This window comes from Dipodomys spectabilis, unplaced genomic scaffold, assembly GCF_019054845.1.
Source record: "Dipodomys spectabilis isolate Male_0828 unplaced genomic scaffold, ASM1905484v1 ptg000046l, whole genome shotgun sequence".
In the NCBI taxonomy this organism is placed as follows: Eukaryota; Metazoa; Chordata; class Mammalia; order Rodentia; family Heteromyidae; genus Dipodomys; species Dipodomys spectabilis.
The window spans coordinates 3577959-3650047 of record NW_024870723.1 but is presented as its reverse complement, the minus strand read 5'-3'; the positions used below and the strand labels follow the sequence as shown (position 1 = coordinate 3650047).

The 72089-nt window shown below is 36.0% G+C and overlaps 1 pseudogene; it reads right to left on the bottom strand.

Annotated features, from left to right (window-relative positions):
* Positions 1–12093: 12093 nt before the first annotated feature.
* On the bottom strand, positions 12094–59463 carry LOC122107063 (annotated as a pseudogene).
* Between the last annotated feature and the right edge of the window lie 12626 nt (positions 59464–72089).

Here is a 72089-nt window from a genome sequence, read left to right as displayed (position 1 = left end):
CTTGGGGCCTATGATCTTCCTCAGTGGTAGAGCTCGTGCTTAGAATGATCAAAACGTTAGAGAAAAGAAAAGAGGAAAAAGAAAATATGAGGCCTGGAGTGAAAATGTCAATGGGTGGGTTTCATAGAATACTTCAAATAAAAGGGTGAAATAAACAATGTACACATTGCAGGAAGAAGAAAATGCGTTAAGAGTACAAGACCTTCAAGACAATATTGTATTTATGTTCTCCTTATCATCATTTACCACATTATGAGATCTTATTAGTGAGGCAAATCTCAAGCATTCTTAGACCATTTGAATTGGAATCCAGGGAGGTGAAGATACACATAAAATATTTGAAAAAACAAAGAAATAAATATTCCATATCTGGTAAACTACTTAGAACAAGGGAAAATGCACACACATATAGAGGCATACATACAAACAAACCAAAAGATTATTGTCTTCATCAACTTCCTTAAATGAGTAGCAAACATAAAAACTTAAATTATCTCAGAGAATCAGAACACATTAAGGAGAAAAATAAAAAAGTAACGGGGTTTTAATAAAAAATACCACAATCCTATAGGTAATAAATCAGTATCTATCTAAGTGTGGAAGAGACAGAAATTCATTCAAAATATTTAAAATATAGCCTTGGAAAAGATCCATCAAAATGACTTTCCAAAACTGGGATTACATTAGAACATTTTTAGGTAAACCAAAGAATGAGAAATATTTGCCTTAACAGAATGGGAATATTAAATTTTGGAAAAGGTCTACACGAATTTTTAAATATCAAAAATGAAAGAGGAGTTCCAATATATGTCATATATAGTTTAAATACATAAAAGGGGATACTATAACTTTGTGCTAAATAATGCTTATCTGTGTGAAATCTACAAACTATTTGAAAATCACCAAGTGCTAAATTTGAAGTCAAGAAAAAAAATGGAAATTAGGAATGCATCAGACCACAAAAGATTTGATGCATAATTTACTCAAAATGAAATTATATGACTTTTATGCTTTCATGGAAAATTCTCTCAAAATTTAAGGAAGAAATACAGACAATAGTAAGATAGACTTTTAAAATATAATTTTATTGTCATTAAAGTGTTATACAAAAGGGGTACATATCATAAAGTAACCTAATTTTGAGTGAATGGAGGAAGAAACTTTTCTGTCTCTTGTATGACTCCGGGAAAGTGATATCAAAACCATGCAAGGGCATTATAAAAGGAACTGTAAGATAATCTACTCAAAAATAGACATGCAAAAGCATAAGAAAATCCCGCAAAATAAAGTTAGTTCTATTAAAAAGTATGATAAAGTGTGAAAATATAGTCTTCTTAGAAATTTGAGGTTTTTATTCACATTTGAAATTTAATCAATATAATTTATCATACTTAATCGAGAAAAAATTAGAAACTTCCCAAATAAGGATTAAAATTATTTAGTAAACCTAATATTCATGAATGAGAGAAACTCTCAGCAATTTTAAAATAAAAACTTCTTTAATCTTTTAAGAAAACATTCATTAAAACCTTGTAAGGAAGAAAATATTTAATGATAAAATACTACTAAACACTTTTCTCTTAGAGCTAAGATAATATTGGGTTTCAAATTTTGTACCAGAGCTCCTAGCCAGGGAGAAAAAGATAAAGTAAATAACATGCATAAACAGAATTCTCTTTTTGAATGAAAATGAACAAGGGGCTTTATTTGTCATCCTGGCTGAAATACATAAATTAGTGAGTAGAAAATATTGGTATGGTGACTCATGCCTGTTTTCCCAAATACTTGAGAGGTGGAAATAGGAAGATGCCTATTCAAGAAGAGTTTGGGGGGGAAATAGTTGTTAGTGATATCTATCCTGTTTCAAAGATTAAAGAGAGTGTTGTACTATAGGCCTGAAATTCCAGCTATGTAGACTGGAAAAGAATCGCACCTAGGTAGGAAGCCTAAGACCATCTAAAAATCAGTCAATCAAACAATCAACAATAAACCTAAAGCCAGAAGATATAGGAGCAAACCTCAAGTAGTAGAGTATTTGCTTACCAAGCGTAAGGCGCTGAGTTCAAATTTCAGAACCATAGCATTAACAAAAATAAAATATTAGAACCAGTGTTTTGGCTTTTCAAAAGAACACAAATAATAGTTATCTCTTTGAACTGGGAAACAGATACCTAGAGCCCTATCCTTGACCTAATTTATATATCTGAAAGTTTCTAATACGAAAGAAATATAGAAAGAAGACAAATGGAGCCTAGTAAACTTTGATTTTAGCAAATGAAGCTTAAAAGTTAAAATAGAGTCTAAAAGCCAGAGCCATGAGGATATAGCAGAATAGAGGAGGTAGCTATTAAAGAGAGTCTGCTAATGCAGTCTGGCTATAGCAGTGGTGGTAGAGATGTAGAGAAACAAGAATTGTCATACACAGCTAGGTAAATGCATTGCAACAATAAGATGTACAAGACATTATGTCGAAAACGACTTCACAACTTTGGTGCAGGAGGGGGTTTGAGGAGGAGGGGGATAGGATGGGAAGGGGAACAAAGGAGGACGCAACAATGCTTGATAAGAAATGGACTCACTATCTTGCCCATGTAATTGAAATCCCCCTGTGTGATATTTTCACACACACACACACACACACACACACACACACACACACACACACACACACACAAAGAAATAGTGCAACACTGAAAAATAATTCGGCAGTTATTTTTAAAAACATGTAAACCATATTATATAGTATAGAGACTGTACTCTTAGTCATTTACCCAAAAAGACACAAAGACTTTGCCTACCAAAAATTTTGTATGTGTGTAGCTGTGTAAGCTATTTCCACCAAATATACAAGAGATATAGTTCTTGTATACATTGGAATGGTAAATAATAAATAAATAATAAAGCATGCAGAAAGAATAAACCATAGATACACACAAAACAATGGATGAGGTCAACATTTCTTGTGCATAATACAAGAAATCGGGGGCGGGGGGAAAGAATGGTTACTATATAATTCTATTGATGAAAATTTCTAGAAAATATAAACTAATCCATGATGATCACAAATGCAATTTCAGGAGATCATTAAGCTTGAAGCAGTGCATCAGAAATAGTAGAAATGAACATACTGTCAGGATGTTCACTGTGGGAATTGTCCATGTTTGTAAGCATACATTAAGATGCTATAGAAGAATTCTTGTACTATTTTTGGACAGGAAAAGATTATTTTAGCACAACGTTCTTATTTTTGAAAGTATTGAATTATATTTTATCTAAAAACTTAAAATACTGTTAATAAAATGTTTACAAGCTAGGAACTAGATTCATTTAATAAAGTTTTTATTACTAGCAACTCAATGACTCAAACATTTGAATAAACAAACCACAGGTCAGAAATTAATATATACCATATTTTCAAAGATGATATAAAGGCTAACAGGCCTCTGAAGGAAATTTCAATACTAATTATAATAGAAATGAAATTTAAAACCAAAGCAAAGTAACTTCATCTTTCAATATAAGTGAAATTCGGTCAACAGGAAATGGTAATTATGTAATACCTACAAATTTTGTATAAAACTGACTGGATTGAGAATGGACCATAAAGAATTAAACTTATGGGGGCTGGGAAGGTGGCTCAGTGGTAGAGCGCTTGCCTTGCATGCCTGAGGCCCTGGGTTCGATTCCTCAGCACCACATAAGCAAAAAGAAAAAAAAAGCCGGAAGGGGAGCTGTGGCTCAAGTGGTGGAGAGCTAGCCTTGAGCTGAAGAGCTGAGGGACAGCATTCAGGTCCAGAGTTCAGGCCCCACGACCGGACCCAAAATAAAAAAAGAATTAAATTTATGTAATATCTTACACATAGTCTTTTTTTTTCTTTTTGGTCGGTCGTGGGGCTTGAACTCTGGGCCTGGGCACTGTCCCTCAGCTCTTCAGCTCAAGGCGAGCGCTCTACCACTTGAGCCACAGCACCACTTCCAGTTTTATGGTGGTTTATTGGAGATAGGAGTCTCACGGTCTCTCCTGCCCGGGCTGGCTTTGAACCGCGATCCTCAGATCTCAGCCTCCTGAGTAGCTAGGATTACAGGCGTGAGCCACCAGCGCCCGGCTCTTACACATAGTCTTAAACATAGTCTTGCCATATAAATACACAGTTGAAATCCTATTTATGTGTCACTGAATTTTAAAGCAACTGTACACATCAAAGATAAATGTTTTTCAGCCATTTATGGTCAAAATAGCTAAATAGAAACAGTCAATGGCTGACACCCATAAATGCATCATTGTGTTATGTTACATTTGTACAAAGATACAGATGAACTATAAAACAAATGGTTAGTTACAACAACCCAAATTTGCCTGCAAAGATGCAGAAGTGTACATTCTCTATTATTCCATTCATATAACATCATAACACTTTCAAAATTAACTTGTAAAAGGATATAAGATCATAATTGACCTAAGGTTAGGAGTACGGAAGATAGACTGCCAAAAGGACATGTGTAAATATGGTGGGAGTGATAGAACTATTTTATTATTAGCATGATGGTTTCAGGGGTGTATGATTTTATAAAAGTTTTTTAAAATATGTCTAAAATGGATGATTTCTGTGACATGTAAATTATATCTCCATGAAACTGATGTAAAATTATATAGATAGATACATGCCATAAATAACTAAGGTGTAAGTATTAAGTGACATAAAAAGTTGGACGAATTTCATCTTCATACATTGCATCAATGAAAAGATTATTTATATAAAAAACTTTTCCCCAATTGCCCTTGTAAGTGTTTATAGCTGAACCCTCCCTCACCACAAACAGTAAACCCAAGTTATCAACACCTCCACATTTCATCCTTTGCAGGAAGTCAAATGGCAGGGATTTGGAGAGTAATCTAACACACTCTACACCACACTGTGTAATTGAAATGGACTATAATCACTAATATTAAGGATGGTGAATCATTCTAATAGAGCTGTGTTCAGCAAACAATGAAAAATTATGTGCCAGCAAAGCAAATGCTGGTTTATAAAATGAACAGAAATGAAGCGAAATGGAACCTCACTTGTTATTCATGAAGGTCAATTTAACGTGATTATTTTCTTTTCCCTCCAGCATCACAGCTTCGTGATTATTGCTGTAAACCTGAGTGCTATTTTATAACCTAATAAAAGTATAACATAACCAACTGGTGATCATTTTTTTTAAAGTGAATCTACATGCCTCCACTAGCTAGAATCAACTTATACATGCTTCTGGTCAGATTGCAACTAAGGTCCATCCAATGAAGTCGAAGGTTCACAAAGCATTCAACTATAAGATGTTATTTTAACAATTCCTGATCATAGACATGAATTACTGTTAGCTATTCTTGGGTGAAATATTACATTTAAAAACAACCTGCCCTCAGTTGAACTCTACAAATGGTATTTGCCTTTAACCCATACAATATTTGCCTTTAATACAAATCTACTTTGTAATCACCCAGGAAGTATGTTGAAATTTGACAGCATGCAGGTTGACCTTGAAACATGATGGGTTCAAACACAGTTTTGAAATCCCCTGTACTAAAATTTATATAAATATTAAACAATTTCATCAACCAATACAAAGGGGATTGGTGTTTGAATGGCAAACATATTTGGGGAGGAGGAGGGTAAATGAATATTTCTCTTCCATTCCAATTTACCGGAACATCCATTAGATTATTACAATAAATATACGGTTTTATTTTATTTTATTGTAAAGGTGTTGTACAGAGGGGTTACAGTTACATCAGTAAGGTAATGAGTACATTTCTTGTCAAGCATTGTTACCCCTCCTGTGTTTTCTTATGAAACATTCTATTTTGTGCTTATCTCATTTTTATTTTTTTAAATTTTTTTCTGAAATCCCAAAGAGACAAATTAGTAAGGTGACAGAGCCTGGCTGAGTGCCTTCATTAGCTCAGCGCTAATAACTTCTTTCAGTACCGTGGATAGCGCCTGGCTTCACAACTCAGGCTTATCCAAAGCTAATTATTTTCCCTGTTATAAAACAAAGGTTCTATATCAAAGGCCCATAATGCGACACACTACAGTCTCTAGATGCACTGATTTGCAAAATAAATCAACTGTTTCAGGGAGGAATTTAAGCAGAAATTACAACAAATTGCAATTATATTTGAATGGTGCACTATTTAAAGTCATTGTTAGTTTTTTGGGGCATGATGGCACCTATGCCACTCTGCAAGTTGAGAGAAAAGCCTGGCTTCTCATCTGTTATGGTAATGAAAATGTACTCTTTTATTCTTGAAAGCTTTAGTCTCTATTGTAGCTTCATTCATAAATACTTCAATGATATCTACCCAGAGGGGAAAGCTAAGGAGCACCAATAGATTGCATAAGGAATATTTTAATTGCATATATATATATATATATATGCATGTGTATTCTTACATAAACACAATTATTTTAAGTAGGGATCCTTTTGTATGGTTTCTCAACTGAAAAGATCCATCTTCTCATACAGCACCTAAAATACATACTACAGCTCACAGAACCACTAACAATTAATTCCCTGAGGCCACAGAGCCCATCTTTCAGATTATACCATGTCCTTAGAGTATCAGATAGAACTGAACAGCAGACTAAAGTTTACTGAACTGAAAATTATACTTGAACGCAAACTAGCACCTCACAGAATTTCCCAGTGGGTCATGTGTATAATGTTTCAAAAATAGAAAAGACTTGAGAAAGCAAGTAATGTTTCTACTTCCTGCTTTCTCAGGGCAGAGCCTGCTAATTTGGAGCAATGCCTAGATACTTTGGTTTCCTTGTGGCAAATTCTTTAGAGGTCTCTCTGACTTCAGCCTCTGTGGAAAGGAAGGTGGATGAGGAACAAGATGCCTAAGAAATCTCTCTGATAAACAGCATGCAACTTTAGAAGTTGCATGTAAAGATAATTAAAAACATTCTCGATGCCTAATGATGTGTTTTAGTGATTTAAGATGTTTAATTTCCTCTTTATCTTGTTTTGTCTAGATCATGTAATTAGAGCTGCCTCCTGACATCATTTCCCTCACACCTATTCTTTCTGTGTTTTTTTACTTCTTGATGTTTAAAAGGGAAAATAAATCAAGTCAATGAAATGTCATCTGTAATTTTGTCTCTTTTCCTCTTTGAAGTTGGCCTGTGGATCTCCTTTCCTGTATTAATATTAGATGCTTGCTTTACTTGCCACATACTCTCTCTCTTTCATTTCCTTTGGTTTGTTTCCTACATCTCTATCTTGAAATCTTTTGTTATGTACCAGGCACAAGTCAGCTCCTGGAGTTCATTTGCAATTCCATTCCCATATGCTTTATTGAGTTATTTTCTTGGCCGCAATCAGTCTTTAAATACAATCCAGTAAAGATACAGCTATGATTTTTGACAACCTGACCTTTCTCGGCTTTCTTACACTTGTTTAATTAGGTACTACGTGCAGCTGTAACTTGATCTTTACAGTTTTCCTCTGGGAAAAAAAAGAGAGATGTTGTTTAAAGAAGGTCAGATTTGGCAGGTTTTCTAGTTACTTCAGGAGCTGACATTGGAGATATGGGAGCCTCGCTTGGGAATTCTATATTGGTTTTCTCAAACATAAAAAAATGTCTGATTTATGAAGATAATTTGAGCCCAAGAGAAAGTTATGAGATGAAGGGATTGTTACTTTGATAACCTGGATTGGATGTGAGTCATGACACTGAACATGATCCTTTTGGGTCTGTGCATATTGTAATGGTAGGACAAAGCTCAAGTTATATTAGGAAGAATAATTCCACAATAACCAGATGAAAATTCAGTTAGTTAGCTAATTTCAGCTGAATACCATGTAGTTGATAAGTCCAAAATAGACAAAAGTCATCATCAATGCTTTGTTGAAGTTCTTTCATTGTTCTTAATTTCAGTCCTTTATGTCTATCATTTATCATTACTATTTGCATAGTCAAAATGTTTTAATATTCTGTGATATATAATCATCTCCTCGGATTATGTAGGTTTCATTATTATTGCATTAACGTCAATGAGGTTAGGTATGTTTGCCTAATATAATATGATGAGAAAACAAGACAATTATGTACAGTCATCTCTGCTGGTAATTTTAATCATGTTTTTCTGGGCACATGTAATCATAGCTACTCAGGAGGCTGAGACCTGAGGATCACTGTTCCAAGCCAGTATTGGCAGTAAAGTTTGTGAGACTCTTGTCTCCAGTTAACTATCAAAATGCTGCAAGTTGGAGAGCACCAGCCTTTAGTGACAAAGGGACAGAGCCCATAACTTGAGCCAAGCCCTACCACCAGTACATAAAAAGAATAACATCAAGTCTCTTTTCTGTTATTAGATACTGATCCTGTCCTGTAGAAATTTGTTTGTGTATGCTACATTCCCCATCAACTCATAAAAATATAGTTTTATTTTAGTATGTCACCAATGCAAGACAAAAGCAGTAGCTCTAAATCAGATACACAGTAATACCCATCTCTGGTTGTGTTCTAACCCAACTCTCTGTTTATATGACCATTATTTTTTGTTGGGTATGATGTATCTTGTAACTATTTTAAAAAATCCCACTCTATTTTGTGCATCAAAGCAAGTATGTTTTCTCAGGGTAAAATAACTATATCATGCCTCAGAAAATACTGATGATCCAGGAGAATCAATGTAATTTGATTTAATTCAATTCAGTAAGTACTTTTACTGCATGCTTACATTTTAATCAATCCAATGATAGAGTTATGATAGATCCAGAAAAAATGGCAATGGTTTGTGCCTTGGGGGAATGCAATATTTCATTGTAATAATATGATACTGACATATGCCACATCTCAATAAAATGATAGGATGGTTGCTGATTATGTTCCAAGAGGAGTAATCCTGTTATGCATTTTCAGAGCAGAGAGAATGCAGTAGTGGATGAATTGGTCATGGAACAATATATGGAAAAGCTGTAGTGCAGTATGTGAGCTGAATGATGAGTGAAATTTGGCTAGACATATGTGTGGGGCACAGTAATTTCTGTCTGTATTAAAGACTCTGAAGTGGGACTCTCACATCACTCACTCTACACAGCAGAAAAACATCCTTCCCTAGAGAAATGTACATGTGGAAAGGTAGAAGGAAAGAAGACTCAGTGAAGTTCCAGCAATTCCCACAACAGCTTATGAAAAGTTACTTAAACTGTCAAAATAAGAAATGACATGTGCCTGTTTTTTTAATTGCATCCTATTTTATTTTTCTGATAATTAGAAAATACGGAAACAACACACAAATCCTTCAATAAGGTCTGCCTAAATATACTATGACATGCTTCCCAAGTAGGAGGCTATAAAAGTGCATAAAGAATAAATTGCATCTTTAGATGGAGACCGTGTAATATTTCCAAGATATATTAAGTAAGAAGTAAGAAAGGAGATGCTGGTCAGTATTTCAAGTGTCTTATCTACATTTTGGTGCATCTCAAAATAGACATGCCTGGAAATAAGTGGATAAGTGATGGAAGTTTGAAACTGAAGGAGCTATATTAAAGCCTCAATTTTAAAATTGAGAAATACATACATTCATGAAATCTTTCCAGAAAAAAATCCCTAATTCTATTTTTCTAGAAGAAAAAGACAATATGGTTGAGAATGACCAAAGTAAAAAAGCAAATAGTGCTTAAAAGGTAAGCTATTATGAAGGAGATTAACCAATAACATTTTGTAAAAAAAAGCTTCATAGAGCTATAGAGTAGAAAAGACATATAGTCACGATGAGAGAAATTTGTAGAATTGACCTGGGTCTTGAGTCAAACATAATGAATATTTGAATATACATCATGTGTATTAGATAAAAATTGATAGAATTAAGACAATCTTCTGTCACTAACATTATATCCTGTTGTATAGAAAATTATAGCAAAGTGGTTTCAGGAAAATGATTTTATGACCAGAAATTCAATTTAAAATATTCTAGGATATATAAATGGAGAACTTACATGGTGCAAAATCTATGGAGTGTTGGTTATTTAGCTGCAGACATTTTAAAGATTATGGCACTATAGTCTCACATCTGGGGTATATTCAAAACTTTCCAAATATGAAAACAAAGAAAGAAAGGAAGACAGAAAAAGTCATTGATCTCTATCTTCTTATTATGATCCATTTCAGTTGATATATAGGAGGCAAGAAATATATGTGGATTATTGATATTTTCTAGGTATATCTCTGGCCTTCACATATCCTTAACAAGTATCAGATAACTCAACAAGTGAAAATGTCATAAAATAATGTCATATTTTTGGATTGATACTTTATTTAACACATACTTATTAAGAGTTTCCTAGAAAAAATTCATATCGCCATACAAGAGAAAAAATCATTTCTTTGCTTCACAGAGCTTGAATCAGATGAGAGGAAAACATTATGATGGAAACAAGGACACAATTAAAATGACTATGGGTTTGAATAACTACTGTGAAGAAAACAAATGAACTGTGGTAAATGGCCTCAGAATGGAAGAGTGGAAACTTTAAGGTTTTGGAAAAGTTGCCTCTTGAATAACCAAACTAAACAAACACAAACCAAAGTCAAGCTTTCCAAAACAACAGACACTCTCATAGGGATAAGTCTAAAAATAGTCCCCTAACATTCTAATTTCTGATAAGCACATACCTTTTTCTAGTTATTCAGTCAAATCCTATACGATGAAAATGTTTAATAGATGCAATTAGTATCACAGTATCACAAATCAGTTTTCCTCATGAGGTTATCAAGCTGGACTTGACCAGTTGCTGATAGAACAGAAAGTATTAGACTGATTTGGTGCAGTATCTGTTGAAAGTTAGATAAGATGTGCAAGTGGAATCTAAAAATTGGGGCAACCTTGGTAGAGATACAGCAAATAAACAGAGACCTCAGTTCTATAATCACACACTTGAATGTGTGTGATTATAGAACACAATAAGGATTTTTTCCTCTTATGCATTTTTTTTACCTAGAAGTTATGAACTATAACTTGGCTTGTAATCATAGTCTAACAAAATAAATTCCAGGTTATAGAGTCAAAGAGAGAGGCATCGAGGAATGAAGAGAAGGGAAGGGAAAACGCAATAAAAAAAAATCCAATGCATAGTCTAGAAAATTAAGAAAAGTTGAACAAGAAATGTGCTGTTTACCTCACTTATGAAACTATATGTAACTCCTCTGTATATCATCTTTATAATAATAGAAATGCAAGAAGAAAAAAGGAAGAAAAGCTAGCAAAGGAATGGGAAGAATGCTGAAAAGAATGGCATCCATGAAGATATAGTGTATTCATAAACCAATTGTTAAATGGCAACTACTCTGTACAGCTACTAAAACTAATAAAGATATATTTAAAAATTAAAAAATAAAATACTTGATTTTAACTGCCTTATGATTCCATGAACTGAGGGAAAACAAGTTGGCATCTTGTGCAACAGACAGCTGCGACCAGTAATTGATGGGAAATACAATGTTTTTTTATATTTTCATAACATCTTAACATTTAATAAAAACTATATCCAATAACTCCTTACTATATTTTACATAGGATAGCCACACAGAAATTTACTTATGTTAAAAGATGGTTTATACCTATGGGTGTACTCATAAAGCTGGAGTATACTTGGGAAAGGGGTTCTAATGGCATAGTTAAATGAAGGTTAGGAAAAGCTGAAGTACAGGCGTCTAGGTGAACGGTAACCTGATATTTGGGTCCCCCAAATTCTCGAGGGAACTATTCATAAACTGTTCATAAACACCTACCACCTATGTGAACTCCTGCTCCCAACAGGAAAACCCTTTACCAAGATGTTCCTTCCTGAAGCATACTCCCAAATATTCACGCAACTCCAGAGACAGGCATTAATAACTCTCTTTCTTATGAAGAAACTTACAACTTTTTAAATACTATTGGTCCATTCTCCCAAATCTGGTTTCATATTTAGTTATTGTACTATGACCCCTAGAAAAACAATGGGTTGCCCTTGTTTAGTGAAAGGTAAATAGAACTTATTTGAAGAATGGGAAATTGAATCCACCAAATGGTTCCCAGAACAAACTGTCAATTGTCAAGTGGGTTCTGGTTTCCCATTGGCAGTAGCCGATCCACTTTGAGGCAGCAGCGCACAAGCTTTCTCAGAATTTCGAGATCCCTGGGATCTGCACCCGTCTCCAGCCACTGGCATTTGGCCTAAAATATCCACCGAGCCTTCAGCAATTTCTTCGATTGAATGATCGTCCAGGGTTAATGAAAGAACCAAAAGCAGAGGTGATGGAGGACAGTGCATACCATCTCCAAACACATCCAAATCGTCACTGAGCTCCAGTGGTAAACTCTCAGTGGGCTGAAGCTCAGCAGCACTCAAGTCCAGATCCATGGGGCCGGCTTCCAGATCGTGTGGCACAGACAGTACTTGCTGGGGCTTATACATCTGAGGAGGCAACCGGAATGCACTGGATAGCAGGGATCATTGTCAGAGAGGCTTACAGGAACTGGCTTGTTGCAAAGCATCTCTTCAGATCCCTGGCAGCATTTGAAGAGAACCTGATTTGTGTCCTGACCAATATGGGTAAGGCAGTGTCTGGTCATTGGAAGAGACTGATTGGAGCAACGAACATCATCCACAAAGGCCAAGCACCTCTGACTGGAACGAGCAGAGGTGTGAGCCTGTTGGGAGGCACCGTCAGTGGCCAGCATTCTGTGCTCCTTCAGCTCCTACTCCGTAGCGTTGAAGGTATCGCTGTAGACATTTTAATCGCTTTAAGTTTTCTCATTCTTTGGCCAATAGTCCCTCTGGGCCAGTCAGGGGGCTACTGTCTAGAGCTTCATGTTCCACTTTGCGATTATGTAAAGACGGATGCTTCTTCTCTTTGAGCAAATGCTGAAGTCGTTTAAACTGATCAATACACAAAGGCGGCAAACGAATTAGCTTGTCTCGCATAAGCAGGGCCACTTCTTCAGCTGTGTGGACACCAGGATGTTTTAGGGGATCTTCCTGATCACTGTCTATGCTATCAGCTTTATTGTCAGGGTCACCTCTCCAAGTCTGATCCTCTGTAATGGGTTCCTGGTCCCCATCACTCCAACTGTCTTCATCCGTATTCGGCTGGCTTCACTTCGGGTACTTTCTGGAGTATGAGAACCCAGCTCTGTCTTTGCATAGGAGCTCAGCTGACACCAGAGTGTCTCACCCACAGGTCCAGGGTTGGTCCTCTTCATTTTGAAGTGCTAGGACACTCCTAACGGGCATTTTTGTTCAGCACAGAAGGGACGCTCCATCTTTCTTCTCTGGCTTTGGAGCAACACTGGGACATTTTTTTCCATTCTTCGTCGGTATGTAACTATACTGTTTAAAAGGTGCATTCTTATCTTCAAGGATATGTTTAATACAAAATTCCTGACCTTCCAGACGAGGTTGAGAGCATGGACGATGAGTGAATGAGCAGGTCAGGGGCTCCTGAGACCTGAGCACTTGGTGATCCTTCCCTGATTGGTTGGTAAGACGTGCATTCGAATCCTGTTCGTACCAAAACCTGTAGAGTCACACGAAAGACCAAAATGACCCCCCCTTTTTTTTTACCTTCCTAAACACTCTTGCTGTATCATCTCCACATCCAGCACAGTAATGTTTCTAAAAGGTGGCCCATGGCCTCCCAGGACCCGGCTCCCTAAGTCCCCACCACCCTCCAGAGTCTCTTCAGTATGGGTGTCTAACGGTCCCCGGGTTCTCCTTCCAGGCCTGGGGTCTCTCCAAACCCAATCATGCTGAACCACAATCTGCAAGAATCCATGTTTTACCTTCTGAAAAACTGAAGATAGGTAAATGAAACATTTGTCGAGGAATGGTTTAAGCCGAGAATATGGTTAAGTTTTACTTCAGTAATATTCCTAAATTGCTGGTTCACAAGTCAAAAATAGGAGGATCTGAATTCAATAGTTAATCAGTAAGTAGATTTAGTGCACCCTAAGAATTGATCAGATGTGGAGGGCAGAGATGTATAAATGTCAAGAGTGAAGGGTGGGACATTTAGACCTTAGTTGAGCAGAAAGTTTGTGAAGCAGAAAGTAGCAAATTAGAAGAGGCATTGTTGTTGGAGGAGGATGGTTTGTAACTTGAGGCAGATAGCAGAGGCTGAGTGGTAATGTGAGATACAACCAAAAGGGAATTTCTAACTTGTAGTGAAACAGTTGGTGGTTATTTCAATTAAATGTATGAAAAAAAGTTTGATTTCTGATGATAGGGAACATGAGAACATTTCACAACTAAACCTAGAGGTTGATTGCTGAGGTATATGTGTGCCTAAAATGTTGAGTCTTCCTTAAATGAATGTTACACATTGCTTCTGTGCCCCTTGACACCCCATTCATTCTAGAATAGCTAAATCTCAGAAGCTTTATAGTTCAACTTCTTCTCTCTTCAGCTAATTAGAGATTCAGTTGTTAATCCAGCAACCCAATGGAGAGGGAATTTTAAGTGTCAGAATAAGAGAAATTAAAACAAAGAAAAAAAAAGAATCAATTATCACCAATGGAATTGCCATGAAAAAATGTGGGTATCCAATGTATAGATTGTTCAGGATTCCCTGAATGACTTTAATGACTATGGATTTGGCATAAATAAAAGAAAGCATGTTTAATACAGTAGGGCTCAAGTGACAAGGAATTGGGCCATGATTATGTGCTGAGGAAAGATAAGACAGAGTAGAATGCTATTATTTCCCCCTTGAATGACATGGCTTAGTGAACTATTAACTGGGATGAGAACTGGAAGATCAGTATCTTTTTATGTTGTATCATTTATCTCTCTGAGCCTCAGTTTCTACTTTATAAAATATAAAGGATTTGGACTAAGTTTTCTATATGGGGTCTTCTGCACTTTTAGTTTACAACTGAAGATGGAGGATTTCCATGGAATCAGTAAAAACAAAAGAATAAAACATCATGCCTTCACTTCCACTTTGTTCTCCTTAGAGCACAGTTTTGTAATTGCAATTCTTTTTCCTATGAACTCTGTATCTGCAGTCATCTCTTTTAGGAATTAAACACATGCATCATCTCACATCTTGGTACAGGTATTATTTAAAAGAGGTATTATTTAAAAGAGACAGACAGTCAACTGAAGCTGATTAATCCACTGTCTAAAATGCAAGGGCAAGAGAGGAGATGATTGCATGAAGCCGAGAAACCCCTCCCCTTTCATTCCTTTAGAAAGACTAGTTTAATAAGTGTTGTCAAACCATTGAATGATTCATCATGGTTGAAAAAAGTTACTTTTAAAAATCCTTTCATGCTAAATTTTTAAACATCTATGAAGTTAGTTGTTTCTTTTTAAACCAAATATTCATCTAGAAAAATCTTAGTTCCCCACTCTCTAAACTATGGTCTTCCTGTATCACTTTGTGAAAACAGAGTCTCCTAGAGAACTTACAGCTGGATAAGATTTTCTTTGTTTCTGGCACTTAAAAATCTGGTCTGGTATTAGCTGTGTGACTCTCAGGCTCCGTATTCCAATCTCTATTTAAAAAAGGTGGGAATATAAGTGTAGCAGATCAGATAATGGGATGAAAACCACTGAAAAAACTGTAGGCTGGATGCTGGTGGCTCATGACTGTAATCTTAACTACTCAGGAAGCTGAGATCTGAGGATCAGGTTCAAAGTCAGCCTGGGCAGGAATGTCCATGACACTCTTATCTCCAATTAAACGCTATAAAATGGGAAGTGGCGCTGTGGCTCAAGTAGTGCACTTGCCTTGAGCTGAAGAACTCAGGGACAGAGCCCAGCCCAGTCCCAGAGTTTAAGCTCCACAACCAACAACAAAAAGAAAAAGAGAGGGAGAGAGAGAGAGAGAGAGAGAGAGAGAGAGAGAGAGAGAGAGAGAGAGAGAGAAAGAAAAAAGAAAAGAAGACAGAAAAGAATTGTAAAGGGAAAACTACAAAGAACATTCTGGAAATAGTGGCTTTGTGGTGGCTATGATACATCACCAGTAGCTATGATGATAAACTCTTGTTTATCTTGATAGAGAGCTCTAACAACTTGATTGTGAAAGAAGTATAGGACAAACAATGGTTGTATGTTTAACAAAACATCAAAATTACAAAAAAAGCCAAAGATATGTAAATTAAACAAATGAGAAAAATTCAGGATATTGCTACTTAAGTGAGAAGGAATAAGTCAGAGTCAATGGAAGATTGGATCAAAGCAGCATCAAAGAAACATGATATTAAATAGACAATAGTGGCTCGGTGTATTGGCTCATATATATATTCCCAGATACTATGGAGACTCAGGCAGGAGCATCCCAAATCCAAAGGCCAGCCTGGAAAACTTAGTGAAATCTTATCTCTAAATAAGGTAAAATAGGGCTGGGATATAGTTCTGTGGTAGAATGCCTGCCTAATATGCACCAGGCTATGGGTTCATAGCAATAGGAAAATAAAAAGAATAGCAACATGATGAGATTCTGTGATAATGTACCATTTCACAGAAGGATCAAAAATGTTGAATGAATGAGGAATTTGAAAATATCAATGACTTAGGCAAATAGGTTTTAGTTGGTTCTGGGTTTGGAGTAAGGAGAAGAGGTGAAAACTTTAAGAAAGAGAACCCAAGATAGGGACCCAAATATTTTTATCTTTCTTGTTATTGTTTCTAATGTATTTATAATGTTTCATGTGATTTTTTTTTTGTTTCTTTGTGTGTTTCTCCCCCACGGTATAACTCCTGTTCTCACTGTATTTGATGTGTGCCCTGCATCTTCTATATACACTTCTCTAATTCGGGGAGGGGAAGGGAAAAAACAAAATGCTTAAATAGGGATACAGGCTGACCCATTGCAACAATGAGATGTACAAGTCGCTATGTTGAAAATGAACTTTACAACTTTGGTGGGGGGGGGCTGGGTTAGTTGTGGAGGTGGGAGGGAAGGGATGGTAGGGGAAAAACCAAGGAAGAGACACCAATGCTTGGTAGGAAATGTACTCATCGCATTGCTCATGTGACTGTTACCCCTCTGCACAGTATTTTTACAAAAAAAAAAAAAAACGTACAAAAAACAGATAGTAACACAAGGCTAGGTTTTTGGTGAGGACTCATAGACCATTTAGTGTTTGATTAAAATAATTTAAAATGGTTGTAAGAGTATATGGTTAAGGGTTGGTTGCTTATTCATTTACGTTTACATTGGAGAATTTGATACCCCTCTTCTTTCTTCTCTTACAAGGACACACTAGTTCTATCTCAATAAAATACCAGAGGACCTCATTTTTACTTAGTTATGTCCTTTATGAGTGTGGTGTGTTTCCATCTGAGCCATTTGGGTGTTAAATCATCAATGTATGAATTTGAAGAGATACACTCTGGCTCATAAATAAATCATGATAGCATACTATTAATCAGAATGAAAACTAGAGTGCCAGCAGTGGTGCTATTTGGATAACAAAAGAATGAAAAGGTTTTCTATTGAAGAGATTTTAGAAAATTTCAGATGTGAGAGAAAAAACTGTGGAAAAAAATTCTGAGCAGAAAACAAAATAAAACCACAAATAAAAAATTGAAATGACTGATGACTTTGCCAGTTGTATTTGTTTGAATAACATTTAGAGCAACAGAGATAAGACTGAACAAATTATCTGTGTAAAGTGAAATTTAAATAAATCCATTTGCTACTCTCATATATATATATATAAATATGCAACAAATACTCGGTTTCTAGTACTTATTAGGTCATGTGATTAGTACTGGAGATATAAATTGTGAAGAAACTAGTATGAGTGTTCACAAACTTCTTCAAAGAGCTTGAAAATGTTACATCAGTGTATTACTGTAGACAAATAGATCTTTTTCTTTTTATTTCCTGAAATCCATATTACAAGAAGTTTAAATAGGAAGAAGACTTTGTGAGTTCTGCCTTTGCTCTATTTCTCTGCAGCTGTGTGGATTTCAGCTAATTGTCTTCTGTTGCTAAACCTCCAATTCCTCATTTGTAAATGATTATGGTAAAGTTACACTTCTCATAAACTAGATTGAGTATCACTTAGGTTAATTGAAGTAAACTACCTATCAAATTGTTGGCAGTGAATACATACTCATAAGAGTTCTTGTTCATGAAGTACTTCATATACATTTGGGGCATGTGATGCCAAGATAGTTTTGAGCCAGAAAAATAATTATGAAGAGTTCTACTTACCTGTGATTGAAACTGAGGAAGTAGTATGAACAAATGCAAATGAGCAATAAGTTTCTTTAGAGAAAGGGGCCTGCACTGTATACCACAAATCACTGCCTTTCACAATCTTACTTCACTCTTCAGCAAGTTCAGATATAATCCCTAATAACACTGACACAGATGGAGATAAGACTCATAATTTTATTACTTTCTGTGATCACAAATTTCACCTGTTCCGAGCCAGACCATTCCTAATAGTTAGAGACTAAGAAAATAGGAAACAAGAGGATATAAGAGTAGCTATAAATAACATTTAATTCATATGTATATAAGGAAATGTAGTTGTTTTCATTAAAAATTAAAATATATAACTCTAGTATAATTTGCACTTTGTAGTAAATAAAAGAAATTCAATAATAATCTTACTGAAAGAACTCATGGATAAAATCACCTGTTTAACTAGCTTTTGGAAATGAGTGAAACATGTAAAACACAAGGCAAAGTAAAGAATATATATATTTATATATAGTGTATATAAATATACATATATATTTTATATGTATGTATAAAGAATATATATAGTATATATGTACATATACATATAAAGTATACATACTTTATACATATATATATATATGTATATATATATATATATGTATGTATATATATATCTAGAGAGGAGTAAGGCAAAGATAAAAACAAAGAGTCTCCTTCCCATATAATTTTTTATAGAATAGACTTCAGGAAAAAAAATCTACTTGTCTATAGTGATAGGCATGTTGGAGGGGGGAGATGGGAAGGGATGGGAGGGGAAACAAAGAGGAGGCAACAATGCTTGATAAGAAATGTACTAATTACCTTGCCCATGTAATTGTAACCCTTCTGTATGGTCTTTCACAATAATTAAAAAAATAAACAAACTTTGAGTACAGCAAGGAGCTGGTGGCTCACACCTGTCATCCTAGCTACTCAGGGGGGCTGAGATCCTAGGATCATGGTTTAAAGCCAGCTTGGCAGGAAAGTCTGTGAGACTCTTATCTCCAATAAACCACCGGAAAACCAATAGTGGCACTGTGGCTCAAGTGGTAGAGCGCTATCCTTGAGCTGATGAGCTGAGGGACAGCGCCCAGGCCCAGATTTCAAGTCCCACAACTGAATTAAAACAAAAACAAAAACAAAAAAACCTGTGAATGCAGGTGTGTGTGTGTGTGTGTGTGTGTGTGTGTGTGTGTGTGTGTGTGTGTGTGTGTGTGTGGTAGTATAGACTCACCAATCCCTTCCTTACAAATGGAGAGTGCCTGGAAATAATGGTATCCCAGTAGCAATGTGTACAGCTGTCAACTAGATCTTTGTTTATTTCAACATACTTTAAAAACAGAAACCAGAATGGAGAACATGAAAGAGGTTGAATACTCTGAAAACACTTTATGGACATGCAGGAAAATGGAACATTAATGACTGCTGAGATTGGAGGAGAGGGTGAGGTAGAGTGACAGAGAATGAATATGATCAAGGAACACTGGGGACATATGTGGATACATCTGAATAAAGCCCACTCATACAACTAATTGATGTCAATAAAATGGACCCCAACACAATATTTTAAAAAGAAGAAAGAAGGAAGGAAAAAGAAGACAGAAAGAAAGAAGGAAAGAAAGAAAATGAAGGAAGGAAAGGAAGGAAGGAGCAAAGGAGGGAAGGAAAGAAGGGAAAGGAAGACAAAAGAAAGGAAGAAGAGACAGAAAGAAAGATAGGAAGGAAGGAAGGAAGGAAAAAAGGAAGGAAGGAGGAGGGAGAGAAAGAGGGAGGGAGAGAGGGATGGAAAGACAAAGAAAGGATATGAATCTTTGGAAATGACAAAGGAATATCTAAGATGCACAAGAAGTAAAAAAAAAGTAAACAGATGCCTCAACATACAAACTTACACACAAACAAATATATACATATAGATAAAAGTTGTGAGTATATAAAAGGGCTGCAGAATCCAATTGAAGGAGCTTCTAGTGATCCACATTGAAACATTTGATTAAGAAGTAGTGTGAAGCCAGGCACAGTGGTCCATACCTGTAATCCTAGCACTTGAGAGGCTAAAAGGATTACAGAAGGTTAAGAAATAGGAGTTTGAGGACAGCTTAAGCTACGTACCTAGATCCTCGACTGAAAGCAATATTTTGTGAAAAGTAAGCCAGTAATGGATTGGAATCTAACATATAAATTAAATATGCCATGAGCCACAGTGATTTCAGTGGCTTGGTGACTAAACTCGCAGAAGTACTAAAGATAGTTTATAAAATGCACTACCTTTAATGCAAAAGAATATAACCTTCATATTTTAAGAAAGGTAGAAAGAAAGGATAACCTTCGCGTGGTGATCTTAAAAATGTTCCCGAAAGCTAAGTGATGAAGGTGGTAAGACACACTAAGAACTCTGCCTCTGTGACATTGTCTACTTATAAAAAAATGTGATTGATTCCCAACTGCTTAGTGTAGTGAATGTAATAGTGTATCCCAGTTGGAATTCTAGAATAGAATGTAAAAGACAATATGGAAAAACAGAAAATCAGAATAAAGCATGAATATTCACGAAAAACATTTCAATATTGGTTCATTAATTCTAACAGATGTTCCATTGCAGTAAAAGATAATTATAAGACAAAGAGTGTAATAGGAACACAAGGAATCTCTGTATGTCTTAATGATATTTCTATAAATTTAAAGTCAAATTTTATATTTAGACAGACAGACATTGGGGTGGTTTATAGGCTGAGATATGAGGACTGTGGTTTGAAGCCAGCCTAGGCAGGAAAATCTATTAGAATTTTATTACCAATTAACTACCAAAAAGCCAGAAATAGAGCTGTGACTCAAATGGTAGAGAATTAGCCTGGAACATAAAACTTTAGGGACAGCAACAAGGTACTGAGTTTAAGCCCAGGTCTTGCACAAAAATAATTGTTTTTGAAAATAAGGACACTATTTAAAAACAAGATATTTGAGCATCTAAGAAAAAGCTTAAACCAATATTGATAGAACACCTCTAAATAAGTTTTCCATGGAACAATAGTCCTCCTGAAAGATGTGCAAAGAGAAAAATATATCATCAGTTCTTTGGTCAGAATAATTTTCACTATACGCACACATACACACACACACAGCCCATTGAAGAATTTTAGCAAAGTACCAAAGTACATTTGAATATTAAAACCTTTAAGAAATCTTATAAAATAAATATCAATTTAATATTCAGTACCACACCATTTCCCAAATTTATTGTGAGATTTCATTGTGGAGTGATATCTTCTCCCATCTGTAAATCTACTATTCTCTACAATATTCTCTGGGGAATGTATGGAGTACTGGCATATATAAAGCTATATAAAGAGAGATATTCTAGAACACATTCTGGATGGCTTGCCTCCCGAAGTGAAGGCTTGGGTAAGGCACACCATCTGTTACCTAGTGTTTGAAGAAATGTCAAGTTCAAGGCAATCTGTATGGCCCTGAAGACAGCACAAATAATCCAAATGTTGCCCTTAGACATGAAATAACATAAAAACATCTAACAGGCATTGAACTCTTCATCATTGGAGGTGTTCAAGCGAACTTTGAATTCTCTTTCTTAAGATAAGATGTAAGAGAAAACTGTAAAACAAAACTAGAGTAAGGAGGAGAAAATAAAAATGATGTCTCTATTTTATGACCCCACTCATTTGTTCATCCACTTTAGAATATGGTTAGTGCATTTTTTTATATGATTAACCAAATTGTAGGCATTTGGCATGAAATTTAAACATTCATGGTCCCTCGATGATGACAATCTAGTGGGAAGTAAGAAACTTTGAGTGAAAATGGAAGAGCACAAAGGTATCCTTATTAAGTTTGGGACGCTTTTATTTTTAGGCAACCACCACAGTTAGCACTAGGATAACTCAGCGTGCCAATTATCAGTGACATTATATACACAGTCAGCTACTTCTTAAGATCTAAGAAAGTAAATTTTGTTGCCATCCTCCTGTGCTACATATGATCATACTCTGAGACACAAAGGCCAAGTGGTTTTCCAAAACTGAGTCAACTTTTTTACCAGATAAGTCATCACTAAAGCTTAGTCTGTTACTAAAACACTGTTGTCCAATGTAAAACTTGAAAACATAATGAGTAACTAAATTGTTAAAGGGTGTGTATGTGTGTGTGTGTGTGTGTGTGCCTGTAGAATAGAAGAAAGGCTGTGGAGAAGAAAATAAAGATTTACAAGGCAGAAGGAATAACATGTTCAATATAAGAGAAATGTGAGCCATCAGGAAACATCTGTTAAATTTAATAAAGTTTTGAGTTACATTACACATTATCATATCAGACAATAGAAGAAAAAAGAACAGCTTTCTTCTTCCTTTAGACATTTATATTTAGATACTTTATATGTCATTTTATTTAACTCATACATATTCAAATATGCACATATTTATATAGGCTTCCTTGTATAAATATGTATCTGTATTTATTTGTGCACACACACATATATGTTTGGGATATATAACGGAAATTTGGAAAACTAAAAATGGTACTAATTCCTTTTAAGTCACGTCACCACAAAGCTAAGGTCAATTTTTTCCTCTCTTCTGTGTACCTGGAAAAACCAATTTAGCAAAACAAAATAAGCCAAGTAAGAACTCCATTTATCAGCTTATTCATTCCAGATTCTTGCGGCACTACTCCGGGACCTGAGAGAGGGATTGCCCAGGAGGGCAGCTAATGGTGATGGGAGCACATTTGGTGAGGTCTGCATACTCCCCACGGTCTCTGGCTGCTGAAACCACATATTTGAAAATGATTGAGTTACTCCAGCAATTATGAAATTGGATACCACTCAGGCCAGCAAGACTCTTTATTAAACACAGTGATTCAGAGTTTATAAGATCATAAATCCTCTCTGTAAAAGAATAATTTGGGTCTGGACAGTTTTTTACTGTGTAGAAATGGAATGAGTCTTCAAAGGTTAGCTGGTGACTGAAGTACTAGAAGGCAGAGGTGAGTAAAAATATCTTAGAACTCATGGTATGATTTAAAAATGTCATAGAGCTCAGGTTCTTCACATTTTGGAAAGTCCTTTCAATATAGCTTACTTCGATCTAGTCTTCACTTGAGGAAGTAAAAACACTCATCTTTCAATCCTCATTGAATTAAAGAAAATGAGTTTATGGATCTTTATAGATCCAGGGACCTTCTTCTAATATTCACCATAACTCTGATAGACAATATGGGAATCAGAAAAATCCACATGTATGTCTAACATGGATGTAGTTGTCATGCACATGACATGCCCATGTAATAAGACAGTTGCATAATAGCAACAGCATTATAAAAACCTTTTGTTTATCTTCGTAATTTGAGAGTTGACTAGAAATTTAGTGACATAAGCTGGAGATGGTAGGCTCTCTTCACTATGTCCTCTGTTCCTAGAACCTGTAAGTCTACCTACAAATGCTTATCCACAGGCTTTGGGAAGTGTAAAGACTTTGCTAAATATGCCTCCATCACTCTTAGGCTTGTTTGTCTCTACGGATTTACCAGATAACATCACTTGGCCAGTAAAGTGTGTTTAAAATGACTGTGACATTTCTGAGACTTAGTGTTTAATGATTTTTAAAGACATTCCACCCACAGTGGGAAGGCACAGGAGACATACAAGAACAAGAGCATGAGTAGGCAGAGGAAGGTTAAAAAGTGGGACAGCAGTTCAGCCTCCCAGAGTGGGTCAGAATGAGATGAGAGATATACAACTCTTACAGTAAGTTAGAAGCGTACTAGGGAAGCCTCTAGTAAAAAGAGATTGGGGAGCTGACAATGTAACTCAGTGGTAGAACAACTATTCTGGGGAGGAGAATGGGATTGACAGAGACCAAGAGGCAGAGACACAGGTGGATACAGAGACAGAGGCAGAGACACAGAACTGTGAGAACTGTCTTCTGGGTGGAAAATGGATTCTAGAGACTCAAGACTATAAGAGAAAGGAAGAAATTAGGGTGTACTGTCAACAAAAGAGATAAAGGATTAAATGAGTACCAGGAAATATGAGGGCAATGTCTCTTAAAACAATAGATACTTGGAACTGTAGCTGAAAGTTTACCAAAATTGACAAGAAATGGTACAGGATACAGGGGGAAGAGGATGCATCTATGAATGAATCTCAAGTTTGTGTCTTGAGTGTAGTGGAAGGAAGGAAAGACTGGTGCGTTTTGTAAATCTATTTCAGTCTATGAATCTGTTTCATTCTATACTTTTCTCATGGAATCTATTTGTTAAAAAAAAAACCTTTTGGTTCAAAAAAATTTCCATTGTTTGAATTGGTTCATGTTTATTCTGCGTTGTACAACATTCTCCTATGTTTCTTGTTTGTCGCATAGATTGTTGCTTTGATAGATTTGATTTGATTTGATTTTTGGCAACATAAGAAAGCAATATTTTGACAGAGGAAGTAATAATGTAAACATCATGGTTGGTGGAGGAAAACTCTGTGTTAGAGCCAGCTTTTGATCTTTTTGTTTTCGTTTTTGTTATGGCATGTGTCCCTGCAAACCTCATCAAGTCATTTAACATTTCAATTACAACAGTGAAAAAATGAGAAAACTATTATTAGATACTGCTATGAGACTAATCACCCAGTGTTTCTTTTTTTGGCTCAAACATCAAAATTGTCCCTTTTTTGTTTGTTTTTGATTTTTTAAGTGCCTAAACCCTCCATTAAGCCACCCAAATCAAAGTTTCTAGGCTAAGACCTAAGTGAGCCTATTAAAAAAAATCTTCATGGACCTTCAGTACACCATTTTTGTTGAGATCCGTATATTAGATAGTAAGCCCATCCAAGACAGAAACTATATCTTGTTCATCAAGTTCTGTTTTCCGGATTGACAGATAGACATACAACTAGAAAGATGGATAAATGCAAACATAAATGGATCATAAAGGGCTTGATAATGTTATGAATTTTTAATAAATTGATGTTAAGTTTAGGATCAAATGTCTTTAATGTATTTTGTTATATAACAAAGGTTTCAAATGTTCATAGGATAGCAAGCAGTATAAACATGAGTATATTGAAGTGATATTAGATAGAAGTTGAATAAAGAAAAGAGATTTTTAATAAAATGTGACTCAGTTAAAAACAAAATATATAGGTAATAATATTGGGAATAAATGAAAATATTAAAAAACAAATCTATATATCTATCATAAATACTGTTTCCATGAATCAAACAACTGAGTCAAATTCCATTTTTCTGAGTACAGTGAAAATTCAACAAAACAGTCCAATTGAAATACCTCACCCCCCACACACTATCTTAAAATATTAAAAAAATTTAGCTTGAGGAGAAATAATTTTAAAAGTATGTCCATATCATATCTATGTACAAATAATGCCACATTCTCTGAAATTCAGAACACAGACCTTTAACTATCATTAATTTCATGAAGTTGTTAACCATAACGATTGTCAATTTTAAGACAACTAACTCTGAAAGCTGAGAACTGAAATGCATGAGCATGTATACATTGTCCTAAGAGCTCACAAACCTTTGTACAATTCTACTATACTAGAATTTGTCACAATATCCCCTCCCTGTGCTCACTCACTAAAACTGTTACCTTTGTTATTGTTCTGATTTTATTTGATTTTGACATCTAATTGGTGAAGATCACAAGTATTGATCTTGTTACTTCTCATAGTATCTGCTTTGTTTACTTAAGAAGGCTTTTGTGAGCATCAATTCTAAAGCATTAAGTACAAGCATGGTGTATTGTATTTCAAAATGTGTGAATGGGATGGACTATTCATGAAACAATTAATTGTAGTCCTATCGTTATCATCATCCTAACAGAAATGTTGCAATTGAGAATGGCAACAAGGATGTAGAATACCCCCTTATTTTCCCTTGGAAGGACCAGTAACAGCTATCCCCACAACACATTGCTCTACTATATATGGGGGAAAATAAGATAATTATTTTAGAAATATCACAGTAAACATGTATGAATGATCATTGTGGTGGAAGAGGCAATGTAATTTTCTTAGGTGAAAAATAATGATTAGAGAGAACAATTGAAGTATTTTCTGTAGTTAGCCAGATGACCAGATAAGAATGGAGCAACTTTTTCTTGGTCTGTCTGTCTGTCTGTCTGTCTGTCTGTCTGTCTGTCTGTCTCTCTCTCTCTCTCTCTCTCTCTCTCTGCTTCTTTCCCTCCTTCTCTCTGTCTGCTACTCATTCTTCACTCTTCCTTTTTATACACCTTCAACTGTTCTTTTCACAAAAGAGGAGATATGGGAGAAGTCAGAACAGAGTAAAAAAATATTCACTCAGCTCCAATAATGTCTGATAATCTGCAAGCCCAGACATCTGTTTCTTCAGCTGGGCGTGGCAATTCCTGGTAGGTCGACTCACTGAACCTTCAGTAGAATTTCTTTCTGCTTCTTTTTGTTGCACTGTTAGGAGCTTAATTTTTCTTTTCCTGTGGGTCGTTCTATGATTTCTTTATTATTATTATAAAGGTCCCCAGATACCTGAGCAATTATATTTTGTGCTTCTAATTACTAGATGTGTGATCTTTCGCAAGTCATTTAACTTCTCTGAACACTTGTTTTCTCAATTTTAATATGGACACACTTTCTATGCCACCTCATAAAGATCTTAGCAACTGCAATTAGAAAAGATATTTGAACATGAATCTAAGTTGAACAAGACAATCAAATAATGAGGTATAATTATAATATTTTACTGTCTGACCCAGTTCTTTAGCCAAGTTTTTAAAGTCTTCTATCAGACATTGCAAAAACCTTTAACTATGATGACTAATTTACCTATGTCTAGGATCGTAGACATATTCTTCTTTTACAACACCTCTGAATAGTTGGTAATGGCTGTTTGTAGTGCCTGTCAGAAGTAATTCACAGTTCATTTCCAGACTATGGGAAAGAATTACAAGATCAGTGAGTAGCATCTGTACAGACACAGGAAAGAGAAAGGTTGTCAAGTGCATATTTGCCACCTCTGTATGAGGCTCTAGAGAAATAATATACAGTAGAGGCACAAGGAGGAAATTCAGCCACAACTGAGGTAGATTTTACTTATTTTTTATTGATCGATTGGCTGATTGATTGATTGATTTTGTTAGTGTGGGACTTGAACCCAGGGCCTGTGCACTGTCCCTGAGCATTTTCGCTCGAAGTTAGTGTTCTAACACTTTAATCCACTGCTCCATTTCCAGTTTTCTGGTGGTTAATTGGAGATAAGACTCTCATGGACTTTTCTTCCAGCGTTGACTCTCAGATCTCAACTTCTAGAATAGCTGGGATTACAGGTGTAAGCCACTGGCATCTGGCTCACAGCTGAATTTTCTATCAATGTTTCAAATTTGGAAAATATCATGCATAACTTGATTTTTATATTCTTTACTTAAACTGTAGCTCCACTTTTCCCATGACATAACGATCAAAAGGTAAACATTGTTTATTTTCTCTTTTTACTTATCCCAATAGTCCCTACTACCATACACATGTCAATTGCATGAGTTAATTTTTTTTTAAGATTTTTGTAGTCATGAGTATTTCCGATTGCTGCCCTAGAGTTTTACAGAATAAATCTGGATTGTATTATATTTGTCTTTGAAAGTCCAATTATGGCAAACACTGAGTCCTGAAAAATAAATCAATTAATGCCAAAGACCAAAATGTTTAGGTGCTTAAAAATGCTGGATGATGCCAGGCACCATGGCTCATACCTGTATACCTAGCTATGAAGGAGGCTGAGATTTGAGGATCATGGTTCAAAGCCAGCTTGGGCAGGAAAGTCTGTGAGACTATCTCCAATTAACTACCAGAAAACCAGAAGTGGCGCTGTGGGCCAAATGGTAGACCAATAGCCTTGAGCTGAAAAGCTAAGAAACAGCACCCAAGCCCAGAGTTCAAGCTCCATGACCAAAAAATAAAATAAAATAAAATAAAATTTTTTTAAATGCTGGATGGCACAGGTTTTCTCATTTTAGATTCATAATGCAATTCGTAAGTCCTAAAATATGTCACTGTTATTATGCACAGATCAAGCCTTTTAGCAAATGGTTCATTAAAAAAATTGTGGTCACCATAGCCAACTCACAAGTTGGAAAAGAATTCATGCCCCTTTCTGTATCCCTGTAACCTGTTTGTACAGTCAAGGTGCAGCCAAAAGCAAGAGAAAAGCAATACGAAGTGAGTAATTCACCATTTGTTGAGGAAACATAAATTAGACACTTGTTATGAGGTTGTTTTCTTAAAACTTAAAATCTCAGATATGGCTAATGTGGAAAGTACATTTGTTTTATTCTAATCAGACATATTCACCCCTCCATCATCCTACACACCCTCCTCTCAGATCCCCTCTAATTGAACAGAGTGGACTTCATTTGCATTAAATTGTCAAAACATTTTTGCCTTAAATTGATGCACTTCCCCAGTTAAAATGGATTCATTCCTGTGAACTCCACATTGACTCAGCAGGAGGTTACCGGGAAAAGTGTACAAATAAAACAACTAATACTATCTTCAAGGATGTTATAGCTTAATTAGGGGACATAAAACAATTACTCTCATATTTGAGGCAGAAAATAATTTAGCACTTATGCCTGTGGTGATAGGCTAAAATTAGGATGAAAAGAGAGAAAGAAAGGAAATCAATGTGAATTTATGTAAGTCAGAAAGCTTCATCAATGAAGTTGACTTGCAGAATGTGGAAAATAATATTTCATGCTTATAGAGGAAATTGGAGAACTACTCACTACCCTGCCTTTTGGCATTTTTGACCAGTGTCATAGATAGTCAACCAAAATTAACTAAATAGAAGGCAAAGAACCCATTTATAAATTGTGCAGCGAATGTTTGAAGCTCATTTTGTAAGTCCTTAATAAATTAGAGAGTGAAATGGCATGACTTTGAATTGAAATTAAACCAGACTTTCAAATCCATCTCCCACTATAAGTCTCTATACAATGTTGGATTTCATGCATTCATACTTGCCTGCAAAAGAAACATGAGCTAGGAATGTTCTACCAAGTAGAAATTCTACCAAGTCCAGCTGCATGGGCAAGGAACATAGGGCTGTCTTGCTAATCCAATGCAAAGCAAACATAGAGAAAATTGGGAGGATAGTTTTCTACACTTCAGTTGATTTGCTCATTATACATGGAATGAAAATGAAACCCCAGGAAAGGAAAATTTAGAAACTGATTGCCTTTATCATGAGTGCCCATTTGTTGATCTTTAGTATTTTATCCTTCTCATTGGGAAAAGAAACAAAGCAGGGAGCTACAAAATTTTTAAAATGACAGCAGGAATTCCCTACCGTATAGATTAACATTAAAACATGAAGTGAGCAGGAAAAAATGTCCCCACAATTGGAGCAATCAATGTTATTTTCCTCTGGAACTGTAATGCTTCTAGAGAACTCTAGAAATAGTTGACTTGCATTTGTGACATTCAATTTCCCTTTGGCATTTCAATATTCAATAGTCAATAATTCCAAGAGTCATTTTAACCAAATACCTCACCTATTGAATATTGGCAATATTAATTTAGCATATATTCATAGCATAACTTAAAATACAAAGCCTTTTGAAAGTTCTATGTAAACGTAGTAGTTCATTCATAGAAAAATAGGGGGCCCATGTGAAGAACTCAAATGAGATTTGATTTGAGGAAAATTATTTTTTAAAAATAAACTGAGACAGGTCCCAGAATCCATGAATCTATAGTCAAATGATATTTGACAAAGATGTAAAACTACACAAATGCAAAAATGCAGCAGTATATTTGGAGATGACTTCATCATAAACAACACATATGAAAATAGACAAATGGGATTAAAGCAAACCAAGGAGCTTCTATATAGCAAGGAAAATAACAGAGTGAAGAGACAATTTCCAAAATGAGAGAAAATATATTATAGGCCACATATCTGATAAGAGGTTAATATCCATCTGACATACATAAGGAATTCAAACAATTTCATACAAAGAAACAAGTAACCTGATTTTAAAAATGAGGAAGGGATCTTCACAGATATTTTCAAAAGAAGATACATACGTACATGTATGTGGAAACACTAATTATCTGTGGGATGCAAACCCGATCTTTCAAAGAAGAAACAATCACCTCTGGTTCTTTCCTTGAGTTTTCATTAAATAACCTCATTATCACCAAAGGAAAAAAAAAGACTGTGTTTAATCAACAAACCTAGACAGACATAATGTTCTGTATTTTGGTTCCAAAGAGAACATTAATAAGCAATCATCTTAAATGTCAATTGATTCTAGAAAACTTTAGAGGGTTTGCAAGAAAGTCACCTTTTCCTCTATATTATTATTAATGAAAAATGATTATGATATTTGTTAAAGATAGGAAGGCTTTATTGAAGGGTAGGAAGTAGAGATTTTGCAGGAGAGGACAGATTTTAAGTTCAAATCCACATACAGAAATGGCAAGTTGAGATTCATAGGCAGAAAGGACTCACAAGAAGAAAAATCACTACTAGGGTCCCATGGTTTCCCTTACAATAATTAGTATACATATAGGATAATCTTATCAGATCAACTGAAAAGTTCAAAAGCCATGTACATATGACCATATAAGATGATACTAAGTGAAATGAACCCCAAGATATGGACACAAGGAGTCTGACTTTATTGCTATTTTTTCAATATACTATTTGATTTTATTTTTTGTTGTTGTGGTTTCCTTTGTATGTTCTTTCCCCTATGGTATATCTCTTGTTGTCATTATACTAGATTTTGGTACCCAGCATCTTGTATATATATTTGTCTAATCTTGGGAAGGGAAAGAGAATAACAAAACGTTGAAATAAGAAAACAGGGTGACCTATTGCAACAAGGATACTCACAGGACACTATATTGGAAATGAACTTTACAACTTCAGGAGGGGGGAGGAGTGGGGGAAGTGGGGAAGGGAAGGCATAGTTGAACAACAATAAGGGAAGGGGTAAAATTGATCGACAAGTAATATACTAGTTGCCTCACTCATGTAACTGCAACCCCTCTGTACAGCATCTTCACAATAAAATAAAAATTAAAAAAACAGTTTTGCTGAAGATAAGCCAGAGCAATAGATATTCAAATGGAGACAAGGAACAGGGTCAGATAGCAAAAGTGATTAGACAAGACATTGAAGGACTTTCTCTAAGAAGACTCAACAACATTCTTGCTAAAAATTGGGGTAAACAAATCAAGGCGATATTTAAAGCTGAGTTCTATGTAAAATGGAAAATGAATTGCATTCAAGGATGTATCCTTGCCCCTCTACCTACTTTTGAACATGCATCACAAGTTCTGAGCTTCTGAAAAAAAGAGTATGAACAAGACAGAAAATGTCCTTACCATGGCAGAAGATTCCAGTGAGAAATAGAATTTAGTTAAACTTCTATAGATAACTCAAATATTTGGAGCAGTTGAAAGGAAAATTTTCTCTTTTCCAGTTCAATAAGAGAAGATAGACAATCAACAGGCAAGGGTAGGTTTAGTTTTGTTTGTTTGTTTTTTAATTGTGAAAATACCGTACAGAGGACTTACAATTACATGGTCAAGGTAATGAGTACATTTCTTATCAAGCATTGTTACCTACTCCTTTGTTGCCCCTTCCCATCCCTTCCAATCCCCACCCCCAGTTTTGACTCATTATAGAAAATACTTTGTTCCTAGTGGAATTAATCCATTAAATCCTCTCAAAACTTCTTCCCAAACCACAAATTAAACAAAGTTCATGGTACATTCATGAAATAGAAATCCAGGAATGACAATATGAGGTAGGAGATAGTAGGAAAACATTTTTGAGTACCTAGTGTATGCCAATTACCTTTATTTGTCATGTTATGTATCTCTTGCATCCTCAGCAGTAGGTACAAATAATGATTATTAAACTCTTTCCACTAGAGAACCAAAGCATTTCAGAGATGCAAAAGAACTCACTCAAGGCCTCACAGATTCTCAATGTGACCTACCGTGACTAACAATCTAAGTTCATCTCCTCAGTTTACCACATATGCATAGAACCTATAGCATTTGTGCCTTTCATGAATGAGGCCTAGTACCTCCACATGCCACAGAATATTAAGATTTAATAAATAAGCCCAAGATCCTTTTACAATACTTACCTATTAAGTTTTCTTGCCAAACTTTTCCTTTCCAAATCCTCTAAGACTTTATATAATTGTGGCCTCCCTCTCTCCCAATTTCTCCCTTCATTTCCCTGTCTGCTTGGCCCTTCTTGAATGGGAATTAATCTAGCCTCAAACGAGCTGTCAGTAGGGGAAGATTTTACTGTGATTATTGCTTAGTAAGAAGAGGTTGCCTTTTCTCCCCCCTTTTGCAAATGCTTTATTTGCAGACTAAAATTCATGGGGCATGTGTCCAATTGATGCATTTCCTTTCAAATAACAAATCCAACACTAAAGTGGGATGCAAATTTAATTATTCCACATGTACAGAACAGAAACAGAATCTCATTGTTAAATTTGTTCTCCTGTGTTGGAAAGATTAAAAACAAAAGATGTTGAAGTGGTTTGTGTGAGTAGAATATATTTCAGTTCATAAAAATGGTAGGCCATGAAATTAGGGCACCAGAGGACTTGTTTCCACTATATAGGATTATTTTTCTTTTTCAATGTTTCTTCTCAGAAATCTTTGATCCTCACCTGCACAATCAAAAAATATTTATTTAATCCTCTTCCCTGGAGTGATTTCTCTTTCACATACCTTATCCGTCAGCCAGACCATCTATATACATTTTAGAATTTAATTTTAAATTGATTGGTAAAAATCAATCAATTAAAACATAAATATAAGACCAGCAGATACAGCCAGAACCTTTACCTTCACCTAGAATCAATCCTTGTCATGGTAGCCTAGCAGTAATGTAACCTTAGTAAAGATATTTGACCTCTTTATGTCTCTGTTCTTCAGTCCCTAAAACTGGGATAATAATGACTCCCTTCTCAGAGTATTTCTGGAGTTAATGAGTGAATCAACTATTTTATCTAGAACAGGGTCTGGTCTTGCTAACCATGCAATAAATGGTAGCTGCCATAAGAACAAATCCAGTAATTCCCTTTTTTCCTCTTCCACATAACATTTAAGATTCAACTCAAATGGCTCTCTTTGGTACAAAACCATTTCTTTTTTTTTTTTTTTTGGGTCCAGTCATGGGGCATGAACTCTGGGCCTGGGTGCTGTCCCTCAGCTCTTCAGCTCAGATAGCGCTCTACCACTTGAGCCACAGCGCCACTTCCAGCTTTTTTCTTTTTGCTTATGTGGTGCTGAGGAATCGAATCCAGGGCCTCAGGCATGCAAGGCAAGTGCTCTACCACTGAGCCACCTTCCCAGCCCCTACAAAACCATTTCTAAGCCAGGTACTAACTGTTTTGATCTTTAAGTCCTTACAAACTATTCTCTCACTCCCATTGTACTCCATCATACTCTTCTGGGTAGTATGGTCTCTGGATATGCAAGTTACATGTCCCCTCAGTGCCCTAAGAGGAAAGAGTAAAGATCATCTCACTCTTTTACAGGGCAGTGAGAAAGTGCTTGCTATTGATTAAATAAATAAAAGGAGAAGCATGCTAATTAGAGTGTTTGAGGGGTTTCTGTGTCCTCAAGCTCTATACTGAGCCTACAAGATCTCATTTAATCTTTGTAACCTTCTTGGAAATATATTTTATGATTTTCATTATACAGATAAAGAGATTAAAGTTCAGAAGACATTGATATACAAATGATCATAGGAAGCCTCGTTATTCAAAGCCATACATTTCTGTATGGTTAACCACAGAGACTGTATTTGTAATCATACAGCAGCGATGTTGCCCTATATGATAAGGATAGCTAGCCATGAGTGAGGGGAAAAAAACAAAGGGAACCTACAATGGAGTGTGAGATTACAAAGTCTCCAAGGCACACATAAAATTGGGATTAAACTCTTCAATTCACAGGTGACACATACCTGTAGACTGAATCTAAGGACAGATATTTCTTACTGACAAGCTCAAAAAAATGCTCAAGACTCACAGGCTAATTCTATTGCTCTCACCATAGCAACAATCCACTTTTAATCTATTGAAATGTACCAGTGACAGGTTTTTGTTTCTGTTTTTTGGCTTTTTTTTTCCAGTCCTGGGGCTTGAACTCGGGGCCTGGGCACTGTACCAAGTCTCTTTGTGCTCAAGGATAGCACTCTACCACTTGAGCCACATTGCCACTTCTGGATTTTTCTGAGCAGTTAGTTGGAGGTAAGAGTCTCCAGCACATTCCTGCTTGGGCTGGCTTCAAAGTGCAATCCTTAAATTTCACCTTCCTGAGTAGATAGTATTACAGACATGAGCCACCAGTACCTGGATAGTAAAACAGGTAGTTAAACAGGCTTTTTATTGTTGTTTGTTGTTTTTGTGGATGTAATTGCCACAAATTAAGTAAAAACATGAGAAAAGCTTGCCACCTCTGCTTCCAGTTTGTGCTTTTCATTGTTCTACACCATTTTCTCCATAGTCCCTGCAATAACATTGAGTTCAGGAAAGCTAGGACTGACTAATCAGTAATAGCTATATGACAAAAGACTAAAACTATGAAGGAACAGAAGAACCCTGCAGGATAGATCACCTCCAAGTGAGCATAATTACCTATAAAGCTCAAGCTTTCCCTGGAGCTAAAGTGTCCCATGGGTACTAGATTGTGCTTTTCCAACTTCTGGTGGCACTTGGATCTCAGATTGAAACTTCTCTTCTCGTCTTCCTTAATCTGCCTTTTAAAAATGTTTGCATAAGTTCTCTCTTTTTATTATTATCATTAAGTATTGGTACAAAGGGATTTTAATTGTGCATGACTATGTATGAGTACCATTGAGTTGCTCAATATCATCCCATCAAACATTCTTCCCTCCATCTGTCCCAAATTAACTCATTTCCTCAAACTCATTTCCTCATTTCCTCAAATGTGTACATAGAATATTATGTTTTTATTCCTCTTTCCATTCATTTGCTCCTCTTCCCCTTAAGTCTCATCCATCCCTCACATAAAATGTGTTACAGTTTCCCAGTATTCATAGAAGGAAACTGCCAGATTATTATTCAAAGGAGTTAAACCATTGGAATCTACCCCTGCATATAGCACCCATAAGTCAGTTTGCTTAAAAAGGCTTATGGCCCTCTGTATATTTTCCTGCATGTTTATATTTTAGAGATCACTTCTACAAGCAAGAGACAGCATATACCTTTTATCTTTCTGACTACTTAATATAATATTTTCTAGTTCTGTTCATTTCACTGCAAATGATGTGATACTTTTCTTCCTAATAAAGAGTAAAATTTCTAATCTCTGTGTGTGTGTGTATCTGTATGTATTTCTAGACCTATTCTTCTGTTGTAGAGCATCTGGACTATTTCTATAACTTGATTGTAGTTAACAGTAAATCAATTAATATGGGTATGTGAGTGTCATTACTTTATCCTGATTGATATTTTTTTGGACAAATACCTCTGATTGGCATTGTTGGGTGCTAATGTTGCTCTATTTTTAGTTTTGTGAGGAATTGCTATACTACCTTCCAAAGTGGTTGTACTAATTTACCTTCCTACTGGCCATGTAATAGTTTTTTTTCCCCTTCCTATCCTTACTAGCAATTTTTGGTACTTGTATTCTTGATAATGACAATACCTAATAGAGTGGAATGGAATTTCAATGTTGTTTTGATTGTTATTTCCTTTATGGCCAGAGAGTCGAACATTTCTTCATGTTTTGGGGATTTATTTTTCTGGCACCAGAACAGAAGGCCAATGGAATAGACTAGAAGATCTAGAAATAAATTCATATACCTACAGCTATCTCATGAATGACAAAGGAACCAAAAATGGCAATCCTTCAACTAACATCAATTCAAAATAGATCGAAGACTTCAATGCAAGACTAACAACTTTGATACTACTACAGAAAGGATTAGAGCAAATATTAGAACTTACTGGCATAGACAGACATTTACTGAGTAGAATTCTAGGAGCTCAGCAAATAGGGAAAAAAAGACAAACGGGAATATATCTAGCTAAAATGTTCTACACAGTGAAAGACTTAATTGTTAAGCTAAAAAGGGAGCCTAGAAAATGAGAGACCTTTCCCAGCCATACAACTGACTAGAGACTAAATGCTAGAATATACAAGGAGCTCAAAAATCTATATCCCAAAGAAGCAATAATATGATGAATAAATGGGTAAAGGATCTAGAGACTATCAGATGAAGTAAAAATAAGTTCTCTTCGGGATTGCTGTTCAAAGCCAGCCTAGGCAGCAAAGTCTATGAGACTCATTGCTAGCTAGCCAACAGAAAACCAAAAGTGGCACTGTGGTTCAAAGTGATAGAGCACTAGCTTTGAGCAAAAGAGCTCAGGGATAGTGTCCAGGTCCTAAGTTCAAGTCCCACGAGACAAGAACAAAAAGGAAAGAAAAATAAAAATAAAAGAGTTCCCTTCTTTTACCTTAAAGCTTCTTTAACTGTGTTCACTCAATCAATTCAATTCCAAAATATTTGCCATAACACAATGCTTATGCTAAGAAATCTGTTCCCGTAAGAAGAGTTTCTTCCAAGTTTTCATTGACCACATTGCATTTAATTTGCCTATTTATTTCCTGTTGTGTTCTCACTAGTTTAAATTCTTCCCAGCATAGGTGAATTGTGTACCTAATTTTCAATTAAATCTCCAAACATGCTTGCATGCTTGGAATACTTCACAGGAATTAAGAAGGAGAAGAGAAAACAGGGCAAGAGGAAAGGCTCTAACAAAGAAAGTTTCTGGAAATGTATATTTTTTAACTCCTAATAATCTCTAAAGAAGCAATTTCAGTAAGTAAATACAACTATTATCTCACATTTATAAATGGAACCACTGAAGTTTAGATGCTCACTTAAGTCCTCAGACTTAGATTTAAAAATCAGAACTTAATGCAGAGTGTGTTTGCAATTAGATGATGTCATTGTAGAGTACTTGAATTCTTTGAGAAGTGCCAAACAAATCTTAGCCAAACAATTCTGTGTAAGTACCACTGTTATTCATCACCACAGACTGAAAATCTCAACCCCATACTCGGGCACAGCCTAAGGTTTTTGTGAGGCTCTGGTGACTTGACTTCTTTACTGCTTCTTCGTGGCTTCTCTGCCATGGAACAGAAAAGACAGCAGAAAGTCATGTATCAATTATAGATAATTGTGTCTCCATTTAGCACAGGCAAGTGATTTCTCATTGTCTCTGTCAAACAAAGCCAGCCCTTATCTCAAGCCATTTCCTTCAGAAAACAGAGCTCCACTTCTTCCAATCTGATCTCAGTTAGATTAACATTAATGATCTTTCCTTGCAGATTGGTCCCAGAGCATTAGACCTTGCCAAGCCATTTTCCACTCAGAATGTTTCTTGTCCTGGCCTCTTGCTTGCAATGTGGCCCCATCTCAATTTGGAAGGAACAGCTGTTTGACAGATGCTCCCCCACTTAGACTTGGAATGTGAGCCTTGAAAAATGTGGAGGAAGATTCTGGCCGGCTAAGAGAAGAGAGAAGTACTTTGAATATATACCATCTTAGATGAAAAAAAATTGGTAGCATAGATACTAGGAGGGCAGCCACTATTGAGTTAGATAGTCACGTGTTATTTTACCATTTCCATTACTATTTACTAATACTTACAATAATTTCAGCTATTTTTTTCTCTTTTTTTTTTCTAATTTGTAAATGGACCACATGTTAAAAATTACAAAAGGTAAAGAATTAAAAGTTTATATGTTCTAATGTTCTTTCTCCATTCCATATTTAATTACTCTTTATAATATCTTGTGTACCCTAGAATTGAGACAAATATTGAGCATTGATATAGATATTGACTGCTTTCAAATAGTAATGATCATATGTAATAAAGTGGACATTGATTTAACATTTTATTGAAGAATACTTTGTATGCAGATATCTGCATATATTTTTAGTTTATAGTTCTTTGAATGTTCAAATACAACCATCTGTACAGAGGAATCGAATCTCAGAAATTCTTACCTGTGCCTTACCTTTTTATTTATGAAATCTCTATATGGCAATAAGAATTCATATATTATATTCTGTCAGTAGTTGAAAATCACATGACTTCATGGGGGAGACATTATTTGCTTAATAAGTTGGCTTGGTGAGTATTTATGAAGTTTTCACTTTTACTTTGTAAGAACTTCCCTGTGAGTTCTTGTACACGTGCTTATTTTGCTTTTTATTATTTTGTCAATCATGGGGCTAGAACTCTGGGCCTAGGTGCTGTTCCTCACCTATTTAGCTCAAGGCTAGTGCTCTACCACTTGAGTCTAGGTGCCACTTCTGGTTTTCTGGTGCTTAATTGGAGATAAGAGTCTCACGGACTTTCCTGCCCAGGCTGGCTTTGAACTGCAATCTTCACATCTCAGCCTCTTGAATAGCTAGGATTATAGGTTTAAGCTTCTAGTACCCAGATGTATGTATGCTTTTCTACACATCTCTTTTTCTGATATTGTAATAGCCTCATTCAAAAGGGTTCCATTCTGACCATAAATGCACAGTGTACCTTGAGCAGATCCACCCTCTCCATCATTCTTCCCTTATCCCACCTCTTCCCAAATAAACCTCAACACTGCATTGTTCCATTTTCTCACAAGTACCTAAACTGTTTTGACCCGATTTATTCTCCTTCACCTTCTGCTTTTCCCTGGTCTTCCCAATATGTCTCATAACATTTCTTAGACAAGTTCTGTTTTTCATTCTTGTTACTTGGTTTTAAGTATATGTTATTTATTCAAAGACATTTCACCATAGTGTCTTCCACACACATTTTCAGACTTTAATCATATTAAATTACTCATTTACTCTCTTTCCAAGTCCTGTCATCCCTTATTATTCAACAAGGTTCACTGAGTTCTATTTTGCCATCTTTACTCACAGAAGCAATATATTTTTTATTTTTAATAAGTTTTTTATTGTGAAAATACTGTACAGAGGGCTTACAATCACGTGAGGAGGGAATGAGTACATTTCCTATCAAGCATTGTTGCCTCCTCCTTTGTTTTTCCCCTCCCATCCCTGCCCTCCCATCTCCACAACTACATTCCCTCCCCCACTGCCTAAATTGTAAAGTTCGTTTTTCGACATAGCATCTTGTACATCTCATTGTTACAATGGCTTAACCTGTATCCCTATTTAAACAATTCTTACTGGGCTTGACATAGGATCTCCAATTCCATCCTTGCAAAATGACATTATTTCATTCTTCCTTATGACTGAATAAAATCCCCTTGTATATAAACACAACATTTTCTTGATCTGTTCATCAGTAATAGGGCATCTGGATTGTTTTCATAACAGCTATTTTGCATAGTGGTGCAATAAACATGGATGTGAAGATGCCTTTATTGTATCCAACTTATCAGATATATGCACAATAGTTGCATTATAGGATTATATAACAGTTCTATATTTAGTTTTTTTAAAAAAACCTTACTGGTTTCCATAGTAGTTGTACTAGTTTACACTTCCATAACCAGATTCCTTTCTATTTTGTATCCTCACAAGCATTTATTGACTTCATATGAATGATGATAGTCATTCATAGTGTAGTGAGATGAAATCTCACTTGTTTTGAGTGACATTTCCTTTATGGACAAGGATGTTAGGCACTTTTTTGTTTATTTATTATCCTGAAAATAACTTATTCTTCACTATATATATAGTATATTTTTATTGTAAAGATACTGTTCAGAGGGGTTATGGTTACATGAGTAAGGTAATGAGTACATTTCCTATCGAGCATTGTTACCCGTCCTTCATTTACCCCATAGTATCCCTTCCCTCCTCTTCCCTCCCCACCTCCCCAATACAATATATTCTTGAAAATGAAAAATTAAAACAAAGGAAACTATTTTCCCCTCCCTGCTTCCTTTCTACCTTTTAGCCTCATTCTTTCCTTCTTTCCTTCATTTCTTCCTTCCTTCTTGCCCTTCTTCCTTCTTTCTTTGTTTCTTTTTCTTGTGAAATAGCATTTCTGCATGAAGCCCAGTGTAGCCTCAAATGACTTAGCCTCTCAACTATTGGAATTTAAAGTATATACCACCTGGTCTAGCAACGATCTGTACTTTAAATGCTATGAATATTTAAAAATCACCATGCAGAAATCCACATTATCACCATTTTATCAGCTTAAAGATATTTTGACAAAAGCATACATGTTGAATTTATAACATTTACATTATGCTGATCAAAAAGAAATGAAAACGACCAATAGCCTTATCATATGGAAATAATTGTTTTATATGCTTTTTGGAATTTTTCTCAGTTTGAAGCGAGGAGGAAAAGAGGTTAATTTGAAATAGCATAAGGAAGAAACCAAAAACTGAGAAGTTCAGCAGATGCTCTTGAAGAAAAGTTTGTGTGTTCTAGTTTAGAATACAACTCCCTGCTTTTAATACCTCTAGAGGCATCTTTTCTCCTTTCAGGCTAACTCATGACCTTGGAAGGAAGAAGCTAAGTAGTTCATACAAAAAACAGAAGGTATGTGGACACAGCATTGTGCTAGAAAGCTGATCTAGGCAGCTGATGGAGCAGTAGGGCTGGTTTGACTCCCATGAAAGAGACAAATACACACAAGGAGATCCATTTATTAGAGTGCAGATTTTCTGATAAAGGGAACAGATTCTTATACTCTGTCATGCAGAGGAAAACTCTTTTCTTATCTCACTATGCATTTCTCACCGCTGACAATCACTGACTAATATCTCTATTCCATGTATGTAGGAGGAAAATCTTCGTGAAAAACATCCTCCTTGAAGAATGAGATGTCACCAAACACATAGCAGATAAGGTAGAAACACTCGAAATGTATCCATCTCCTCTTCTCCCGTGAGGTTGGTTCCCATTGTACCTGTGATACCATCTATCTAAGCACAACTAGAAAAGCTCTTTCGTTCAGGTATTTTCTCCCTAAACTCTATCTACAATATACTTTTGGACAAACACTCAAGTAAGGACAGACATTTTCTCAGTAGAGTTTGGTACTGGAAAACATGTGGTATACCTCAGGATTACTCACGGACTCTGTTTAAAACTTTGTTTCTCAAAACACAACACTGAAGAGGTACTTAGTGAGATTTGAAATGGGGCCTAAAATATGTTATTTGTAACAAGTTAATGCTGGTGCAATAAGATCTTTAGCTGCTACTTAAGAAATACCACTTGAATCTCCGCCCGTCAGTTCATAGGTATGGAAACAGATGTCCAGAGCCTGTACATTGCAATCTATTGACTATTTCATTCCCTAAGGACAAAAGCATACTTCCTATTTTCCGTTCCCAAGTCCTCATATAATCTCAAAGAGGTATTTATTTATTTATTTATAAAGGAAATATAGTCTAGTAATAGACAATTCTGGCAGATACTTATCTAAATGACGTGTTAATATTATCAATAAAGGGCTAATGGGTAACTGGAAGAGAGAGACTGGACTGTGGAATGAGATAATAATCAGAACACATCATTCTAGGTAATTATTACTACAAAGATTCATAATCTAAATCAGATGATAGGCAAATCAAAATTGAAAGATATTTGAGAAAATAACTGATCTATATTATCAAAAAATATCAATATATGGATGGACAAGCACTAAAAGAAGACTCAAAGAAACACAAGTAATGAGTGAAACATGTCATCTTAGATCAGATTTTCAACAATTGGCAGAAGTTAATAAAGTCACAGATTAGATAATCTTATCAATGTTAATTTCCTGATTTTATTCATTGTTAACAAATAACCGTATAGATCTCTCTTATATCCATTTTGCAATGTTCTGTTTTGCAAGTTTGCAATGCCTGAAATATTTCAGAAAATGAATCTGATAAAAATAAGATCTACATTGTATTCTCAGATATAATAGTATATTAGAGATAGAGATATAAGAAAGCCACTAAGTCATAAAACTGACTTCTGCTTCTGAAATCTTAAACATATTTGGGTATTGCAATATGGTTTACAACTGTATTTGATAGCTTTGGACAAATTGCTTACCTTCCTTGGGCATTTTTTTTGAGGGGGTGGGATTGGTCATGGACTTGAACTCTGGGCCTGGGAGGTGTCCTTCAGCTCTTCCACTCAAGGCTAACACTCTACCACTTGAGCCACAGCACCACTTCCAGTTTTCTGGTGGTTTATTGGAGATAAGAGTCTCACAGACTTTCCTGCCCTGGCTGGCTTTATAGCATCATAATCAGATCTTAGCCCCCTGAGTAGGTAGGATTACAGGTGTGAGCCATTGGAGTGTGTCTGAGCTTTAATATTTTACCCTACGAAGTATAGTTAATGATAATGGTGATGATTTACCAGCACGTTATCTTATTTATCTGATACTTCCTATAATGACTTGATAGCATGATTCCTTTAAAAAGTGGAGTGGCAACTGGAGGTCAGTGGCTCATGCCTGTACTTCCAGCTATGTAGGAAGTGGAGACTGTAGGATGATCATAGTCAGAAGCCAGCCCCAGACAAAAAGACCTTATCGGGAAAAAAAAATAGCTAAAACAGAAAGGAATGGAACAGGCTGAAGTAGTAGGGCATATAGCTAGCAGGGTCTGAGGTCAAATAGCTGAAAAAATAAGTATAGGCTACAGATAGGAAGGAGAATATATAGAGGCAAATGTTCCTTTTCCACACTATGGCATTTGTACTGCACCCTGGGTGACAATTTAATTGTTATATTTTGCTTCATCTCTAGACTAGAATCTTTATGTAAGCAGCTAGTGTTTGTTCTGGCACAGTGTAGTTATAATTTTCTGCTTATTACATTAATAAGTAACTAAACCAAAATTATTTTTCTGCAGAACTAGACCAACACCATACTTTCTCCTACTTCTTAAATATTATGAGTTTCCAAAAGCTGACTCTATCTCATTGTTCTTACCCACCATTTGTAGACTATTCTTAGGGTTAAGCAGTAATTTTGGCTATCCTTGTTGTGTTTCACAAAGGTTAGAAAAACAGGCATTAAGAAGCACAGTGGTTAGGCCAGACTAGGTACAGTACACAAAGACTTGATATAGCATTCACAAGGCCTGTGGAGTTGTATTTTGCTGCAGAAAGCTGGCAAGGAGGAAGTACAAGACTGAACTGCCTGATGCCTGACATTAGTGAGCAGGCACAATGCAATTTAAGGAGGTTGACTCTGTGACATACTGACAAATGGAGATCCTTTTCTGCTTATAGAGGATCAAAAACACAGCAAGACCCCAGGTTCAGGATCAGTAAGTGAGAAAGGCAGACTATTAGCCAGAGAATTCCTAAGTTGAAACTCAAACCTTGAGATTAAAGGCATAGATGCAGGATATAAAACAGGAGCAGACTTTGGCCCTGATCAGGTCAAGTAGAGCCTAATGACCAGCACTTGCATCTAAGTACAAGTAAATTCCTAAGATAGGAGTACAACTGTGGCTGTAATACAACTCTCTCTCTCTTAGCACGGGTTAATAGAAAAGGAAAAGCCAGGAAAATAATCATACAGCAAACTTTTAGCCAACATTAGCCAATATTATTAACTTCCCATCTCTCTCCTTAGTTCAGTAACAGTGACTTAAATGATATAAATATGTAATCATAGTATTCCCTGTGACTCTCTCTTCTATCTGGGCAGTCAAATAAGCAGGTATCAATGATGGATGTTTGCAAATTGTTAATTTCTTTTTTCAATTGTCCCTGTCATTTTATTCTCTCCCAAATCCATATGAGGAGTGCTGTAACCTACAAGATCTATTCCAAATTTCTCTCACTAACATTCACACGTATGTACATGTATGTTCACATATGCACTAACACCAAGACATTGTCATAGATCCTGCAGTGGGGCACCTGTCATTCACTTAATTTTTGAAGGAGATATTCCTGAAGAATTCTCATAAAGAAGAGAGGGTGCTTCTAAGTTTTAGAAAGGTATCTCTCTGAATATAATTGCCAAATATTTTGGATAACCATGGATATAGGTAAAAGGGCTTGCCAGAAATGATTTAGGTAAGGGCTTGCCAGAAACTGGGTTGAGTGCTAACAATGTCAAGATCATAAATAATAATTTAGAGTAGAAACTTTGGATTATTTAGTATCAGTGAGCCTAGAGTATGAGATGAGTATGTGCATGTTCTTATCCAATAACCTAATTTGTTAGAACCAATGACCACATCAAGGGATATGAAGACAGACAATAGGTATTTGTTATTATTGTAAACTAATGTCAACATCCCTTGCTGTTTTCTAGAAAGTGGATGAAGTAGTGTCTTACCTGTGCTGAGTCCCGGGTTTCCTGTAAGTAGTCAGTTTTCTAAACATGAAAATTCTAGACAGCTGATTCAAAGAAGCTATTGAATTTAGAGACATTCGCAATCATATATGTCTATCTCCATCAAAATAAATGTTCCTCCTCTTCCTTTAACTGACTATATAAAAGGAATAGGAAAATCTCCAAACTGAGAGTAGTCTGTACCCAGAGAAATGCTGCCATTACTGTCTCTTCTTTTCCAAGAATTGGCCTCAGTTGAGGCCTTGCCTCTTCAAAGAACCATGGGAGTTAGTGAGATTTTTCTTGGTGTGGTGTGTGCAATAAAGCTCCCTCCTATAATGTTTAAAATAATTCAAAGGTCCCATGGTTTCCCTTATTTGCAATAACCAGTGTATGTAAGAGTCAGGCAGAAAAGGTCAGATAAGTTGATGTTAGGGAAATGAACCCCAAGATAAGTATTCAAATGCTTTTTTTTCTTTCTTGCAATTGTTTCTAACATATTTATAAGAAGATTTCTTTGTTGCTTTGTATGTCCCTCCCCCATGGTATAACCCCTGCTTTCACTGTATTTGAAGTTGGTTTAATTTGTTGAAGGGAAGAGAAAAAACAAATTGTTTAAATAGGGATACAGGTGGACCCATTGCAACAATGAGATGTACAAGTCGTTATTCCGAAAACGAACTTTATAACTTTGGTGGGAGGGGGGAATGGGTAGGAGAGGCAGGTTGGGTATGGGAAGGGCTAGGAAGGGGAAACAAAGGAGGAGACAACAATGCTTCATAAGAAATGTACTCATTATCTTGCCCATGTAATTGTAACCCCTCTGTACGGTATTTTCACAATAAAAAATTAAAAAATAATAATTCAAAGAAAAATAGAAAATTGATGAACATGTTTTTTTATTTGATCCAAAGGGTCAGTCCTAGACAGTGCTCTTTTACTAAAATTAAATTGAGACTCACATATCCTGATTTCAAAGATGTTATCTTATATTTTCTTCAAAATATGTTTATCTGTGTGAAAATTCTAATTAATTATTGGACATAGTTCTAGGATATCAATATAGATATCCACTTATTAGTCAAAAACCCATGAAAAATATCCTATTCCAATTGTCTGTTGTAGATTAAAAAAATTAAATGACCAGTTGGGTGCCAGCAGCTCACTCTTGAAATCTAAGGACACTGGAGGCTGTATCTGAGGATCACAGTTTGAAGCCAGCCTAGGAAGACAAACCTGAGAGATTCTTATCTCCAATTAACCAGGAAAAGGTCAGAAGTGGAAGTGTGTCTCAAGTGGTAGAGCACCAGAAAAGCAGAGCAAATATCATAAAGTCCATATTCTAAATAAATAAATAAATGTCTGCATATGTTTTGGACTATTTTGGACTTCATAATTTATTCCATTGATCTAATAATTTATTTTTACACCAGCACCATGATGTTCTAACGCTACAATAATTTTGAAATCAGGTAGTTTAATCCTTTACATTTGTTCTTTTTAAAATTAGGCCCTTCTGTTTCCATATAAATTTTAAATTTTAAAAATAAATTTTAAATGTAAATAAATTTTAAAATTATAAATTTTAAAAATTATTTTGGCAATTTCTATGAATTTATCTGGTAAAGTGTTGATTACTATCTTTTGAATCTATAGATCAATTGGGGAAAATAAAGTTCATAGTGATACTGAGTTTCTTAATCCATGGGCAGTATATGACTGCCAGAAAACCAATCTTAAAAACCTCAATTTGGTGCATGTCACAGATCTCTCAACTACAGAGAAAGAACTTTCAAGGGAGGATTTCACCTCACAGTACAGAATGGTAATTGTAAGTTACAAAAGCTTAAGTAAATGGGAAAATGTCACAAAACACACATTCATTTCTATAGCTTGCAAAATTCTCTAACTCCAATAATGGAAAGACTCTAACCTAACAGGATTTGCAGAAATTTCATGTTCTGATATTCTGAATACCATTTCATCCTTACCTCTCAACGTTCTTCTCATCATACCCTATGGTACAGTAGGATTAATTGGATTTAGGTTGCCTTTTGCAAAGACGCTGAAATCTCTGTACATATTATTCCATCTTCCTGGAATTGGTTTCCACACTCTTTGTCTGGCTAAAATGATATGCTTATTCTTTAGGCCTCTGGCTAAAAAACACTGCCTCCAGGAAGGCTTAAGTTATTTCCAGGAGTAGCTAAAATGTTCCTTTCTGTGATCTTATATTTGAGCATCCTTTTTTCCCCCATAAACTTATTCCTTGATAGTCTAATAACTATTTCCATGAGCTCTCTCCTCCCACTAAATTGAGTGCTAACAAATGACAGAAGAGGTATCTACTATAGTTACTGCTTTGTCCTAAGTACCCACTACCTAACATATTGATTTTCATCTGGAATAAATGTCCACTGCTAACTTGCTAAGCAGCTGAATAAATAAGGTTCCTGAGTGCCAGATTTGATTTATTCATGTTTAATAAGGTATATTAAATGCCTCCCAACTACCTAATATTTCTATTATAAATTGTGGTTAGTCTATGTCTGTTTATTTTAAACTAGATATAATCTAAATTGTCAGAAGATACTCTCTGGAGATTATCTCGTTGCATAGTTTATCTTAAATCAGTACACTGGGGTAATAAAGCAAAGGAAGCTCTGCTCTAAGAAGTAAGGTGAGTGAGATTTACATAATAGATCTATGAACCAATTCCATGATTCAATGACTGTAAGATTGTTCTTTCTACTCACTGAGCATCAAATAGAGTGTAACTATTAGGAATCTCACCAATAAACCTTGGTATCACGTGATCTCTATCTCAGTGGATTAGAAAAGCTTATATATCTGGCCAAGTGGGCAGTCTATAAAAATACAACTTATGAATTTTGTAGAGGGTGTATTTTTTCCTATTTGATTCCCCTCATCACAGGAAAAATGTCATGAATTCTTTCTCTTTTTCTCTCACCTGGCCTTTTCTCTTCCACCCACCTGCCCCAACACTCAACATCTCTTCTGCATTATTAACTGGGATATATCCAATTAAAGAGCACAGAGACCTCCATGTTCTATGGTTGCTCTACAGGGTTGAGGGTGGCAGGTCTGAGAGAATCTGCAGTCCCCAAGACACTGGCTGCAGGAGCTAATAGAAAAAGACAAGCAATGGAAACAGATTGTGGAAGAAATGAATAGTCTCACACTGGCCCCTTCCTCATCTCCACCAGAATTGTTGTGCTGTTGGAAAATTTGGTTTCATCATTACTGTAGTATTTATCTCTCTCCCTTGTGCCCATCATACCTGGCTACACGCTGGGGTCTATTTGACTCATATTTTAAGCTCCCTTTGTTCTATGTTACTTGAATTTCTGTTATTCTTTTTTTCTTGTTTCCTCACTACAGGCTGGAGGCTACCCATTGCTTTCTGCTTGACCAAGACACTGAAAGAATGTGGAGGAGATGACTGCAGTCATAGAGTGAGAACATCTTATGGATTTTTAAAAATATTTTTATTGTAAAGATACTGTACAGAGGGGTTACAGTTACATGAGTAAAGTAATGTGTGCATTTCCTGTGGAGCATTGTTAACACTCCTTTGTTCTCTGTTCTACAGATTTTTTAAGGTGGTTTTTAATTGTAGAATTCAAAGATACTGTGGCTCAATGGAGATTGTGTCTTTCTTTTTTGACAGAAAACTTGCTACTAGTTTTATAAATATGGATTTGTTCAACAAACGCTTATCAGCCTGTTATGCCAAGTTACTCATATTCATTTTAGATAAATCCTACCTGGTGATTTTTTTTCTACTGCCTCATTTCCAGTAGAGGTAACCATCCTTAAAACTGTTCAGGCTCCACTCGTTTATCCTTACGCTTCCCAAAATTATTTGGTGCATACCCCTCAGACCCAGAAGATCTACCAGAGTGTAGTATTTTAAAATATGGCTTGCAGATTTAGATCCTGCCTTGGACGCTTACCTGCCATGTCAATAATCATTGCGAGCAATGCTGGGTATACTAAGTTCTGAATAAATCTGAACTATAAATATCACTCAGATTTCATGAAATCTCAACAATATTGAGATGCTTAAATTGTGTGCCAAATGTCTGCGTAGTGATTCATGTTTATTGAAGCTTGTAGAATCACTGACTTTTATGCCCTCTCCTTAGGTTCCCTGATTTTTATTCTCCTTACTGCTATTAATGACTAAAACACCCATCTATGCATCTTCAAAGATGTCTGATTTAGGAAAATTGTTTTGCAGCTCTGTCTCTTAAAAATTATGTGTAAGCCAGGTACCAGTGGCCCATCCTTGTTATTCTAACAACTCAGGAGGCTGAGATCTGGAGGATAGAATTAAAGGCTAGCCTGGATTTAAAAAAATGTGGGACTCCATCTCTAAAGTAATCAGCAGAAAGCAGTACTGAAGGCACGGCTCAGGTGATAGAGCATCAGCCAAACCAATTAAGCAATCTAAATTATCCAAACCCCAGAGCTAACAGCAACAAAAAACAGAATACATAATGAAATAGTAGTTATTATCTGTTATGTGTATCAAGCATTGTCCTACCAGGCAACGAAGCCAGTCTCTAACTTAAAAATAATGAAAAATAGAACAGGAGTAGGCATCCAGAAAAATACCTGATTCATTTTATGTTCAGAAATCTATAGTGCATATCTATGGGTGCCACCAGCCAGGTTCTCTTGTATTCAATCTGGTGGCCAGGCATAAACACTTGCCTGGCAAGTCACAAAGAAAGTTTAGCTTTGAAACTAATGTGGATAAACTTGAAGGTATTTTCTAATTAGTAGTGCCTACAATTAAAACCCCAGCTCACCAGCCAGCACTCTAACAGCTTACTCTGTATATTAATATTACTGCCCTAAAGCATTGTCTTCAATTGCAAGAAGGATGTTACCCAATGAAACCATTCCAGAGAGGACAAAGCATTGTAAATAATTTTATTGAACATTCTACGATGTTCACAATACATTTAAACCAACTTATCGGTAGCAGCAATAATAGCTTCAAAGACTCCACAAAACTTCCAACAGACGTAGTTACCAACCATAAACAACTCTCAGTATCTTCACCCAGATGTAATTAATCCTCACTGCAAGATTTAAGACTAACACCATTAGAATAACCTCAGATCTTTCTTACCAACCTATCATTGTTTGTCTTTCAGTTTCACAGAGTAATGTATATGAAATCAGTGTGTAAAGAAATAATCAAATTAATGTAACTTCCACAGTCTGAAAGCCTTATATTTGCTCACTCACATTAAATACAGTAAGGTTCTGCTAAGTGACCTATACTAATCTGGGATTTTTATCTCACCCTGATCTTGGATTTTATCCCATCCAGTCAACCTTATTTCTCTGTGAAACTAACACTACCACATTTCTCTCAAGCTTTCTCTTCAAAGGAGGGCTTTCTGCCCCTATTTCATTGTCTGTGTCTCTCAATTGTCACAGGGTGAGCCTCTTCTTCATCTCTGCAAATCTATCTCTATTTTATTTTCTCTTCAAAGTGCAAATATTTGAAAATATGCAATAGATCAAGCCTTTGTTAAGATGCCTTTCAGATTAGGTTAACATAAGGGTGAGATGAACAGCAAAGTGATACGATTCTTTCTGTGTGTGTGTGTGTGTGTGTGTGTGTGTGTGTGTGTGTGTGCATGTTTGTGTGTGTGTGTGTGTGCATGTTTGTGTGTGTGTGTGCATGCACGCTCAGGCACGTATACAAGTCCAAAGAGAAAAGTAGACAAACATGCCATCAGCCCTTTCATCAAATACCAACCAAACTAAAAAGAAAACTAAAGAAAAATTCAGGTCCACATTTCACAAGAAATGAATGAGGAACTCTATTTCCAATGCAATAGAAATGAAAAGAGATGAGATGCAGAGAGAGAGGGAGAGAGAGGAAGAGAGGGAGACACAGAGAAGAAGAGAGAGAGAGAGAGAGAGAGAGAGAGAGAGAGAGATGGGGGAAATCAATGCACACCAGTATATCTTGGATCAGCACATTTTAAAACAAAATGTACCTTTGTATCTAAAAATCGGAGCGCCATGAATATTTAACAGAGGGAGAGAGAAGAATGATTTTGTCAGCTTGTAAAGCAAGTCCCAGGGAAGCTTAAATTCTGCTGTGTTCTATTAACATCTCAGCTCAGTAAACAAAATGAGTCATTCAGGGGAGAAGGAGATGAAGGAGGTGAAGATCAGGGGGAGGCTGAATGAGTGGGGACTTCTGAGGCTAGGGAAGGGACAGAGTCAGAAATGAGAGTGAAGGGGACAGACTAGTGATGCCAGGCAGTAATCATGAGCTCTCTGGCTGGGGAAAGAGCAGCTGGAGGTGGCCAATGAAGAGAATTTGTAAAATTCTGCCAGTTCTTAGAGCCAAAAGAGGCAGGGAGTGGCTATTGTAGTCAAAGGATCTAAGAGATTGATTTGGCTACTCTGGGATGCATGTCTTGTCCGGTTAATCTCTCCAAGGCTCTCTGTCTTCATCTCTAAAAGGATTGGAATACCAACTCCCTGCTTTAGAAGAATATCTCGGGGATAAATGAGGTGCATTAGCCAAAATCCATGCTAAATATTTGATGGCTGTGTCTGAAGCTACACAGGGGAATATCTGAGCAGCTTACCAGTTTCATGGGGGGATGATTCTTAATGTGCCATAATTCAGGACTTTTATGATGGCCCAACCCCTGTCATTATGACTCAGATAATGCTCCCGGGAGGTTGCCTGATATCTAGAAAACAGTATTCTGCAGGCTAATGATTTATTGATGCCTTGACTATGAAGTCTGCATGAAAGGAAAACGATCAGTGGAGCTAGGATGGTATAAGTAGGTATGTAGTTGCATTAAACAATTCTAATCAGTGAATTTGGCATTTCCTTCATCCTTTACTCCTCTCCCCATTGCCCTGTCAGGCTTCAGCCTAGCTGCTTTATCATGTAAGTTTTCACAGACAACTTTTGGAAGAATCAGCTAGTAGTAGCAGAAACAAATTGAGGTAGGGAATCTGAAATGATAACTGCAGTGAACAGTACTCAGGAATTTGAGCAAGCCACTTCTCATTTTTTTGTTTAAGTTTTACACTATTAGTGTTTAAAGTATCACATATAAAGAGGCTTTTTTGTTTCTTTGTGTTTTTTGTTTGTTTGTTGTTGTTGTTGTTGATGATGTGCTTATCCTGGGGCTTGAATTCAGTGCTTGGGTTCTGTCCTTGAGCTTTTTTTTTTTTTTTTTTTTTGGTTGTGGGGTTTGAAATCTGGGCCTGGGGGATGTCCCCCAGCTTCTCAGCTCAAGGCTAACACTTGAGCCATAGCACCCCTTTTGGTTTTCTGGTGGTTAGTTGGAGATAAGAGTCTCACAGACTTTCCTGCCTGGGCTGGCTTTGAACCATTATCCTTCGATATCAGCCATCTGAGTAGCTAAGATTATAGGCCTGAGCCTTACACTATTTTCTAATGTGTAGAGAAAAATACTTTACATGAGTATTTTTTTTTGTATAAGTGAAGGAGGAAGAAAGAGACTTTCATTCTATTTAACACACAGAACTTCCATCTTTATGATTTTTTTCCCCCAACCACTATGGGCTCTGAGCATATATTTCAAGTCTATGGGCCTTGAGGAAAAGCACAGAAATCTGTCACCACCTGAACCAACCATTAACTAATTAAGAGGGAGCAAATCAAGTTGTCAAAAACCTTTAAAACTAATAAGTCCTAGTAAATCTCAAGCTTTCTTTTTTTTCTGTTTTTAATTTAGGGAGGTACACAGTAAACCTATCACTTCAAGGCCAGGCAAGCTTAACACAAGTCACAAGTCTATTAGCAAGAGATCCTCAAAAAGAAGATTTCTCATTAAATGTACCAGCCCCGAGGCCATCGCTTCACTCAAAGCTTGTCCTTGGTACCTTAATTTTTGAGGAAATGGCAGATATTCAAAGGAATGAGAAGAAGGCATCCAAGCTGTCTCCTAGGATTCTCTCCAGCCTTCAGGCAATTATTCTAAAAGCAAAAATCTTTTGTAGGAAAGGACAGTTGACACCCATCAATTACCTCCTAAGCAGATTAATTCCTCTTTATGGCTTCTTGGTGATCAAACTAGAGCACAGGTGCCATCTCCCTGCAGGTTGACTTTGCCTTCCCTGAAATAGGGAAGCCACCCAAGAGTCAAAGAGTAATGGATGTCCTGCGCTTGTCACAGTAGAGATGGAGACAAATGGCCTAGGTCCATGTAACTGAGACTTTATCTGCAAAACAGCACATAGGAGCATTACTGAAGAGAGTTCTTTGCAAAGAATCACAGGTATCTTAGTTTGTGTTATATTGCTATTAAACATATTTGACTATGGGAAATGTATACAGAAAATAGATAACATTTGTTCAACAGTTCTTTTGAGTAGAAATTCCAAATAGCTTAGTTCCATCATTCAAAAAAACAAAAAACAAAAACAGAAAGCAAGAACAGCAACAGATGCTTAGCAGAATCATAACATGGCCAAGAACTAGAAAGGAAGGCAAGTAAATGCAGAAGGGAGTAGGGCTTTATAACAGCTTACTCTTGTGAGAACAAATCCACTCATATGAATTGATAACTTCCTGGCAGATGGACTTTTTAATCCTTTCTGAAGGAAGTGGAACATGATTGAATCATGACCTATCTCCTGATTGACCTCCTCTCTTACATTTTCTACCACCTGATTATTACCATTATACTGGGAACCAATTTTCTAGAATATGAACTGTTGACATTCATACCAGATCCAAACCATAGTATAACTTCTATTCTAAACATAAGGGATGAAGTTGAAAAGTCAAAGTTCCTTCCATCTTTCACATACGTGAGAATTGGGTAGAGATAGAATGAGGCTAACATTTTGCATACCATACAAAGTTTTTCATTATGTAAGATCATAGAGGAGAATAATATTACAAAAGAAGCAATACCTGAACTGCAACTGCAATGTTAAGTAGGATTTATGATGGCAAACTAAAAGAAGGAAGGCTACGCCAGTAGGGAAACATTATATTTAATGTCAAGAAGACCAGCAAAGAAATGGCTTGTATTTGTTTGTTCTTCTTCTTTGTTTCTTTTTTTTTCATTTTTTTTGAGGGGGGGGGTGGTTGTGGGACTTGAACTCTGGGCTTGGGTGCTGCCCCTGAGCTCTTCAGTTCAAGGTAAGTGCTCTACCATTTGAGCCACAGTGCCACTTACCGTTTTCTGGTGTCTAATTGGAGATAAGAGTCTCACAGATTTTCCTGCCTAGGCTGGCTTTGAACCATGACCCTCAGATCTCAGCCTCCTGACTAGCTAGGATTATAGGCATGAGCCACCCGTGTCCGGTTTGTTTTTTTCTTCTTAAGAGCATTTCAGTATAAAGTATTCTTCTGACATACTTGTTTACCTAACAAAAATGCAAAATCTATATACCATGTCTGAAAGATGCTAGTATCTAATATTGAGAAGGTACATGGCTTGGTTGGATATACATAATAGAATTTTCATTCTAGAAGTTGTATAGGTTTACACAGGAACAGTGCAACAAAGAATAAACTAATTCAGCAGTGATACTCACTAGACACTATGTTAGAAATGAACTATACAACTTGGGCAGGGATGGGGATCACAGAGAGAAAAATAAGAGAGGGGTGACACTGTTCAGAAAGAAATCTACTCAGCACCTGACTCATGTAACTATAACCCCTCCATATAACACCTTTACAATAAAATTTAAATTAAAAAACAACAAAATGAAGAGCAAGATAACAGAAACAGGAGACAGAAAAAGACGTTTTTTTCGGCATAAATATCAAATGTAAACGGCTTTTGTGTTGCATATATAAATAAAATCTTGTTTCTGGAGGAAAAGCAAAAAAAAAGAAAAGAAAAGAAAAAGATATTATTTCAATAATGTAGGAAAATGGTGAGATCCCATAGCTAGATAAGAAGAACTTAGATAAATAGCATAACTGAGATTTTTGGGTATTTTTTATTTTATTGTATTGTAAAGATGCAGGACAGTTACATGAGTAAGGCAGTGAGTACATGCCTTGTCAAGTATTGTTACCCCTTCCCTTGTTGTTCTCCCACTATCCTTTCCCTTCCCACCTCCCACACTCCTCCCCAATGCCCCCCCTCCAAAGTTGTAAAGTTCATTTCCAGTGTACAGTCCTGTGGGTCTCATTCTTGCAATGGGTCATCCTGTGTCCTTGTTTCTGTGTTTCGTTATTCTCCTTCCCTTCCTTAGATTAAACAATCATATATACAAGACATAGTGAAAACAGGGAATATACCATAGGAGGAAGAACATACAAAGGAAACAAAAATTCACATAGTACATGTAAAACAACATATTAAGTGAAGTAAGCCAGTCTCAAAGAAATGTAGGTCCCATGGTTTTCCTTATTTGTAACTATTAGTATTTGTATAGGATAATCTTATGAGACAAGCTGAAAAGGTCAAAGTTCAAAAATTATGTACATATGACCATATAAGATGATGTTAAGTGAAATGAATTCCAAGATATGGACACAAGAGGTCTGTCTTTGTTGTTGTTGTTTTAAATGACTGAGATATCAAGTGTTGAAATTAGCACAGAAGTAGATAAGGAAGATTGTATTTGATGATTTTCCTAGGTTTGAACAATTATAAAAACTCCCTCAAGGTAAATTTTCCATTTTCCATTTTCTCAAGTATTTTTTATGACAATGCTTCAATAAATTTGATGGCACCATAAGTCCATAAGATGATGAAAGTCCCTTCAAATTATCAAGTAGGGATTTGGACACCGATTCTTGCACTGGTTTAACCTTGCTTTCTTGTCTGGCACTCTACCTCTTGAACCATGCCTCCATTCTGGCTTTTTTTCTGCCTAATTGGAGATGGTGTAGATTGAAGATTTCTGCTCAGGATGGTTTTGAATTTGATCCTGTAGATTTCAGGCTACTGAGTAGCTAGGATTACAGGCATGATCTGTGAGAACCTGGCTTCTGGTTTGTTTTATGTTTTGTTTTGTTTTATTTTTATTTTTACTTTTTCTTCTTTTCAGTTTTTTCTTTTTGTTTTCTTTCTTTTTTTCTGAAGATTTTAGCAGAAATTTATTTTAGTAAATAAATTTAGTAATTAGAGAGACATTTTAAAAAGAGATAAAAAGAATTCTTGTTCTCCTTGTAAGCAAAAAAGACTCAAAAATGGAATATCCTATCTGTAGCTTTTAGATTTTTTTGTATGCATTTCTATGTTCTTCCTAAATTCTTATACAATGCTTATAGATAGGAAAAATGAGTAAGGCCTACCTAAAATATAGATAACCTACGGAACTTATTTTTGTAAGGTGTGTTTTGTATTCTATCAGTACCCATCAATGGATTTGGTAGGTTGTTTAGCATTTCAAAAGTTCAGACAGATCTAGATAACCCCACCTGCATCTCCTAATCTTATAATTTTAAATTTAAAAGGAGATATACTGGGAAGGAAACTTACCAGCCTACAGTTTTCTTTCTGGTTTTAACTTCTTTTTTTGATTATTATTTTTTATTGTGAAAATACCATACAGAGGGGTTACAATTACACGGGCAAGAAAATGAGTACATTTCTTATCAAGCATTGTTGCCTCCTCCTTTGTTTCCCCTTCCCATACCTTTCCATCTCCCCCTACCCCCTCGCCAAAGTTGTAAAGTTCGTTTTCCAACATAATGATTTGTACATCTCATTGTTGCAATGGTTTTAATTTCTGAGTCTGGTCCTTTTGATATGCACTGAAAATACTTCTCATCTCTCCATTCTGCTTTATTTTCCCTCTAAATAACACTGGTTTCTTTCACTCTTCAAATGGGATGTAGATCCATATGCTTATAGCTACTTATTGATGATCCATATTCTATAGCTACTTATAGATGAGAGCTTACAGTTACTGTGAATCATGATCAAAATATGAGGCAGATTAAAAGACATCAAATTATTGTTTGGCTTTTTCTTCGTATTTTAAATTAATATCTGTTAACCTCATTGGACATTCTAAGCACAACATGAATATTAGGGAAGAAAATAGCCAAAGTCCAAAGGATTCTCATCCGTTCTCAGTGGCAGAACCCATTGTCCTTTGTCAACTGATTCTCTCAAAAAGTGAATCCTTTAGGACAAGATAGAAAAACCACCTGGGAATTGGGTTTTTATATAGCTTAGGAAGAGTAGAAAAATAAATGTTTCAATGTCCATTTTAATTGGACATTAGATTACTTGGTGATTTGTGTGTGTGTGTGTATATGTGTGTGTTTAATGTGCATTAAAGAGCTAGAATTGTTAAGCAGGTAGTGAAAAGATAAATCAATGTTCTTGTGTGAAGAACAAAAAATAAATCTTGGAGTAAAAATGAAAAACACAAAATGAGATGAAATTTTTAATTAGATATTTATGTACCCTTTATGAGGTTAAACATTTGTGTATTTTTTGAGAATTATTAAGACTGCATTCAGAATAATCACAGAAATAGTCATTCTGAAGTGAATTTCATTTCTCAGTAGTATATAGGATGATTGATATTTATGAAAAATAATAAATGGTTGTGGATATCAAGTTGTTTAGTCCTGAGTTAAGCTCCCTATTAAATTCAGGTATGAAATTAATTTTAGCAGTTCATTATAAAAATCACCGTTAAATGTTTACCTGTGCTTCAGGTATTGAAGTATGTTTGTCTTGAATTTATGGTAAATCAAACACTAATCCTCATATCTGGGTGATTATGACCCAATTACTTTCCTGTATAGATACAAATAACTTTGAATTTAACATATCTTTCTGTGTACTTCAGCAAAGCAAATGCTAGAAAACTAGACCAGAAGATCATCTATTTTGAATACATTTGGGAAAGCATTTTCAGTATTGAAGAAAATATTTTTGAGAAGAAAATAGGCTTTTTTCATTCAAATTAGGATTCTCTGGACTTGGTCTGAGAAAGCTAGCCAATCAGCACCCAAATCTGTTCAATCACACTCTTAAAATTGTGACCTCAATTCTGTGCCTACCTTTACTGCCCAAAGTCAACTTCTCATCTCTAGGATCATAGTCCATAGTCCTCATCTCTCTTAAGCTTCCTGCGCTTAGAATCTGCAATGGAATCTCTAGAAAACAGGTACCTTGTTCATTGACTGCCTGAATATCTCTAATGATTTCTTCAGCTAAAATGGAAGTGCAGTAATCAGTTTCCAATGACCTGGTCCCTACAGGTTCACTCTGGTGGTCATACTACAGCCATCTACAACATTTTCTTAATTTTTTCTGAATTGTTATTTTATTTCAACATGTATTCGTAGAAGCTGACCTTTCTAGCTAGAGTTGTCTTCTCTTTCAGTGCACTGAAATATTCCTGTTTACTTGATACGACCTGGCTTTCCTGTAGTTTAGTCTCTGAGTCTCCAGTTCCCTTGGTTTCCTTTAAACACTGCAATGGTTTTCATATTAGTTTAGAATTATCTCTTCATAAACTGCCACTGAAAGATAACCTTTTGAGAAAAGAGGATTAACATCTATATTTTGCATAAAGAATCTTTCAACTTTTGTTATCTAGGTTTTGATATTCTAAAGTTCTGTATATTTTTTGTAAAATAATGTATGGATTATCAATGTGCCTATATTCTTACTGTAATGGGAATCCAATGAATGGGAAGACAATGACTCATAAGAAGAAACTTCTATGTAGGCCAGAACTACATTCAAATCCTACTTCTATTATGTATTCTCTGTGTAACTTTTGACAACTTTCTAGAGTTGTTCAAGGTTTAGATTTATTATCTGTAAAATTAGGATAATAATATTTAGCTCATTGTCAGGACTAAGTGTAATAATGATTGTAAATCCCTTGGCTTAATTCCTGGCATAGCATGGCCCTTAATAAATTATTTATATTGAAACTATTGCTATTAATTACTGTTTTAAACTGAGCAAGGAACCAATCTTCATAAAATGTACTTCTGCTCATCTATTTAAATGAAATTGACAATTAAAGTTCCCATCTTGCCCTCCTGATAAGATGTAATAATTATCAAATTAAATATTATATGTTATAATGCCTTAAAATTATACCAAACCATATAATTATTCATATTAATTACTACACTTCTCAGAAATCAGGTCACAGCTGGGTGCTGATGGTTATGTCTATAATGCTAGGGAGTCAGGGAAGCTGAGATATGAGGATCCCAGGTCAAAGCCAGCCCAAGCAGAAAGGTATGAGACTCTTCTTTCCAAGTGATGGGCAAAGATCTGGAATTTGAGGTCTGGCTCAAGTGGTACAGTATAAGCTTTGCATAAAAAAAATCAATTAAGAATGTGAGGCTCTGAGTTCAAGCCTCAGTATCAGCAATATTAAAAGAAAATTAAATCTCAATTCACATGGAAGGGATGAGAACGTGGCTGTAAATTTTCTGTCTAAAATGAGAGCTGTTGCCTTTGAGTCAGTCAAGGTTAAGAATTGAAGGTGAGACGAATACTGTCAGAACTTTTTGTATGTCATGGCTCACATTATAAACCAGTAATTTTATCTTTCTCTGGTCCCAATAACTGTCTACTACATGTAGAATATTAGCTTCAGTTCTGTCTCAAAGTAGCATCCTCATGTGTCTGGTGTAAACTGACAAGATGATTTAAGGATCTTTCTGTCAAGATTGTGTCTTTCAAGATTTAAAGGCAACCAGTTTTTAATATCTTGACTGAATCATTTAAATATTTTTAATTATATTGAGTAGGCAGTAGAGTGCTTATTTTTCTTTCCCAATATTTGCCCAAGCGTCTGAAACATCTAGCAATATTGCTATAAATTTGAAAATATTAAATTGCAAATATCTACTTAAAAGCTTTACCTCCCAAGAGACCCATAACCGTATGTGAAATAATGGACAGTTTTTCCATGAAGGTTTAACTACAATGAATGTCTACATAATTTCTCTGTATTATTATTAAACCTACAGCTCTTTCTACTCAGTCTGTCTTAGAATGGGTGCCTTACAATACAGCTGGAAGTACTCCAGCTGTGTGTTCAGCTGGACAATTTACTAGCCAACACAAATTAAAAATTATGTTTCTTTATCTTTGAAATGAGGATAATAACATTTTCCTGCCTTCCCCTCCAAAAGCTCATAGTGTTCAAATGGTATACTGGAAGTGGAGATAATTTGCTAAATGAAAATAATTCTTCAGACAAGGTTATATACACATGGTTACATACTGCATAAGGGCCATTTGTTTGATTTGCATTAGAACACTTACTTACTGACCAGGTTCTAAGGTGAGGCTGAAGCTGCTAGTTGTAGGACTACATGGAAAAGTAGTTCTTTGACCTGTGAACTGTCCCTGAGCAATTTTTCTCAAGGCTAGTGCTCTACCATTTTGAGCCACAGCACCACTTCTGGTTTTCTGGGGGTCTGGGCTGAATTTGAACCATGATCTTCAGATCTAAGCCTCCTGTAAAGCTAGAATTACAGTCATGAGCCACGGGCAACCAGCTAAGAAGCAGTTCTTGGGGGATTCCTCTGTCTGTCTGTCTGTCTGTCTGTCTTCTGTCTCTCTCTCTCTCACTCTTCCTCGCTCTCTCTCCTATTGATCTATTATCTATTAGGAAATTTTTCCTCAAAAAATATATAGATAAGCAAATGTGTGTATACATTATTTTCATTTTGCACAGACCGTTATTTTCATTTCAGGTTATAAATTATTTCTTCTTTCTGAAATGATTAATACTATTCACCTACTTTGATTAGTACCACTCACTTGCTTTGCCTCTAATTATGACATCTCCTTAGGCAATGCTTCTCCAGGGTGCCTTCTGTGACTTTGAGGCAATTCTTTTAAGTGTACCTATCCATCCTTTCCTACCACCTCCCACTTAAACTTTCCCTTTTATCACTTATCCACTGTTAGGATGATCATCTATTTTGCTGTAGGACTACAGACAAGAATTCTGGATTAGGAAAAAGGTTATTCATAATTTCAGGTCGAGCAACAAGCCAATGTCTTAGCACAGAAGAGAAATTTAACATACATTTGTCAAAAATGAAAGAGAAGTTGAATGTGAAATTTTCCATTTGTGTTATCTTCTTAAATCAAGTCTAACATTCATTAGTAATGCCTCTGCTTCTCCTTCAATATTCGCAGTGTAATGTTTATGTTCAAGAAATTGTAATTTTGTAGCCATAAAAAAAAAAACAGAAAGTAATTTGCATTTACTAAAGTATATTGTTAATCAAGTAGCTGTAAGTACTATGAATGTAGAGGTGAATCGGAGTAAGATCTCTATTTCCATACTATGGTGAAAGCATTATTAAGTATCAATATATTGATAGATGATCGATACAGTATATATATATATATATATATGCACATACACATATACTTAACATGCATGTATGTTTAATGTATGTGTGTTTAATGAAAACATCTACATATGTATCACTACATATATCGTCGCTCCTATGTAACTAATGGTGGATTATGGTTTTCAAATTTTCTTACCCTTAGTCTAGAAAGTGATCATACCTCTGCCTAAGAGTCCTCAAGCCATTGTACAGATTAAGTCACCTCCCTCTCTCAGGCCGCAGCCCTCTCTGCTGGATGTGTCAGAGAGTCCTGCAGAACACGCTTCTACAAGGCCCTTCCTACTCTCAAACATGCCCCTCACCAGTTCTTATGACAAAAGCATTTTGCCACCTTAACATGGATGAGTGAGTGCCTTTGGCTGTGAGGCCCTGGGCGTGACATAGGAAAGAAGAGAGCAGTGAAAGGAGCTGAGAGAACAGGGCACACATTTATGAGCAGCACCAGGTCATAGAACAGACAAGTTCCTCCTCATAGTCTAATGCAAGTGGACAGGGGGGATATTGTATGTAGAGTTGGGAATCTGTCTTCAGTGTTAATTAACCTTCTTCACCCCTACATGACAACAGAGAGTAGCATCTCTCTAAACTCCCAAGAAGGGGATCTAATTAGAACTGATGGGGAAAAAATACACTTATTCAATTCCAGACATCTTTCACATTAGGCAGTTTGTGTGGTGAAGGTGTGTGTGGGGGGGAGGTGCTTTTGCTATTTATTTCTTTTTCCCCCTTTGTAATCCCAGCATTTCTTTTAAGTCATTGAATCAAGCCAAATGTTAAGGAAAAATAGAGAATGGAGTGACCGTCTTGCATCAGCCCCTCTGTCATCTATCTCTGTTTCTAAAGCTCTATGGCTCTGGAGTATTGACGACGTTTTAAATGGCTATGTCCCTAACGTCTTCCTCCAGGAATTTAATTAGAGAGAGAAGCCAAGGAGACCCTCAACAAAGATCCACTGAATTCTTGGATTCCAGAGCAAGAGGAACCTTTTAAGTCATCAGGAAAAGGCTAATCAATTACACCTGCAATTTTGGAGATATAAGCACGTAGCTTAAAAGGATGCCACTGATCAATGAAAAAAAAAACTGAATCAGAACACATATTGGTGCTTATTTATGGTGTTTCAATGATTTAGTTCCTCTTGTCATCACAGAAACTCAATGGTGCAATTAAAAACAAGCAATGGTGGTGAACTGGAACCAACATAAATATACTTACAAGAATGATTATAGGAAACAACCCATATCTGATGGACTATATATGGATGGAGGAGCTGTATAAATTTAGAATATATGTTGGATAGTCTGGTAGTATATAAGGTGATGCTAGTGAGTCAAGTCACTCTGGAGAATGGCTCATGATGATAATAGTTTAGACAAAATTCTAATAATAGCAACTGAGCACCCCCAAACATCCCTTCTTAGGAAGAATTTGACAACTATCTCCATAATTAGGTTCAGGGTTAAGAAATGATCAGAGAGCATTGATTTCAATACAGGTTTTTCTTTTTAAGGAATAAAAGTAGTCATCAAAATAATCTACTTTTCCATGCTAAGTTTTAATGTACTGGATTTTAAGAGGCTATGTGGGTCTGTAAGTGTTCTGTAGGCATGTATAGTGCTATTTCCTGAGAAATATGTTCTATTTGAAAGAGAGGCTATATCACAGGATAAGAGAAGAGGATATTCTATCCGGCTTCTACTACACTAAGCACAAAGTTATTAGTAGTCCAGAATTGGCACCTAACTCAATTCAAGAGGAATTTCATGATTGTTTTCAACTCAAAGAGATTGAGTCTGTCTTCTGATAAACTCCATGGGATCTCTCCTGTATATATGCATCCATCTTTTACATAATTAGTCTAAAATGCAGAAAAACACAGAAAGGGAAGTGGCAGGTGACAGAGATTCCTTGAAGGATCTGATTGTAACAGAAAGCTCTTTTGCATCCTTCCCCTGCCAATAGTTGTTTTGTTTTAAACTCTCTTAGATGGGCTATCTTTAAGCTAAGTTGATGTATTTCCTATCTCTGTCAGCTGAAAGAACCTAGCTAAAATAGAAATGAGAACTCAAGAAAATAATTTGAATCATCCATTGCCATACCATTTTATGTAGATTAGTATGCAATTATGTAAGTCATTTGCAGTTATCTTGGAAAGCTGATCTCATTATCCTGTTTAACCAGGAAACTCAGCGAAAATATCTTGGTCGAAGTCACATAGCTAGGGAGCATCAAGTCTGTGTTGCAAGTTTAAGGCTCTTTCCAAGGAAGTATCCAGTTTCAGCTCAGGGAAGAGCTCGTTGGAAGCTCAGAAAATAAATATATTAATTATATACAGAAAGTACCATAGTTAAAGAATACTTTTGAGAAATGGAATAGTTAAGAAAATAGATCTCTGAGGGAAGCATATAACCATAATCCCAAATATGAAGACATTTTACCATCCATGAGATCAGCATGAGCAGAAATAAAGTGACTAAAATCTAAATGTGGCAAAAAAAAAAAAAAACCCAATATTCAGATCACATTGCACTGAGAATAAAACCATCTATTGTGAGTTTAAAAAAAATGTTCAGAGGGCTGGGAAGGTGGCTCAGTGGTAGAGCGCTTGCCTTGCATGCCTGAGGCCCTGGGTTCGATTCCTCAGCACCACATAAGCAAAAAGAAAAAAGCCGGAAGTGGTGCTGTGGCTCAAGTGGTAGAGCGCTAGCCTTGAACTGAAGAGCTGAGGGACAGCACCCAGGCCCAGAGTTCAGGCCACCCGACCAGACACACACAAAAAAAAAAATGTTCAGAATTTGGACTCAATTCTATTAGCATCATAACTCAATGGAGAAAGGAATTCAGCACTCCAGCGAGCATAGGAAGGATTAGAGGCAGATGCAGAGGAGGTATGATGTAGTGAAATATGGTTATGAAACTTAATCTTCAAAATGGAAAGATGTATTTGTGTCCACACTGGGAGACCAAGTTAAATACCCATTCTCTCAAAAGTTTAGTTACTTGTTCCGAAGTAACATGGGTGGGTGTTATATTCTTTTTAATTTTAATTAATTTTTTGTAGTGCTAGAGATAAATCTGAGGGCTTCCTACTTGGTAGGTAGGCCTGAGGCTGCTACTGTAGTAGCAAATCCCAAAATCTGAGGCTCTACCTCTAGTACTCTCTACTCAAAAGGACTGCTGGTTCATCAGGAATGATTTTCGGACTGCTGAGATTTACCACTTGAGGTGTTTGTGCAGTACCCCCATTTTCTGCTAAGTAAAGTAAGTTCTTTCTATTCCTTTACAGTCTTACTCATGTGCCATGCTTTTCCCTTTAATATTTTTAAATTACAATGCTCTCAAGGCATGTATAAGAAGCTTCTATTCAAAATAGTTTTACAGCCATGACTTTTGCATATTGTGAGTTGTTTTCTCTACTTTCTAAATTGTTGCACATAGAGAATACACCTTGTTCTTGTTTTCTAAATCAAATTGAAGAACATGAGAAAATATCTTTTAATTGAATTCTAAGTGCTCAATGGAATGGGAAAATTTAAGAGAAAAAAAAAGAGAATAAAATTTCTCAAGTGCTTTGTTAAAATTTTTCTCTATTCATTGAGTAGACATGGACTTTTTTTAAACTTCCATGCATGTTATATTGGGTTTGGGGATAATTTATTTTTACATATTCTTCAATGATATTAGGTAGTAAACTCATTTAGGCAAGTGCTATGCCTTCCTTTCTCTCTCTTTCCTTCTTTTTTCCTTTCTTTCTTTCTTTTTTCCTTCCTTCCTTTCTTTCCTTCCTTCCTTCTTTCATTCTTTCTTCCTTCATTCCTTCCTTCCTTTCTCACTAGTCACATATCACATATTTCCCCAAATTCCCACTTTTGAAATTTAGTCTGTCTTGTCTTCTAATACTGTAATCCGAAGTATCATATATAATTTTGTGTATGATTATTTTGTTTCATAACATAACACAACACTGCATAATTTAAACACATGCTCAGAAAATCATTGACACATTGACTTTCACTTAGGGTAAAAGGTCTAGAGTGAAAAGTTGGCCATGAACCAAATGTTGAGTGACTTTATCTTTATTTTATTTTATTTTTATTGTGAAAATACTGTACAGAGGGATTACAATTACATAGGCAAGATAATGAGTACATTTCTTATCAAGCATTGTAGCCTCCTACTTTGTTTCCCCTTCCCATCCTCCCCCCTCCCATGAACTTGACTTTATCTTTATTAACCTATAACTTTACATGGAGCCAGTCACTTCTTTTACACAGGCCAGCCCTGTCTAAGTATTTCGAACAAAGTGATTGTATTACTTTGTATTACATGATCTTTGAGATTCCTCTCAGTTCCTATACAGATTCTAGTCTGGCATTATTCTGTAAAGAATACATTCAAATCTTCACATCAATTTCAAATTGATTTTCTCTGTGACAAAATTTGTTGGGTGATCATTTATCTTAATGCTTACTACCATATGTGCAGGTTTCCATATACACCACAAGAGCTAATTACTTGTAAATTCTCTGTATGGTAAAGGCTGGGTTGGGATTGAATCCAGGCCTTTCAGTTTCTAGTTCATCACCCCAGGCTCTGCCTTTGCTCCACTGCCACATGTGGAAACAGCTGGCCAGCAGTCACCCAAACAAGCTATTCCAGCTTGCCTTCATTCGTCATTTAGCTCAAACAAAGTTCTTTCCAGCGCAGCAGTCCTTACCAATGAGACTCACATTATAATTACTGTTTCAGACAGCAGTGGTATTGATGGAAATCTTGAGAAGGAGCAGTAGCTCCTGGAACAAAACAGATCTGAAGTGATCCAACTGGTGGTCTGTAAGTTCGAGAGCACTCTGATCTTTGTAGAATACACATACTCATCAGAATGAATTGCAATTTGTCAGCACTCAGTGCATGAGGGTTTGGTCCAAAGTGACCACCAAGAATGACACTAAAGTTAAAAAATGTTGAATCTGCCTTAGGTTTAGTTATAGGAATAGAAGTAACTTCTTGAATAAAACTGAATTAGGTCTGTGGTTTTCCAAATTTGTTCTGTGTCGATCCACATTGCAGAGATCCAGACTCAAGAGAAGTCACCTGGTAATAGCAGAAGATTGAGGGAAAAGAGGATGCTACAGAAAGGGCTTTAAGGTTCCTCTTATCTCTCTTCAAACAAAACATCTCTGCTCTCATCATGCACTTATTTTTAATAAGTTTTTTTAACTGTGAAAATACCATACAGAGGGGTTACAATTACATGAGCAAGGTTATGAGTACCTTTCTTATCAAGCATTGTTGCCTCCTCTTTGTTTTTCCCCTACCATCCCTGCCCTCCCATCTCCATGACTACACTACCAGCTCCCCTCCCCTGCCAAATTTGTAAAGTTTGTTTTCGATATAGCATCTTGTATATCTCATTGTTGCAATGGGTCCACCTGTATCCTTATTTAAACAATTTGTTTTTCTATGGGATTTATTAAAAGGAAAACTCATAAGCATGGAAACAACTTATTAGAACTGTAAGGGTGGATTTCCCTCTCCCTCTCCTATTTTTAACCCTAAATGGGAGTACTGGGGGAAATTTTACATGTTTACTTTACCATCTTCAGCAAGAGTTTTGAACAAAGCATCTTGTCTTTCCTGAAAACCTGGACTCATCGTCAATTACTGATGATAGACAACTGTCTTACGATTCAAACTTCTAGTGCTTCTCTCTCTGACATAAAAGTTTCTCAGAATACTACCTGTAGGCTTAGTGAGAACTAATTATTCTTTGTACCCTTTTTGTATCCTTTTCCACCCTTTTTTATACCCTTTGTACCCTTTTTCTGGATACCAAATAATAAAACCTTAAAGTTTCATTTCACCTGATATCTCTTCTTAATATTCCATATCCTATTTGTCTAACCATCTCCAAACTGTTTTGGATTTCTTCTCTAATTTAGAAGTGCACCATGTTGTGGTCTGAGGTTATGAAAACAAAATATCACATATTATTTAGTTATGCTCAACTACTTTGGAGTGGTTGTCTAAAGTTTCTTAGTCTGCCGCACAGCCATCATTTTATTAATTTTTCCAAATGGTATGCCTCATGAAAAGCCAGAACACTGGGAATCCAAAATTCTTGCCTATGGCTTTAAGGTTAACTGTGATCTAGTACTCCAGGCAGATCTACATATTCCATCCAATCTTTTTGAATCCAAATAATCAATTTGGGAACACTGATTCCTTTTCCATACCAGGTAGTCTCCAAGAACTCATCTCAGATTACCATTCTGTTCCCACAAACGTACAAGCAGCTGGGATTACACGCAGGCCACCCAGTATGCTTATGTGTTGAGATAGGGTATTGCTGAATTTTGCACCAGCAATTTTGGAATCACAGCCTTCTTGCTTACCACTTCTCCGATAGTTGGCTCAAATAGAAGGCTGACACCTAAATGGTGAACAGCTTGTCCAAGGGTTCACATGCTGTTAGTAATTGAAACTTGCGTATCCTAAATTCAATCTAATGTGCATTCCCTTGTAGTTGACACTTGTCTTCTTCTCCTGTTTTCTTAGCCTATTGAGTTGTGTATGTTAGCCATGAAGTTTCAAGTTTCCAGGAGTTCTGGATCAACTCTGTTTAAAGAAGAAGTCATGACACACATAACACACTTACCATTATGGCCAGGGCAGGCAACTTTAGTAGAGTACTGGAAATACCAGTTCAAAACACATCAGTTGCCTTTAACCACAAAGCCAAAGAACTCAAGAGGGGTAACTCCACAGAGTGGCTCACCCTTCTTGCCCTTTTCCTCCCTGAAATTACTTGTTCCTTCCTTATAACCCCTGCCTCCTTTCCGTTTCTATCTCCTTGTTTTTAAATGCTACTGTTTTGGAGAAACGTAGTGCAGTTCCAGCTGCAAGCACTAAATCATTGCTGTACTTTAGACGTGCGCTGCGGAAGGGGGCCCTGTGATGAATGGGGCTGTCCGTATTTACATTGGGTGTACAAGAGCTGCTTGGATCATCCCGTGCAATGAGAATTCTGGGCAAACTTGGAAAGTCCCCTCCCCTCCCCCACTTCCTCACTGCTCCTGGCCCAGTGACAGTGACAGATTGGCCACTTATAAGGAGAACTGCCCTTTGGAACAAAGGAAGCACAATGTCCTTTTGTGTTGGTACACACAGCTTTCAACACACACACAACACCTCTCTCTCAAAAATGTTAGTGTCATATTCTTTTTGGCAAATTCATATTTCCCTGGATAATACTGCAAATAAAAAAGTACTCAAGTGTAGGCAGGTGATATAGGAGAAATCTTCTTGGGCTCACAGAGACTCACTGTTCTGACTTGATGCATGCTACATCTTCCCCAAACTTAGTGCCCCGGGCAAGCTGTGTCAAATACAGGTCATGGCAAAGCCCCATGTCACCAGGGCTTTTTGCCTGTAGGCAATCTACCTTCCTGACAGTGTTGGCTTGTGTTCTAGGACTAAAGGAGAGAGAGAGAGAGAGAGAGGGGGGAATGTAGATAGCACAGGGATATCACATTTACATAATTCTTTTCAGTTCATAATACATGCCATCCCCCTTCACTCGACAATGACTGTAAAACAGACAGGGTTGTGCATGTAAGAGCGAAGGTGACAAATACACACACACACACACACACACACACACACACAGAACGGGAAGAGGGAGAGAGAGAGGGAGGAGGTGAGCGATTATTTTGTTAATATCAATTTAATTAGCTAGCATAGTTGAGATGCAAATTACAATGTGGATTTTAGTCTTTTAATTTTATACTTTATACTTAAGATTTCACTGTGTGTCAGGGAAACTGCACCTAGAAATATTGATACTATTCAAAATAGCTTTTCTACATCTCCTTTGAGTCCAGGAGTTAGTTCTAAGCTCTGATTAGAAGACATTAGGAGTGTAACGATCTTATAATAAGAAAGTCAAATGCTGTGTTTTACACACACACAGACACACACACACACACACACACACACACACACACTCCCCACCCCCAGCTTCTGTTTCTCAGCGGTAACTAAAGAATCATTGGCATGACAAGATCAATTCCAAGTTCTGAGATGACTCATAAGGAGCTTTCCATTTTCTTTTTCAAGTGCATAATTACGCTTCTATTCTTAGGTTTTCCTTTCATCTGTTTCAACCTGTTCAGGGATAGTTCCTGTGATAGGAGGTCACAGCATCTATTATCATTATTTCTAAACTCTACTGTAAAATATCAGATCCAATTTTAAAACATCGGTGAGAAGCCATACTTTAGAAATGATAAAACATTGCAAAATGGTGAGATAATAGTGTTAATAATTTTGTTTTAAAATTACTTCTTTTTTTTCCCCTGTCAACCTTATCACGGTCATGCCAAGGCATCAGGACCCAATTTTGAGACTCTGAGGTATCCACATTCATCTACTACATCATATTCTACGAGTGTCCTGATATGCAGACTTCATCAATCATTAAAGAACAAGGCTGAAAAGAATGATCAAGGACATAGGGTGAGGTATTTGTTGTGTGAATGTAAACAAGTTTCTTGTAAAAAAAATTGTCTTCTCTTGTGCAAGCATAATATTAATTTATCTTTATTGAATTATTATGAGAATTGTATGGTCTAATGAAGGCAGAGTTTTGTACCAGATCATAGTTTGATAGATTGTTTTCTGATGTGTTTTTATATTAGGATTTGTGAAGCAAGACCGTAGGAGTATAAAATGAAAACAAAACTAAAAAGGTTGGGAAATTCAATAATACAAAAACTTAAAGAAAAATTGGTTTAGATGGTTTTTTATGGTGCAATTTTCATGCTCAATATTATTAACAATAAAGGAGCACATTATACACAGACTCTTACAAACTCATCAGACACTGGAACTAACATTTTCCAGAGTAGCACCATCCTGTAGAACTTTCTAGAATGATAGCTATGTTTGTTCAAAACTACTATATGTAATGATAACCAAACATAGGTAGTTCTAGTGTCCTTGAAAAATGGCTGTGGTAACTGTGAGAAATTGTGAATAAAATTTACTCAGATTAATTTATCATTTAAATTTAAAGCTACATTTAAATTCCTAGCTACTCAGGAAGCTGAGATCTGAGAAACATGGCTCAAAGCCAGTCCAGGCAGGAAAGTCCATAAGACTGTTATCTCCAATTAACCACCAGAAAACCAGAAGTGGCACTATGGCTCAAAGAGGTAGAGTGATAGCCCTGAGTTCAGGCCCCAAGACCAACAAAAACAAATTAATGAATTAATTAATTTAAGTAGCCACATGTAGTTTGTAGAAACTATATAGGTTCCAGAGAACACTATTCAAAAAATCATAGTTTGGAAAATGATTTAGTATTAACTGGGTAAATTGAAATTGGCAAGGCCTGAAGTAGTAGAAAGAATCTGATATGTTTGGTTTACTGGGGTTGGGGGGACAGGAGGAAGGAGAGGAGGAGGGAAGCAATTCATAAGAGCAGCTTCTAACAAACCTGGGTTTCCGGAGGTGATGAGATAAAAGTTTCAGTTATTCTGTTGCATTGGTTCTACTAAGGTCCCGATAGTTTTGCTTTGGTCATAGATGTCAATGAAGTAGTTTTTAAACTAAAATGTTTTATCAGTAATTAATGTAAAAAAACTCTTCTCACTTTGACTTCTATTATGTAATGTTTCTTCCCAGTCTGTTGGCATAGTGGAAATGTTTAGCTTTTGTGTTTATTTTGTTCCCATACTGGGCTTGAACTCAAGGCCTAAGCACTGTTGCATAGCTCTTTTGCTCAAGCCTGGTACTCTACCACTTGAGCACCAGAACTATTTCTATGATTTTGGGTAGTTTATTGGATATTAAAGCTTCATGCATTTTTCTGGGTAGGGTGACTTTGAACTTGATCCTCAGATCTCAGCTGCCTGAGTAGCTTAGGTTAAGGGCTTGAGCCACCAGTGTTCAGATAACCGTAATGTTTATATTTTCTCAAAATTTAGATGCTGAAATCTTAGCCACTAAGATGGTAGAATTTGGAAATGGTATCTTCAAGAGATAAATTAGGTCACCAGAAGAAGCCCCTTATCATTGGCATTAGTGCCTTTTTAAATAACACTCAGGCTACAGTCTTCCCATTTCTACCCTGTGGGGAATTGCACAGAAGATGATGTCTAAACTTATTGCCATGCATTTACTACATTAATTACTACATCTTCATCATCTCAGTTCTATTACAGTAAGAAACAAGTATCTATTATTTATAACTACCTAATTTATGTTATTGTTGTTATAACTAGGTCAAGTTTCAATCTGTAGCATGGACATTTGCCATTTAGATACTGAGAAGTTGAGATGATACACATTTTGGATTTTACATAAAATATAGTCACAAAGTTCAGGGTCAATTTCATACACATACATATCATTTCTAATCATTCTAGGGTGGAAATGGCTATTGATAACATATGTACTGTTATAGACTTTCTTTAAAAAGCAAGATTAATTGCTTCAAAGGAAATTCGAAGTGTTTTTAAATTTTATAGATCATAAATGGAATAAACATTTTAAAGGTTTGCACAGATTTTACAACCTTGCAATTGTACATTCTATGACAAAAATTAGTGAAGCCAAACAGAACATTTTTTCACTATCTTCTAATATAAAGCAAAATTTAAACAGCGTTATTACAGAAAATACCAAATTACCTTTAATTCTTTCTTTAAAGAATATTACAAAATCTTTGTCATAGACAGACATGATTAAATGAAGCCAAAAGAAAAAGTAATGTAAAGAAAAATTATAGAAATATCTCGGAAAGTTAATTATTTTGTAAAACAGACTTATGTGGTTTATGAATTTGATGATTACAATCTTCGTTGATTATAAGTTTATTCCTTTTCTAACTATAATATTATTTCAAATTACTTTGTATGTGTACTTTTGTGTTCTCATTTAGAAGGAGCTAAAATTTTGTAATGTTTAGGTTGTACAAATTCTCAATGAGGCAAGAAAAGCTATCTATTTTGAAAACACTTGAGCTGGAGAGAGCCAGATGATATCTGAATATTATCTTCTTGTGATTATATCCTTACAGGCACAGCATTTTGCTCAGCTACTCACTTACCAAACTAACTTCATATG